General features: G+C 38.3%; 1 protein-coding gene, 2 long non-coding RNA genes and 3 pseudogenes across 5 annotated transcripts; 1 reads left to right on the top strand and 5 right to left on the bottom strand.

The window, feature by feature from the left end:
- Positions 1-2606: 2606 nt before the first annotated feature.
- Positions 2607-2921, bottom strand: LOC143596550 (protein GLUTAMINE DUMPER 1-like). The gene has a single exon (XM_077075299.1). It carries the CDS (start codon positions 2919-2921, stop codon positions 2607-2609), a length of 315 nt encoding a protein of 104 aa, XP_076931414.1.
- A 10544-nt stretch (positions 2922-13465) lies between these two features.
- Positions 13466-15194, top strand: LOC143595288 (uncharacterized). The gene is made up of 2 exons (XR_013146497.1): positions 13466-14766; positions 14849-15194. It is a non-coding gene; the product is annotated as an uncharacterized LOC143595288 (long non-coding RNA).
- A 31351-nt stretch (positions 15195-46545) lies between these two features.
- LOC143595928 (putative F-box/LRR-repeat protein At4g15060) lies at positions 46546-55655 on the bottom strand (annotated as a pseudogene). Its single transcript, XR_013146615.1, has 6 exons — positions 54663-55655; positions 54425-54583; positions 54073-54336; positions 47028-47657; positions 46842-46949; positions 46546-46755 (listed from the first exon to the last, which is right to left on the bottom strand). The product of XR_013146615.1 is annotated as a putative F-box/LRR-repeat protein At4g15060 (transcript).
- Positions 55656-58565: 2910 nt separating this feature from the next.
- On the bottom strand, positions 58566-65307 carry LOC143595907 (F-box/FBD/LRR-repeat protein At1g13570-like; annotated as a pseudogene). The gene is made up of 4 exons (XR_013146611.1): positions 64283-65307; positions 59258-59365; positions 59012-59170; positions 58566-58919 (listed from the first exon to the last, which is right to left on the bottom strand). The product of XR_013146611.1 is annotated as an F-box/FBD/LRR-repeat protein At1g13570-like (transcript).
- Positions 59377-60361, bottom strand: LOC143595917 (F-box/FBD/LRR-repeat protein At1g13570-like; annotated as a pseudogene).
- Positions 65308-67429: 2122 nt separating the features above from the next.
- LOC143595281 (uncharacterized) lies at positions 67430-68911 on the bottom strand. The gene is made up of 2 exons (XR_013146496.1): positions 68567-68911; positions 67430-67548 (listed from the first exon to the last, which is right to left on the bottom strand). It is a non-coding gene; the product is annotated as an uncharacterized LOC143595281 (long non-coding RNA).
- Between the last annotated feature and the right edge of the window lie 3178 nt (positions 68912-72089).

Genomic DNA, 72089 nt, shown 5'->3' with positions numbered 1-72089 from the left:
GGGTTACCGGTATTGTTATAATTGAGCAACAAGCTGCTCTTGCTCTGGCTGATCCAACAATGGTGAATAGTGTTGCCTTCACGAAAGCCAAAACGGATTCCAAGGTGGAAAGCATGATTCTATTGGACAATTGCACATTTGCACTTCCAAGTCGATGATTGAACTTTCAAAGCCATAGTCATTCTTCTAGCAAATTTAGTAACTTTAACGGTTTAAGTTAAATAAGGTTTCAATAAGTCTATTTTTTTATGACTCATCTTATAATTTTGCTTTTGGATGTTTCATGTTTGTACCCACGTTTAGTAGATTGTTTGTCTATGTGTGTTAATGGTTTCGAGTACATTCGACCTCTAAGACCATCTACAATTGTCAGTATGTGGCATACTACATACACTATTTATGAACTCGGAAAAGAGAGGGAGGGTGGATTGTAGAAAGACGAGAGATGCCCATAGAGTGACTATGTGTGTATTACAAAATGATAAATTTAGTCGAATTGATCTAATTACATGCTCATTATTGCTAAACTTTTAAAAATGAATAAAAACAAAGTGAAAAAAAAAGTCGAAATTCATCAATAGATAATGTTATCCGTCAGAGTAAGTTGACAAACAAAGAAAAAGTTGTTTGAAAGAAAATTGAAAGTCTATCAAAAGAATCTAGTTATTACTTATGAGTTGGGAGTCTTATGAGTTGGGAGTCTGTGTATGGCAGCTATGCACAGCAGAAAACAGATATATATTGCTCTAAAGCGGTGTCGATTAGCTGCTTCCCACAGATATTGATATGTCCAAGACTTGTCCGTTCCTAGGTTTCCCCAAATTTATTCACAACTACCTTATTCTTTTTTAGTTCAAACCTAGCTAGAAAAGAACATTACCCTAGTATTCTTAAGAGCCATATAAGTAACTATAAGCAAATAATATATAACCCACCAACAAAATTTTCAATAAATTAGAGTGTTCTATCTCAGGTAATTGGTGAATTTATATAGGAGTTTTTAAGTATTAGAAGGATTGTAATTTTGTCGTTAAAAAAATATTAAAAGTATATATTATATAAACAAAACATTATTGATTAAAAAACTAGAAAAGTGAATTTGTTATTTCAAACAAAGATTTTCGTTTTTCATTTTCAATCATCTGAGTTCGTTGTCTAAAATAACAAAAAAAACACCATTTATTTTTTAAATGTACTGTAATTGCCTTCAATGACAATTTTAAAGGAGCAAACTTTTATTTATTAAAAAATGAAGTTGAAAAATATTTAAATTAAGGATAAACAAGGGGGAAAACATATTCTCCACAAGAAAAAAGATGTAATAATTATAGTGATATCTAAAGAATCGATAACAATTAACTGAAATAAAATGTATTATACCTGGAAAATTCCTGCACCAAACAAGTACTGCATGCTTTAGAACATTTCTGCAAGAGTCTTTCGTTATATGTAAAAGCAAATTACTTAAACTAGTATTTTCATGATAAAATAATAATTTGGCTTCGGCTTTTTTTTTGGTTCGGATATCACCTTCTCCGTACTATAACTATGCGAAATAATATAATATCAACTTAACATATTTCGATAAACCTATAACAACCACAAGTACACAACTGAGAAAAACGAATATAGTGAGGTTTTTAAGTATATGAATCTTTTAAGATTATATTTTGAAAGAACTTAAGTAGAATTTCTCAAAGCTATTTTCCTTTAAATGCAAGGATGCGCAAGCACAAGGATAGGGTTTTTTATATCATACACGATTTCAGAGTAAAGTGCTACTAATTTTCATCCCAACCGAAAATGATCTTGGTCGAAAATCACTAACTTCATGAAGTGATCCAATTAATCCAAGCAAAGATAGTTAAGTAGTATACTATAATAGCATAATTTATTAAATGTTGATATAGAAGCAAAAATATATTGATGGTTGGGATCATCATAACCACACTCAAAATCATTTCATGATAACCTAATTTAAAAAATGTATTGATTTTCTTAAAATTCTGATGGAGAAATGAGACGAAAACATACTCTAGATGTTGTCAAATACTCAAATCTTGCTTATCATGTGATATATAGTTAGGAGGTTGGCAAGAGTTATTGACCAATTAATATACGATCGAATTCAATCTCTCTATATTCAAGAGCTTCGTGATCACACTCAAGGCATGCTTTCTCTTTTCTTTCTTTTTTCTTTTTTTGCTTTAAGGCCATGCGGTATACTCGTAGCAAATTAAGGCCCAGCGGGGTGTCAGATAGGGTGCCAACAGGCTAAGCGGCCGTATAACACATGGCCAAAAGCCACCAAATATCAACAAAGTTTTTATCTGCCTGCGGGCAGCCGGAAACTTTACTCCTCCGAACATAATAATGACATTCTTTGCTTGGAGTAAGTTATTACTTACTAATAACTAGTTACTAGACGTAAATAATTATAAAAATCGTGTAATTAATCATTTTTATTAACCCAAACTGGTAGATATCTATCTCATCTTACATATATATTCCCGAACACAAAAACCATAACAAAATTGTTGTCCAAAGACACAAAATTTTTGTTCCTCGGAATTTACAAATTCCAAGGAAACATATCTAAAATTTTATCACTTAGAAACATCTTTGCCTTCCGCGACAACATCGGACGGTGTCGCTAAGTATGTCGGAACTTCATCTCCGGCCATAATCACCACAATTTTGGGGCCATCATCTACCCCATTACAACCATTGTACGCCGCCTTCGACGCCTTATGTGTGTCGTCACCACTTTCGATATCGCCACCCGTCAACCGCCGTTTTCGTTGAGAACACGCTAGAATGATCAACGCTATTGCTATCAGTGCAAGTACCACTGATATTCCTCCAAATAAATATATCAATGGTGAATCAAACCTCCACAATGAAGCTTCAGATGATCCCATTATGATTTTGTGTATGTGTTTTTGGTTGGTGTGTGATTATTGTGTCTTGTGTGTGATGTGAAAATTGTAAATGGGATAGTGCAAACATATATAGCGGGACATGTACAACATGCAATGCACGGTGTATAGCTTCTGAAACAAAAGTTACTTAATGGAGCAATGAATTGAGCCATGAATAAAGGGTGGATTCTTGTTGAAATTTTTTCTTCTAGATAATCTTTTTTTATTCTAAGTAATTTCATGGTGCTTGAGAATACATAAATAAAAAAGTTAAAGTGGTTTTTAAATTCAGAAAAAAAAAATGTTTTTAAAGCAGAAGAAAATCAGGCAAATATCCACATTGAGTTAGTTTTGTTTTCGCACATTTACTTGGGTCATTTTTAACCAGTTCAATCCAATAATAAGAGGGGATGAAGTGGAGACCTTGAAGAGCCAGAACAGAATGGGAAAAATACAGGGTCGACCAAGATACCACCTCCGGTTTGTCCCTGGAGTTTTTACCAATGCATTCGTGGAACGCTAACTGATTTTACCCGATGATATTGATACCCTTGTACGACCTTTTTGTTGACTTTTTCTAAGAAATTGAATCATGGGTATGGGAAATTGTAGAAAGACTTTGAATTTGGGAAAAAGGGTTTTTTTTTTTTGGTGGGGGGGGGGGGGGTGTTCCTTCTTACCTTTTCCCATATCATAGAGCTTGACATATATAATCTAGCAAACTTGCAACAACACCCAAAAGTTACATGAGACCACTTATGAGTTGAGAGACCCATTGGTAATTATGCTACAATTAAAGTACATGGTCATATTTGCAACTCTGAAAAATTGGACGTCAGTGGCGAACCACCACCGTTTTTGGTAAAGATCCGCCAAGCATGTTCAACGGTGGAGGAACGCTACTGAATTTTTTCTAACGGTCCTCCAACCGTCTAGTCTTAGCAGTGAAGCAACCAACACATGTGTGACACATAGCAAGTGACTAAACGTTAGTTTTGGATACATGTCCAATGACTCATTATCGTGGCAGATTGTCAGCAACGCCGACACGGTCCACCATGGCTAGATATTTTCTGAAATAGATTAGCAAGTGTCAATGACACGAATCAATTGAGCGGTGGCGGACCACTACCAATCTAAGTGGTCCGGCCGCCAACGAACTCCGTACCATATATAAATAGCTGGCAAGGGGCTTCTTGATTAAGACATCACAACCCAGAAGTTGTCTCGATTAACGTGTCCGACACTTGACTCTCGAGTCGTACAGCCATGTTCCCAAGCCCTTGAAGATCTTGTCATATTTTGTATTACCGACGTGTCATTCAGGTGAAGATTAAGCGCAATTAGCACTAACATGTTACCCTAGTCAACAAGGTATTAGTTACTCTACCTAGTGAAATTGATTAGACTAGTTAAACCCTAGTATGGGAATAGTCGAACAAATTTTGTTTCAACATCAACTTAAACGTATGTTAACAGCAAAACAGCCTCAAATGAACTCTTAAAACATAATTCTTGAACCTTGTACTATTTCTGATGAAATCCAACAATCGAATGTTTTGAAAATAATGTAAAAATGTTGACCTCACTTATGATAAATACTCCAAGCTATCAAGCCATATCACAAATTTTCTGGTAAATAATTTATAAGTTCCATAATAAATTAAACACAAAATAATAGCATTTTATTCCGTAATTTAAGAATAAAATATATCTAAGAAAAGCTTGTTCTTATGTAACAAATGAGCACACATTTATGTGAGGCACAAGCCTTTAAAAGTAAAAAAAGTACGATTAGATGGAGAGATAGAAGGTGGGAATATGTGCTTCAATATATCTTGTCACTTCTAATTTTTTAGGAAATTTAAATACAAGGAATATTGCGTGATTGAAATCGATTTTTGGATGAAAGTGGAAAGATGGTTGCGTTGGAAGAAATATAGACAATAACTTAGTTTTTATTATGTATATTAATTTGACATCAATTAGACATAGTAACATCTTTATATGTATTTAAATGTATTATGAATTCACTTTTACTTATTTCCTTTTGTTTTACATAATAGATGATTACCTGATTAAAATCCGACGGTTTTACGATGGGCTTTAATAATCATATATGGGATGATGATGATGATGATGATGATGATGATGATGATAATGATACATGGATTCCCACGTGAATATTCTAATAGATGATTTCATTTCATTTCATTAATTAACAAAACATTTTTTTTATTTGTGCGAACTAAACACTACCTTAGTCATAAACATTTATCAACATAATTACAAATAAATTTTATAAATATTGTGAAACTAACGAAAAACCATTTCTGAAGGAAAATGACAATACGACATATTCAATGATTTTAAGGTTGAAATCTTGTGATGCCGTGATGGAGACTCTTGTTTACTTTGAAAATAACCCACAACACCTTTTGCTTCAAGACTAGAGCATCACAACTCACAACTTAAATGTAAAAGTTTGTGACACATTAATCATATGTGTGGTTCAACCTGTTTTGTGGCCTAAAACGAATTCTTTTTTTTCCCTTAAACAATTAATTTTTTTCACATATTTCACCTCATGTCTCGAAATTAAAACTCACAACCATTTGGTTGTAAGGTATATATTTTTGTCACTAGACTAAGCTATTACAGGAGCATATTTTCGTAAAATAATTAAGTTAAAGATAATATAATACTATAATAGAACTTGCACATTGCACTTTCATTTTTTTTAACTTTTAATCGTGGCTTGGTTGAACGTATAACCCAAAGTATGCGTTATGGCTTAGTTTAAACCATGAATCACCTAATCTTAACTATGCTCAACGTAGTATTAATGTTGGGTAAGATTGTAGCAAAACATACTAATAAGAAAATGATGTAGAAAACCATTACAATTTACAAAGTTAACATATGCAAACTTGATTGGAAAATGAGGATAAAGAAGGAAAACATAAAAACTAAATTTAGTTAGCATGATGTTATGAAAACGAGAAATGAAACGGAGGAGATTGTACCAAGTTGATATCACTATCAAAATGGAACAAGCAATACTTAAGGACATGATGACCATTTAGATCATTGTCTAATTAAGCTACAACACGATACAAATTAAGCCCTTGTTGCCATCATAAAATGGTTCATGGATTTAAAGTTCTCCAATGTCACACTTGCCCTCAAGGGTCTAGACGTATGACGGCCAATTTGTAACACTTCATTAATTAAAGTTTGTTACGTATAGGAATAAAATATCACTTTATATAAAAAGGGATTTTAAAACCCTTTGTTGGTTCATAAAACATTGTTTCGAAAACAAGTTACTCTAGGATAGATTACAAAATTTACCCGAGACATCAGATATCTATGCCTAGGGATTCTTCAAATTCATTCTACATCTATCCTTGTATCATCTACTCTTGACAACTGAACACACCTTTTAAAAAATAAGTCGGCGCAAAGCTACTAAAGGACGTTATAAGATTGAAAAACAGTTTCATAAACTTTATCATAATTAACACATAATACATTGCCAACATCTCGTTAGCAATTCACAATCATAACATTTCAATCATTGTAGTACATGCAACCCATCATCTGATTTTACATATGTTCACAACTAGGAACTGATAGTATTGCATTATAGATCCAAATATACCCATGGGTTGCTTAAGGAAGGAAAACTGTAATCTTTGTAATCTCCAGTATGATCCTAAGAGAATGAGCCTTCGGGTGGGTGAGTTTTCCCCAGAACCAGAGATAACTAAGAGGCGTTTAAGGGCTCCGTGCAGCTGCGTTGGGCACCTAGCGGTAGCCTTCTATGTTTGTTTGCCGTTCAAAAAAAAATCAAAATAAGCCCCCCCCCCCCTTCTTCTACAAAATGCATGAAGTTTTCAATAACTTTTGTACAACTAAGCGTCACATCCATGGGCGAAGCTTATATAGGGACCCACGACCCCCCCCCCCCCCCCGCTCTCTTTTTCTCAGTGGAGTAAATTTACGCATTTCTGTTTACTCGTTTTCTTTCGAAAAATTTGAGCTCACTGTCTTCGTTTATGTAAACTTCTATATATATTAAGTGTAAATAAAATGAAGTTTGTGGGTAGAAATAATTCGACGCAAGTTATGTGATGATAGTGGTAGGGCCGACCCGGGGGTGTTCGAGCTGCACCCCCTTCAGGGCACGTAAGTTTCGGGGACCCAAAATTATATATATATATATATATATATATATATATATATATGTTTTATATATAAAAGATCTTCACTCAAACAACATCGTCAATTGGTCAGATCGGTTGTTAATTTTGGTTTTAAAAGTCACCGAAAAAATATGTTCACCAAATAACTTTGCCGAAAAGCCTTGGTAGAGAAAATGACAACAAAATCACGTTTCAAATAATGGCAAAAATAATTCATGCTCTTTATTTTATAATTAAATATATTATTAACATACCCTTTTTGTTTTGTTTTAGTTATAATTCACGCTTAACTTTTATTTCAACATACCATTTAAAATTCCTTAAACAATTTTAAAATTTTGAGTATATATTAAAATAACTTTATTAATTAAATAAATTTTGTATTAATAACGCGTAAAAGTATTATGTTTTAGAGTTTTGAAAATTTGGGTATTACATTCATATTATATTTTTGTTATGTTTATTGTTAAAACATTAATCGTTGTTTATAAAAATTAGCTTATATATTTCGCTATTCATTAAGGCACACGGGCGTTTTTATTTCGACTCGATCGAGATATTTAAATTCTCGAATACGACCCTGTATAGTGGGATCGTTTATTGAAAGTTTTTAGATGAAGGGGATAATGGCCGGAGAAATTAAGTCGTTGCGTGTCATATAACATAAGTATCATTTAGTGGCATGTATAATGAAACATTGCGAAATTTTAATATACTTTTAGAAAGTATGGATAAAATTAATATTTTTTAAAGTTTAGCTGACCCCTCTAAAGAAAAGAAAAGTTGAGTCACAAAGGTCAAAATTATATTCCCACCAGGGGCGACCCACATAGGTTCGATCGGGGTTCCGGGACACCGATGTTTTTTAAAAATTACTTAGAGATAGTATATTAAATTTTGTAAGGACCCTATAAAAATTAATATTTGGAACCATACTATTAGGATTGAATTGATACAGTGGAAAGTCTCTTGTTTTACTTGTGAGAGGTTGTAGGTTCAAGCCCCACCATACTCCTTTTTTTGTTGTTTTTTTAATATCCTAGTCTTAGTTATTCAGTTAGGGTATTTGTGCTTTTTGTTAGTTTCTCTCATATAGTCATTATCACCATACAACATATATAATGTTAACATGGATTTTGCATATTCTTTTATTATTTACCTTGTGTATGTATATTATAATTAATCATTTATTTATGTTAGAGTTATTTTTTCATGTTTTGGTCAATTATGTAAGACCATATATATAGATTACGTTCATGTTTTTCGGGTATGAATTAAAAGTGTATGTTTCATCTAGTTTCTAATTTAGATTCTTTCTACTTACTCGTTTCCAATGACACCATAGTTCCGTGTTTTATTATGTGTCATCGCCTCGACCCGACCCGAATAACGACCGACCCGAAAAATTTTGTAAACCGAAAATTTTGGGACCCCATTGACAAAAAATCCTGGGTCCGCCACTGATTCCCACAGTTGTATAGAAATAGAAATCAACATTCTATAGGTTGTACACAGAGAATTCTTAAAGGCGGGCTAGTGACATCATGAAAGTTAAAAGGAGAGTGACATGTAGGTGGTGTTTGGGATTGTTTCTTGAAATTGCTTATGGCTTTTTGGAGAGACAAAATGTCCAAAATGTCCCTCCAAAAGCACCTAAAAGCTCCAAATTGGAGCTTTTAGGTGCTTTTGGAGGGACATTTTGGACATTTTGTCTCTCCAAAAAGCCATAAGCAATTTCAAGAAGCAATCCCAAAAATGCTCTATAAAGTAATGCATTCAAAACAAAATATTCATGTACTGTTTATACCATTTTTGTATGAAATAGTTTATAGAATAAAATAAATAAACCATTTTTTAAAAACTAGAATTACATAACACAAGAGAATAAAGATGTAAATTACAAGAGTTGACAAAACGAAGTCAACAAAATATAACCATATCAAATAAAATGCAAGAAAGGAGTATAAGCATAATGGTGATGGTTGTGGATTTGTGTTTAACACGAGTTTCACAAAAATGGATTGCCGGTTTCCCAAAAAAATCCATTTGTTTCTAAGGGTACGACAGTGAAACGGTTTGTAATGCCGAGGAGGACACAAGCAACCGAATTGTATTTTGGAAAAAGAAGGAAGGGTGAAGAAAATTGCTTGGGTATTCTATCTCAAATTGCTATTTTTTGTGTGTTATGGCATATTTTTAAGCAAAGCTCGCCTTGCTTTTATAGTGAAAGAAACTTGAAACTGATCAAAACAACTAAAACAAAAAACAAATTGCATTAAATGTTTTCAATCCTTATTATCGCAACCGGGTTAGCTAGACACACCACATGAAAAACTAATTGAGTGTTCCCCCTATAAGCTATTCAAGGTTTTGTCCATCCTCCTATGTGGGATAAGTTTCTATATCTTCCACTTAATTTGTTAAAGTTTTGACAACTTTATCATGTTTAAACATCCAGCTTCAAACATTGACATGTTACAGTAACCATAATTAGATATAAATAATTATGTCCAAACTTGGCAAAAGATACATTTTATAAATGATAAATAAAAAAAAAGAAATAAAAACTCATTTTTTTCACGGTTCTTCCAACAATTATCAAATCGCCAAATACAAATACAGATGATGCATGATGTCCTTAACTAGTAGTCAATGGTAACTATTACTTTTTATCACTACTGGAAAAGAGTAATGTTTCCTACTAAAATTTCCAACACATTTCTTACGAACGCTATTTCCAACACATTTCCAACGAAGTTCCTACGAAAAAAGAAATCCCTAAATTTGCAACACAATTGTGACAAATAGTGACAAAAAGAAACTGTGTTGGAAATGTGTAGCAAATATTCCAACACATTTCCAACAAAAAAATAGTTGCACGCATTTATTTAACATTTTCGTTGGAAATACATAACAAAAAGAAACAAAATAAATAATTAATAGATTTAGTTGGAAATGCGTAGGAAATATTCTAACGAACTTCTTATTGATGTTTGTTTTTAACATAATAAATTTTTTTCCTAATTAGGTTAATTAAATAATTACAATAATATAATAAATTAGGGCCATTTTAATTGTTTCTTTATTATAATAAAGTTATTGACAATAGAACATTTTTGGAACGACATACAGGCTATGTGTGGTGGAGGGCTACAAAATAAAACGTTTTGCGTTATTTGGCGTCCACTCAGCAAAATGTGGTTTTTGTTTTAGTGGTGTAGTAGTTGGTAGCAGTATAATATATATATATATGTATATATATATATATATATATATATCACACAAGAAAATGGTTAAAATAAAAATAAAGAGTTTCCTAAGAATGGTAAGAACCAATAGATTTTTGACATGTGGCATTACAACCTATGGTTAAAGAATAATTCTAGAAAACTATGTCGGTTATAGTGGTGAAAGAGTAATTATAGGAAACTATGTCGATTTTTTATTATTTAAATTTCAACCATTAATTAACATGATCCAATGGTTATGATTTATTCCTAGTCTTCCTAGGAAACTACTTCTTTTTATAATAACCCTACCCTATCACATAAAACATAGAATAATAAAAAAAACAAGAGCACCATGCGACGACTGCATCCCCCCCCCCCCCCCCCAATCGCCTCCTTGTCGTTGGGGGGGGGGCATGTTTTTGCCCCAAATCCCATCCGCCGCCCTTTTTGTCGCCCACCACTACACACACCCTAATATATAATTGAATATAAATTTGTTGAAATAAAAACACATCAAAAATTGCATTAGAGAATTTTCAACAAATAAGAAAAAATGAAAGGCCACGCTAGGAATCGAACTAGCCACCATTTGACGACGAATAGCTAGCTAAACAAATTCTAACCCACCTTTGAATAAATCTGGTTTATTTTTGTCCCAAAATGTGTCTTATATACATATTTTAATTTTAGATGAACTAAACCTAGCCAAGCTATAAGAGAGGAAGAAGTTCGATATATTGGCAACACAATACCAAGCCAAGTAGCAACTTTACTCCGAATCCCAAGGATAGAATGATAATTACCAAAGATGTGATTGCTCGACTAAGGCCGAATATGGCAAAACAGACAAAGAACCGTAGAGATATCAATAATTATATGTGTGGCAATTGCCAATTTCCAAAACCGAAACCCGATTCGTTTTGTATTTTTATCTGAATCTGTATAAGTTATTAAAGTTATTGATTTTATTATTTGTATATATTAGTTTTATTATTCATATGTTTTATTGTTTTTAGGGGAGACGAGGTGGTCCGTTGTAGCTTACCCATCACGAGTGATGGGTGTTGTAACACCGACGCCGCCCCCCCCCCCCCATCATGCATGATGGGGGTTGGACCGTGGTGGCCATCATGTGTTGGGGGGTGGGAAATGTTACCGTTGAATGATCGTTGGGGAAAATAAAAAAAGTAAAATTAAACAAAATAAATAACCTATCATTTCAATCCAACTCAAAACACTCTCAATCTTCTACTACAAAAACCTATTTCTTCACCACTTCAATTCAAAACAAATAAAATATGGAATTTCCGGGAAACTCGTTTTTGCTAGACACCGATAACTCCTCGTCTTCAAGTGATGACATTGTTGAATGGTTCCCGTTGTTATATAACGAACTTGAAGGCTCGAGCCGTCCAAAGAAAAAAATGGTGGATCGTGATCGTATACATGCCTACGAAGTGCTAATGAACGACTATTTTGTGGAGTAGCCGAAATACAATGACGAGACGTTTAGGGATCGGTTTTGTTTGCCGAATATTTATTTTTAAAGATTGTAGCCGACGTCGAAGCAAGCGAAGAATGGTTTCAAGAATCTTACGACGCGAGGGGCAAACGAAGTTTTACGGCGCTTAAAAAATGCAAATCCGCTATTCGCCAATTAGCGACAGGTAACCCACCCGATCAATTCGATGAATACTTACAAATGTCTCAGAGAACTTCACGTGAATGTCTGCAATTATTTTGTAACACGAATTGTATGGCAAAAATTTTCTACGAAAACCAACAAGACACGACATTACACGTCTTTACACCCCGCATGAGGCTAGTTGGCATTTTTCATGGATTCTCGGTAGCATCGATTGTACACATATCGAATAGAGGAATTGTCCACGGGAATTTCGAGTGGCGTATGTTAGGGTGATATTAAACGACCGACCATCACACTTGAAGCAGTCGCGTCAAATGATTTATGAATTTGGCATTCTTATTTGGGTGTTCTTGGCTCAAACAACGACGTCACTGTTCTATACACATCACCATTGTTTCAAAGCGTAACAGATAGTACGCACCCCTTTGTCTGTATTTTATCAACATGAGATATTTGATGTGGTGAAAACAGTCAATAAATATTAACTAAATTAAACAAGTAATAAAAACAAGACCTAAGACTCAACTAAACAAAACACCGGCAAGTGAACTGGTCAATTGTACTAAGCTAAGTAAGTCCGGAATATCGAACCAACAGGACTCAATAAATTACGTTAATTAACTAATTAGACTCGACTTACGACACGACTATTTATTATTAATGTTTTAAGGGAGATTTTTAAACTAATATATAAAACTTGACTCAAAACCTAAATTAATAAAAGATAAACAAAACTCGAACTTAAACAAACTTAAAACATTATGGAAACACAACTTTACACAGGATTCGATATGTATAAATAGACGTATATCAATATTACAGACGTGACTACTTTCTTGTCGATGGTATCTACCAGCATGGCCTGTTTTTGTGAAAGCCTTTTCATTTCCTGTCAAGGTCAATGAAAAGACGTTCAAAAAGTTGTAATAATCGACAAGAAAAGATGTCGAAAAAGCTTTCGGTGTCTTAAAAGGTAGATGGTGCATACTTAGTCGACCGGTTCGTGCAATGAAAAAACCCATGATCTCTAGCATAGTATACGCATGCATCATATTACACAATATGTTAATAAAAGAAGATGGACGTACAATTTCTCCAGATTGGGTGCCGGATCCTCTTACTCAAGTTCCCGTTCCTGAGAATGTGCAATTAGACTTGTGGGATGAAGATATTCACCATCGGTTGAGATATGATCTAATTGAACTTGTAGGTTTATTAGGTTTGGAATTTCTGGATTCGGACGAGGAGTAGATTGTTTAATGTAACTTTTATTTTTTAATTATAATTTTTAAGTTGTAATATGTTCTAATTGTTTTTAATTTTTAAATTGTAAAAAGAAAAACAAACCATCACACCACCACCCCCACTAAAATTTAATCACTAGTGATGAAAAGTGGTGGGGTGAGGTGACACACCCCCACTGGGTGTTGTAAGTGATGGGTTTTTAAACCCCCCCCTCCCCCTAGAATAAAAATTGTAATGATTTGTTATATGTTTGTTAGCAAAAAGTGCAATAAAAATTATTATTAGATTAAAGATTAAAACAATTTAAACTAATTAAATTTAAAGAAAGGATAAATCAAATCGACACAAGAATAGAATGGAAAATATAACAAGAGCCGGGCAAATCACCATTTTTCGGACCCATTAACCAACCTTTTGACCCACGTTATCATTTGACCGGGAATTTGATCCCCAAAATTTTTTAAATCAGTTTTGGACTTTTGGGTTTAGAGCTCAAAAATTTGGAGTTACCGCCCAAATCAAAATCGCTTTTCAACATATAATTCTATCTGCTCATCAAAATCACATTTCATTATTGTCCAACCTATAAAAATTGTCAAAACTGCTCTATCAAAACTACTCCAATTGCAAGTAATTTACAACTCTAAAATTCTGAGTTTAGGTAGATTGCTAGCAAGTGGGTGCTGTTTTGATGTGTTATGACTCAAGCTAGTAATCTAATTGACGCGAAGGTAAATTTTCGTTGCTAATTGCTAAGTTCTTGCTACCGGATTGCTAACTTGTCTCTTTAACCCTTTAGTACTTGGTTGGTTAGTGGTTACGCGTTGTTTACTATATGCGTTGCGTTGTATATTTTGTTATGATTCACAGCTTTAGAGTCATGCATTTTTGTTAATGATTCACTATTCAGTGATAAAGAGTTCCAAATTTTCAGTTTGCAAAATAAACGGACTGGTTTTACTTGGTCACCCATTAATGTAAAACTATTTGCATTCTTTGTCTAGGTTCTTTCTGTAAGCAATTGCCATTCATGAATATTGTCATAAAGTTTTTAGTTATTTCATCATATTTATGTTTTGTTTATTTTGTGGTTACGTTTGATAAGGAATGTGCTTGTCCCTTTAAACTTTGTGAACTTTTGTATTTGGTGCAGTTTGAAGGGTCCTTTTAACACTTATTATATTACTGTTCTTTTATGTAGGAACAAAAACATGGTTGCAAAGTTAGACTGATGGAACTGTTCTTTGATTCCCAGCTTACCAAAAAATGCAAAACAAGATTATCGGCAGGAGAGTTTGACATTAATGAGTAGAAAGGTTCGAGTTTTGTACAGAACGTTCAAAAGAAACTTAATTAAATTGTCTTTATTGTTCACATATAATTATCGCATCAACTTTTAGTTCCTTAACGATTATAGTGTTTTGATGAATTGTAGGCAAAGTACATGAGGAATATGTACAACCAGCTCTGACTGCGCTCAACATTCAGCGGGTGATCCTGATGCGTGGGCAAAGGTATAGGTGATCGCTAATATATTTTTAATAATCACAGATATATTTTTTATTAATCATTATATATTTTTCAACAAATTTTTAGGTACAGTAGTTCGAGCTCAAATGAAAGAACAATTGGATAATGAACGGGAAGCAAGAGAACTTGGAACAACGATTGAAAGAAATGGAAAGTGAGCAAATGGAAGATGAAGAGAAGATCCAATGTTAAGACTAGTGCTATATTGTAAACCTTTTAATTTAAGTTTTGGTATTTGTAGTTGATTTGTAAAATATGTTTTAATTATACTAAACTATTTTTGCATTTTTAGCACAAAAGATCTATAATATTGTTTTTCTTTTGGAATTTATTTTTAAAATGTTTAAAAAATTAAAACTAATATTTGATACATTGAAAATGCATAAGAAATTAAAAAAATAATATAATTAAATGCGTTAGAAATGTGTAGGAAAATAACAACATAAATTATTAAATGCGTTGGAAATGCGTAGGTAAATAACATCAAAAATATAGTTAGATTGCGTCAGAAATGTGTAAGGAAGCATATTAATGTGCGTATGAAATACGTAAGAAATTGAAAACAAATGTATTTATAATTTATGTTGGAAATGCGTTGGAAACTTCCAACGGCGTTTTTTTTGTAGGTAATGCATTGGAAAGTGTGTTAGAAATGAGTAGAAAAAATTTTCCCACGAGGCTTTTTCCCACAAACCCTTTTTTGTTGGAAATGTGTTGGAAATGATGATTTCCTACACATTTCCAACAGAAATTGATGTAGGAAGTCAAACAATTTTCTAGTAGTGTATGAAATTGAAAAACAATATATATATATATACACTAGCTGAATGTCCACGCAATGTAGCGGGGTATGTATGCAAATATGACATCGAACACATAACCGTGTTACCGTTTTAGTAAGTGTGTGGCTTCGCAATAGTACACGTGTAACCCGGCAATAGTATGCTCGTAATGCGGCATTAGAAGCTCAACCGGTGTTAATAAGCATGTCACACAACGACTGTACGCGCGCAATCAAGTGTTGGTGCACACGTAAGGCTACATTGAACGAGCCTTGACCCGCCACCCGTTCCTCCTGACACTGTTATAACCCAAAATCCGTTCTGACTTGACCCATTTCGACCGAACCTGTCCTGACCCAAACCAAATTAACCTTTTTTGTATCGACCCATTCCAACCTTAACCTTTTAGACACATGACGCGAATGACCGAACCCGCCCGACCCATTTGCCAATTCTTAATGGTAATCACGTAACACATTAAGTTTTAAAATAAAAAAAAGTATAGCAATACCATAGTCAAAATAAAGAGAATAAAATACTCGTTTTTATGGTATAATTGTTTTTAAATAATATTAACGTGTGAAAAAGTTATATACGTTTAAACGTCGTGGGAGTAGTTGGTTTAAAAATAAAGGGTATATATGTAACTATTATATAATTCAACAACATGTGATTAAACTTAAAGGACCAAACTTGTAATTATAATTGAATGAATTAAAATAAACCGTACATCATTTTTGCTAAAATACAAAATTGTCTAAATACAAAATTACCCCTAAAATGTCTTAATCATATGCATTATGATTTGTATATAAGGCAACAAGTTTGATACCTCTTAAAAATTAAGATGTCCCTCATTCATGCTTTCTATACTATATAGTATAGATATATATATATATATATATATATAAAGAAATAAATTGAATAAAATAATACTATCAAGTCTTCGGAAATTCATAATAAACTAAAGTGGTAGCGTTTAGCTTGTTGAAGTGGACTAGTAATATAATAATAAATTGATTATGATATATAATGGATTAGGTTAATGGGGTGTGGCGACTCGAGAAAGTTGTCAATATTAATATTTAAAGTAACTGGCACATAAGTTAATTATGGTGTGGTTGTGGAGAAATTAGAGTCGCACAGTCACACTTAGTGGGAGACACGTACGACACGAAAGCATAGTTTCCATTTCACCGTCCATTATTTTATCTGTGTGCTATTGAATGAATTTAATATTTCATTGGATAATTTAGCATTAGCAGTGGGCTAATTCTCACGCACCGTCATGTTCAAGTTGAAAGAAACTAAGTTTTATGTGGTTTGGCCGGCAGAGTTAAATTTACGGGCTCTAATTAACAAGGGTATTTTTGTAGTGATATATGTTTCACTCGTGATGAGAATATTACAAGTACAATGAATCTAAACAAAGATTATATTAGCGTTTACAACTTCTTAAACAAAAAAAAAAAAACCAGACCTAATAAGAGAACAATGGTCAGCCCAACGTCTCCTTTAGCTTCCAATCTTCATCAAGTCCAATAATTGTGTTCAAAATATTTTACGAATAACAGATGCTAAATTCAGATTACAAATTTCAACAATCTCCCACTTGAAGGCTTGATAATCTTCAAACTGCTTATCACTGTGATCACTTATACCTCTTGTAGTCTCCTCATATTTATGGTTGTCGTGGCCTTCTCATCAGTTAATTAACATGAAGGCCCGTTAAGGCTCCCCCGAGCTCTAACACATCAGTCATATATGACTAGAACTGCCACAGACTCGTCTCATGTCCCAACCGGCTCCCACTTAAACGAGTTGTCGAATACCCTGAGAACAAACACTCCTCGAATAAAGTAGGTAATATCTTTGAGAGACTTTGACGACTGGAATACTAGTTCTTTTAACCCACTGTCTGATAACACTAACTGAAACTTTGACTGAACAAATGTCAGTGTTCCTGTGACAACCGGTAATTTCCCAAACCCATAAGCTAAGTAATCAACCTAATAATTAGGTGATTGTAAATATTAAGCGCGTGCATTTGTTATGTGCGCCCTGCGCGAGCGCGCCATGTTAGTCAGCGCGTGCAGTTGTTATGTGCAACCTGCGCGAGCGCACCATGTTAAGAACCAGCGTGAGCATATGTTATATGCGCCATGCGTGAATGATTTGGCCATCCCGCATGATGCTAAGGCGGGTGCATCCTACATCGTTTATGCGCGTGCGGAAGGGAACTAACCTACCCGCATGGCGGGAACGTTGAGAGCTAGTTTGTCTGAAGCTCCAAGATGGAATTGACTTCAACATGACTGATCACTATGTTGAAATACCAAGACCACCTGGAGAATCTACAAATGAAACTCAAATGTCCCTAACTGCGAGAAGGTTACGCACCTACCCGCAGCAAAGACATGTCCTATACGCAGAAAGCTATGCGCACCAAGTTATACGCGCAGAACACTTGGTCTATTCTCCAGTTAAGGAGATTACTCCCGCCCGAAAGGAAACAGTAGCGTGTTTCAGAGATTTTCCACTTTTTTTACTGTACACTGACAAAAGTACCTGAAAAAGCACACTGTAACATGAAAAGTCAACTGTCAGCCACCCTATTCCCACCAAACCCAGACCTGCATGTTCTGTCCAAATCAAATCAAAATCTTTTATCCACCACTCCACTCTTAAGTAAATAATAATAACTTCCATACTTTATCATCATTACATTTAGATATGAAAAGATTTCAATCCCCTAAAGCAAGGGATTGTGTTCCCTTGAGTTTGCCTATAAATTTGTAGCCTAAATTATCACCCAAAACACACTTCAAAGAACTACAAACTTGCACTAATCCTTTCCCAAGCATCCGTTGTTTCCAGCTCCGATCCTGTTACTAGGTAAGCCGAGAATATAACCTTGAGACCTACTATCCAACCCTTATATTCTCCTATTTCTTGATCTTAATATATATACTTGTTATTTAATCGTATTCTAGACCTTCGATTCCGAGGCCAACACCAAGAAAACCCGAATCTCGATTAATCCCTTAACAAGAACCACAGGTGAGTCTCACAGCCCCTATTTTCACTGTTTTCACTGTTTTTAAACTGCTTTCGGGGCGAGGGACACGTACTTAAATAATGTTTTATCATGGTATACTTACAAGCTATGCAAGCGATTATGTGTTTAAGTTATGTTTCATGATGAGCAATGCAAACGGTTATCTAAGGTTTTCAATGTATGTGCGCTAGAACTCGAGTAAGTGATCACTTTACCATTGGAACTCTAAGGGTAGGGACTGCTGGTTTGATCCGCCCACTCGTAGGGGTCGCACCTCTTTGCATGGACGAGTGCCTGGCATGGGGCAGTACTATGGGGTTGAGCCCGCTCGTAGGGGTCGCGCCTCTTTGCATGGACGAGCGCCTTGTTTTCCGGCACAACGTCTGCGCGTAACCCGCGGGACGGTATCCTTAGCTCGTAGGGGCAATGCCTCTTTGCATGGACGAGCACAGTTTCTCAGAATTGTTCGCGCGTAACCCGCGGGACAGTATCCTTAGCTCGTAGGGGCAATGCCTCTTTGCATAGACGAGCATAGTTTTCCAGAAACGTCTGCGCGTAACTCGCGGGACGGTTTTACGTTATTTTAGCTCGTAGTGGCTGCGCCACTTACATAGACGAGCACCGTATCCAGAATTTGTTCACGCGTAACCCGCGGAACGATTTTTATCAGAATATTGTCAGAATTATGTGTTAATACGATTTTACCAAGCAGATGTTAATGATGTTGCCAGAAATGTTTCAGAATGATTTTATCAAGTTACTAAAACTTGTGAACTCACTCAGTTTATACTGATTCAAATGTTTTTACGTGTCTTTCAGGAGATAACTAGGTAGCGCATGGAGTCACACTTAGAGCACCACACGCTGAACATCTAAAACAAGCTTTTTGGAAGATTTTGGTTTTATCCCCTCGATGCGCACGGTAACCCGCCGCGCAAGGGGATATGGCGAGGAAATCTTCAGTTTTATACTTGGATGTTTCTTTTTGTAATCTTTGAATAATGTAATGTGTTTGTACTAAACTTCTCATGCGCAATAAAAATCTTTGAATGTTTTGCAATGGCCCGTGCTTAATTATCAATCCCCACTCGTGCGCGCCCGGCTGTTTCCGCCGCTCAGGGCCGGGTGTGACAGATTGGTATCAGAGCACTGGTTATAGCGAACTAGGAAAAGAAGTTTTTAACCTAGACTATAACCTTTGGGGAATCGCATGAAATATTTTTCAAAGAATATTTTCAAAAGAAAAATCACACACGCACTTAGGAACACGGGTCACAGTGTCTAGAGATAAGAACATTATGTGCTCTGAGTACATGCGCTAAGTTTGTTATATTTTCTTTTTATGAAAAGAATGCCTCCAACCAGAGCCAAGGGAATTACCATGACACCCGAGGAGCTCGCAGAAATAATCGCGCAGGCGATTGCAACGCATGAGGCCAGCAAGGCCGAATCTAGTCAGGGTCGCCAAGAGAACGAGACCCCAGAACCCGAATCAGGAGCCTTGAACAAAGGATGCTCCTATAAAACATTCATGGCCTGTAGGCCTTGGCCGTTCAAAGGCACCGAAGGAGCCATTGGGCTCTACAATTGGATTGACAAGATGGAGACCGTTCTCTCCATCAGCGGATGTAGTGAAAACCAGAAGGTCCTTTACGCGACCTGCATGTTCCAAGAAGCAGCTTCGTCTTGGTGGAAGCTCCAAGTAAAGACTTTGGGGCGAGAAGTTGCTCTTCACAAGACCTGGGAAGAATTGAAAGAAATGATGATGAGAAAGTTCTGCTCTCGCGCAGAAATTCAGAGCTTGCAACAAGAATTCTGGAACCACACCATGGTAGGAACGGATATCGATGCCTACACCAATCGTTTCAACGAGCTTTGCCAGCTGGTGCCAGACATGGCAAACACAGAAGAAAAGAAAATCGAGAGGTACATCTTTGGGTTACCTCCTGTCGTTAGAGTCCCGCTCAACGCCGCCGCACCTCCGACCTTTGACGAGGCGGTTGCGCGAGCCATCACCCTTACAAGGGATACGGTTCGTGCGGGTATGTTGACCGCTCGCTTGAACGAGCAGCGAACCTCTGACTCCAAGAGGAAATGGAACTCCCACCGAGGGTCAGACTTCAAGCAGCCACCGCCCAAGAAGCAGGAAAGCACAAGGGTTTACGCGATTCAAGCCGCGGAACCATCAAGGAAAGGATACAGCGGGCCTCGCCCATGGTGCAGCAAATGCAAGTATCACCACGAGGGTGAATGCGCAAAAATCGAATGCGCCAAATGTGGCAGACCAGGACACAAGGCGATGAATTGTCGCATCAGAGAAGCTGGATCGAGCGACAGCTGCTACGCATGCGGGAAGCCTGGACACTTCAGTCGGGATTGCCCACAGAAAGGAAACCAAGCTCGCGGGAGAGCTTTTGTGATCGGCGCGGGTGAAGCAAAGGAAGAGCCGAATGTGGTAACCGGTACGTTTTTGCTTAACGGTCATTATGCATCTGTCTTATTTGATACTGGCGCTGACCTAAGTTTTATATCCCATGAGTTTAAAAACTCCCTGGGCTTAGCGACCAGTAGGCTAGACAAACCTTATACTATAGAACTAGCCAATGGTAGGCAGTTATGCGCGAATGAAAGGACTGAGCAATGTGTATTAGTCATGGGAGGTCATGAGTTCAATATAAACTTGTTGCCAATAGATTTGGGAAGTTTCGATATTGTGGTAGGTATGGATTGGTTGGTCGAGAATCTCGCGGAGATTGTTTGCCATGAGAAGCAGGTTCGGATTCCACTGTTGAACGGAGAAACTTTGATGATTCAAGGGGAAAGAAAGGGAGTTGCGACGAAACTGATTTCGTGCCTAAAGGCGCGCAAGTGCCTAAGGAAAGGGTACTACGCCTTCCTGGCGCATGTAATAGAGAAGGGAGATGAGCGAAGAATTGAAGACTTACCTGTAGTGCGCGAATTTCCAGAAGTTTTTCCTAAAGATCTGCCCGGATTGCCGCCACCGCGACAAATCGAGTTTCGAATTGATTTGGTCCCAGGAGCTGCGCCAGTAGCCCGAGCGCCTTATCGATTAGCTCCATCTGAGATGCAAGAGCTATCCAATCAGTTACAGGAACTTTTGGATAAGGGTTTCATACGCCCAAGCTTTTCACCTTGGGGAGCTCCAGTACTGTTTGTTAAGAAGAAGGATGGTTCGTTCCGGATGTGTATTGACTACAGGGAGCTGAATAAGCTGACAGTCAAAAATCGGTACCCCTTACCGAGGATTGACGACTTATTTGACCAGTTGCAGGGATCCAGTTATTATTCGAAGATAGATCTACGGTCAGGATACCACCAACTTAGGGTCCATGAGGAAGACGCGCCAAAGACAGCCTTCCGAACCAGATATGGCCATTATGAGTTCTTAGTGATGCCTTTCGGGCTAACTAATGCGCCGGCTATATTCATGGATCTGATGAACCGTGTGTGCAAACCATACTTGGACAAGTTTGTGATTGTGTTTATAGATGATATTCTAATTTACTCTCGAACCAAGACCGAGCATGAGCAACACTTGAGGTTGATTTTGGAATTGTTAAGGAAAGAAAGGTTGTATGCAAAGTTTTCTAAATGTGAGTTTTGGCTTAGAGAGGTTCACTTTCTCGGTCACGTTGTAAACGAGAAAGGAATACACGTCGATCCTTCTAAGGTTAAAGCCATCGAAAACTGGGAAGCGCCAAAAACCCCAACTGAGGTGAGGCAATTCCTTGGACTAGCTGGCTACTATCGACGCTTCATTGAGAACTTCTCCAAGTTAGCTCTACCTCTGACCGCGCTAACTCAGAAAGACAAGGCGTTTATTTGGGGCGAGAATCAGGAAGCGGCATTTCAAATGTTGAAACAGAAGTTATGTAGTGCGCCAATTTTATCTTTACCAGAGGGGACGGATGACATCGTCGTTTACTGCGACGCTTCACACCAGGGACTCGGATGTGTCCTTATGCAGCGAGACAAAGTTATAGCGTATGCCTCGCGCCAACTCAAGACCAATGAAAAGAACTACACAACGCATGATTTAGAACTTGGAGCGGTTGTCTTCGCGCTAAAGATTTGGCGCCATTACCTCTACGGTACGAAATGTGTAATCTTTACGGATCATAAGAGCCTCCAACATATATTCAATCAGAAGGATTTAAACATGAGGCAACGAAGATGGGTTGAATTGTTGAATGATTATGATTGCGAGATCAAGTATCATCCGGGGAAAGCGAATGTGGTAGCAGACGCGCTAAGCAGAAAGGAGCGAATAAAAACACTACGGGTCAAGGCCCTAAAGCTAACAATTCACGCAGAGCTCTCTACGCGCATCCGAGACGCTCAGCAAGAAGCCTTGAAACCAGAGTTTGTTAAAACAGAATCCCTTGGGGGTATGATTAAGAATTTGGAACTTAAAGGGAACACTCGATATTTTGCCAACCGCATATGGGTCCCTCTCAAGGGAGGACTGCGCGAGCAGGTATTAAACGAAGCTCACAAGACGCGGTATTCCGTACATCCTGGCGCAGACAAGATGTACCAAGATGTTAAAATGTTGTATTGGTGGCCCAATCTTAAAGGCGCCATCGCGACACATGTCAGTAAGTGCCTGACGTGTTCAAAGGTAAAGGCTGAATACCAGAAGCCGTCGGGGTTACTTCAACAGCCAGAAATTCCCATGTGGAAGTGGGAACAAATCTCCATGGATTTCATCACCAAACTACCAAGGACACCTGGGGGTTACGACACGATATGGGTTATTGTAGATCGGCTAACTAAGTCAGCGCACTTCCTGCCGATTAAAGAAACTGATAAAATGGAAAAGTTAGCCCGACTATATATTCGAGAAGTAGTTTCAAAACATGGAGTCCCAGTGTCCATCATTTCTGATAGAGATAGTCGGTTCACCTCAAGGTTTTGGAGATCATTACAAGAGGGGTTAGGTACTCGACTGGACATGAGTACGGCTTATCACCCCCAAACGGATGGACAAAGCGAACGAACGATCCAGACATTGGAAGATATGCTGCGCGCGTGCGCGATCGATTTTGGAGGTAGTTGGGATACCCACCTTCCGTTGGTTGAATTTTCTTACAATAACAGTTATCACACAAGCCTCAAGGCAGCGCCGTTTGAAGCGTTATATGGGCGCAAGTGTAGATCCCCACTGTGTTGGGCTGAAGTGGGCGACAAGCAAATGACTGGTCCAGAAGTGATCCAAGAAACAACAGACAAGATTTTTCAGATAAGGGATCGCCTTAAGGCAGCACGCGACAGACAGAAAAGTTATGCTGATATGAGAAGGAAACCGTTGGAGTTTCAAGTAGGGGATAAAGTACTTTTGAAAGTCTCTCCATGGAAGGGAGTCCCCCGTTTCGGTAAGCGAGGAAAGCTAAATCCGCGCTACATTGGACCATTTGAGATCCTGGAGAGGATCGGTCCAGTTGCTTATAAACTCCGTCTACCCGCCGAACTCAGTGGAGTTCATGATACGTTTCTTGTATCCAACCTCAAGAAGTGTTTATCTGACGAAACGTTGATTTTACCGTTGGAAGAAATTCATATTGACAAACAGCTGCACTTCGTAGAAGAACCCATAGCAGTAACCGATTGGAAAGAACAAAAGTTACGCAGAAGCAAAATCAAGTTAGTAAAGGTTCAATGGAACTCGAGGCGTGGGCCTGAATTCACTTGGGAAAGAGAAGACCAGATGCGCACAAAATACCCACACCTCTTTCAGAACATGGCTTCTGCCAGCAACGTCTCCTAAATTTCGGGACGAAATTCGTTTAACGAGGGGAGAATGTGACAACCGGTAATTTCCCAAACCCATAAGCTAAGTAATCAACCTAATAATTAGGTGATTGTAAATATTAAGCGCGTGCATTTGTTATGTGCGCCCTGCGCGAGCGCGCCATGTTAGTCAGCGCGTGCAGTTGTTATGTGCAACCTGCGCGAGCGCACCATGTTAAGAACCAGCGTGAGCATATGTTATATGCGCCATGCGTGAATGATTTGGCCATCCCGCATGATGCTAAGGCGGGTGCATCCTACATCGTTTATGCGCGTGCGGAAGGGAACTAACCTACCCGCATGGCGGGAACGTTGAGAGCTAGTTTGTCTGAAGCTCCAAGATGGAATTGACTTCAACATGACTGATCACTATGTTGAAATACCAAGACCACCTGGAGAATCTACAAATGAAACTCAAATGTCCCTAACTGCGAGAAGGTTACGCACCTACCCGCAGCAAAGACATGTCCTATACGCAGAAAGCTATGCGCACCAAGTTATACGCGCAGAACACTTGGTCTATTCTCCAGTTAAGGAGATTACTCCCGCCCGAAAGGAAACAGTAGCGTGTTTCAGAGATTTTCCACTTTTTTTACTGTACACTGACAAAAGTACCTGAAAAAGCACACTGTAACATGAAAAGTCAACTGTCAGCCACCCTATTCCCACCAAACCCAGACCTGCATGTTCTGTCCAAATCAAATCAAAATCTTTTATCCACCACTCCACTCTTAAGTAAATAATAATAACTTCCATACTTTATCATCATTACATTTAGATATGAAAAGATTTCAATCCCCTAAAGCAAGGGATTGTGTTCCCTTGAGTTTGCCTATAAATTTGTAGCCTAAATTATCACCCAAAACACACTTCAAAGAACTACAAACTTGCACTAATCCTTTCCCAAGCATCCGTTGTTTCCAGCTCCGATCCTGTTACTAGGTAAGCCGAGAATATAACCTTGAGACCTACTATCCAACCCTTATATTCTCCTATTTCTTGATCTTAATATATATACTTGTTATTTAATCGTATTCTAGACCTTCGATTCCGAGGCCAACACCAAGAAAACCCGAATCTCGATTAATCCCTTAACAAGAACCACAGGTGAGTCTCACAGCCCCTATTTTCACTGTTTTCACTGTTTTTAAACTGCTTTCGGGGCGAGGGACACGTACTTAAATAATGTTTTATCATGGTATACTTACAAGCTATGCAAGCGATTATGTGTTTAAGTTATGTTTCATGATGAGCAATGCAAACGGTTATCTAAGGTTTTCAATGTATGTGCGCTAGAACTCGAGTAAGTGATCACTTTACCATTGGAACTCTAAGGGTAGGGACTGCTGGTTTGATCCGCCCACTCGTAGGGGTCGCACCTCTTTGCATGGACGAGTGCCTGGCATGGGGCAGTACTATGGGGTTGAGCCCGCTCGTAGGGGTCGCGCCTCTTTGCATGGACGAGCGCCTTGTTTTCCGGCACAACGTCTGCGCGTAACCCGCGGGACGGTATCCTTAGCTCGTAGGGGCAATGCCTCTTTGCATGGACGAGCACAGTTTCTCAGAATTGTTCGCGCGTAACCCGCGGGACAGTATCCTTAGCTCGTAGGGGCAATGCCTCTTTGCATAGACGAGCATAGTTTTCCAGAAACGTCTGCGCGTAACTCGCGGGACGGTTTTACGTTATTTTAGCTCGTAGTGGCTGCGCCACTTACATAGACGAGCACCGTATCCAGAATTTGTTCACGCGTAACCCGCGGAACGATTTTTATCAGAATATTGTCAGAATTATGTGTTAATACGATTTTACCAAGCAGATGTTAATGATGTTGCCAGAAATGTTTCAGAATGATTTTATCAAGTTACTAAAACTTGTGAACTCACTCAGTTTATACTGATTCAAATGTTTTTACGTGTCTTTCAGGAGATAACTAGGTAGCGCATGGAGTCACACTTAGAGCACCACACGCTGAACATCTAAAACAAGCTTTTTGGAAGATTTTGGTTTTATCCCCTCGATGCGCACGGTAACCCGCCGCGCAAGGGGATATGGCGAGGAAATCTTCAGTTTTATACTTGGATGTTTCTTTTTGTAATCTTTGAACAATGTAATGTGTTTGTACTAAACTTCTCATGCGCAATAAAAATCTTTGAATGTTTTGCAATGGCCCGTGCTTAATTATCAATCCCCACTCGTGCGCGCCCGGCTGTTTCCGCCGCTCAGGACCGGGTGTGACAGTTCCCAATGTTATATAAACACTGACCGATTTCAATGAACTTTCCCTAACACGTTAATCTTGAGTCTGACCAGAGGAGGTTGGGTCCACTCCTGAAAATGAAAAAGTGTGTGAAGAGGTAGGTCCCAGCAGAGCCCAGTTGGTCCCGCAAGACTCACCTTGAACAGGGACGTCTGCGCAAAGGCCATCTGCTTCCGCAGGACCCACCATGCTCAGAGAACCTTACGCGCAGTACGCAAGCTGTACACGCAGGGAAAGCCTCCCAATGGTGAAGTACCCCGCCTGTTCCCGCAGTTGCGGATACAAGCCATCAGGGAAGGCTACCGGCAGACAGCAGGGCTACACGCACAAGACAATAGATACTTCAGTAGTCACATGAAGGAATGAGCAAGACGGGAACAATCCCGCCAAAATGAGCCAGTCCGTATGATTCTGAAAGATCTTCTGTACTATACCTACCAAGGTATGGATAGGACAGACAATCTGACCAGAACAGCCCATGAGCCAATCACAGGGTGACAGCTCACCGACAACAGTACGAGGAGGAGCACCCTCTAGTACTGTTTGTCACTATTAGCCGCTGCCTACTCACCAACCCTTACTGCAGGGCGTGCGCAGCCTACAGTTGGTGAAATAGTGTTACTGTTGGCCGTAAACTATTCACCAACCAGCATGGCCTGCGTATAATCCACAGTAGGTAGGACGTGCATAATCTACAGTTGGAGGAATAGTGCAGCCGACATAGTTACTGTTGGCCGTAACCTATCCACCAACCAGTATGGCCTGTGCATAGTCCACTGTTGGTAGAACAGGAATACTATTCAGCCGGCTGTACCTTCTAGGAAACCTACCTTCGGCTATAAATACTCCAACATCTTGGAATGGTAAGATCATCTGCTATCCGGTTATCTAGCAATCTCTTAATATACACTTATATTCAGAGCAACCTAGTCTGATTCTCACGCCGGAGGGTGGTCACAAGGAGGAACCCCCCCTTCTCAGTGACGAGCTTACGGTGTTTGTTTTGCAGGTCCCCTGAAGAACAACCGTCTCTGTTGGACCTCATTCTCGTGGGAAACATTACTTAACCCCCAGATTATCTATAATCTGCACCGGGTCACTTAGTGTTTCTTCATTGGCGCCATCCGTGGGACAAAAGCTAGAACTAATTTAGTTTTTTCGAATTTTCTGAAGAAATGGTTAACGTTACTCCGGTCCAAAGGCCAGTAACAAGAAACCCCGGTAACAACCCCAGCAACTGGGGGAACACCGGCGGTTATACAATCCTTACGAACACTACCCCGACTACCCAAGCCGGGGCAAGTGGAGTAAATATTCCACTGGGGTTCACCGATACCCAGCTGGATAAACGAACGAGGGTCCCTCGCCAAACACTAGACCAAGTGAAGGCGTGGGCCGAAGAACGTCAGAAAGAGTTCCAAGCTGAGTTGGACGAACGCTTGCGTTCAGTTCAACAGGCTGACGAATTCGGCAGTACTCGCCAACACCTCATTATGAACAGCGAGGGCGAGTACTCAGACGAGAGGGAGGAGTCCGATACCGACGCAAACCCTCGCCATAAGGCGAAAGGGAAGCGTAAGGAAACGGACTCCCAGCCAAAAAGGAATTTTGGGGAAGCCTTTAAACCAACAAATGCGGAGAAAAACCCGCGTGACTTCTCCAAAACCTTTAGACCAACTGCTACGAATGCAGGAAAGTCAAAATTTGCAAGGGACATTGCGGAAGCAATTGCCCCAAGAAGTGCCAAACAAATGTCCAACATTGGCACTTATGATGGTCTATCCGACCCAGATGACCATTTGAACAGGTTCATTGCAGGGGCTACCGTCAGTAACTGGACGGAACCCACGTGGTGTTACATGTTCCAGATGACTCTGGTCGGAGCAGCCAGGGCATGGTTCGACCGTTTACCGGTCCACCACATATATGACTGGGCGGACTTTCAGAATAAGTTCAGCCAGCACTTCAGCCAGCAGAGGAAGTATACTGAAGAGCAGTGGACGATCCTCAACTGCGTGAGAGAGGAGGATGAATCTTTACTAGACTTCATCACCCGCTTCAACTCCAAGAAACTGAGTCTGGGCAACGTAAGTGAAGATCTCGTTCGCGCCGCTTTCATCCAGGGCGCCGAGTACCCAGAGCTTATCCGCACATTAACGGGTAAGGACGGCATGCCATCCACATGGGATGCCATCATGACGGCAGCCAAGCGCTTTGCCGAGACGGAGAAGCAGCTGGGAAGAGATCTTCCCCAGAGTACTCACCTCTACACGCAGAGGACAAGGGAGAACAACGTTAGGACCGCCCGGCAGAACAAAAAGAGGCGGCTTGGTATTTGGCAGTCAAGGGTAAACTTTGACACCTCATCCAGCTCTCGCCCTCTTGTTGGTGGAAGGGACAACACACACCCTTCAAACCGAAAACACCGGTGGACGCCACTCACCAAGAGCGTCACGGAGATATTTGCCACGGAAAAATTGCCATGGCCAAAAGCCCCATTGATCCGGCAGAAACCTAATGCGGATCAAAGCAAATCCTGTGATTTCCACGGGACAAAGGGTCATGGTACTGAAGAGTGCACATCCCTGAAGGATATTGTTGAGACATTTGTGAAGGATGGAAGACTTGCACATCTCGTGGCATCAATCAGGAAGGGAGGAAGAAATGACAACCGGTACAGAGGTAACGGACGAAAGCCCGTCGACATCAGCATCAACATGGTTCATGGCAAGGTCGGAGGAAGAAAAAGACGAGCGGCAGAACCATGCGCGTGGAAGGAAGCTGAGGTGCGCTTCCCGCGAGTGCCAGGAGGCCCCAGCAAAGAAGGCCCCATCGTCATCAAAAGCCAGCTGGGGCATTACATCACTTCCCGCACTCTTGTTGACAACGGCGCTTCGTCGACGGTGATGTACAGGCAGTTCTTTGACAAGCTGGATGATGAAGACAAAGAACGCCTGGAAACGGTCTACGCTTCAATGGAAGGGTTTGATGGCAGCACAGAAACCCCCCTGGGTATCCTATCTTTCCCCGTTACTCTTACCGATGGGAATCATTCACGCACAGAGGACGTGGATTTTGTCGTGATGAGAAAACCACACCACACGTACGACATCCTATTCGGAAGAGACGGGATGGCAAGATTCAACGCCGTGGTATCTTCAGTCCACGGCATGATGGGATGGCCAACAGCTGAGGGTGTAGCGATGATCACTGGCATTCCCCAGGTATGCATCGCATCTGTCTCATCTAAACCCAAACCAAAAATGGCCAAACCAACCATTACCAAACCGGAAAAATGGGCCTTCAATGGCAAATACCCCGACCAGGCCGTTACCATTGGACCAACAATCGTTGATCCCACCCGCACCTTACTCAAACGCCTACTGCAGAAAAACGCTGACATCTTTGCGTGGACACCAGCTGACATGACTGGTGTACCCCGAAGTAAGGCGGAGCATAAGCTCAAGTGCGATCGGGCTGTTACGCCAGTCGTACAAAAGCGCAGAGTAATGGGGCCTGAACAAACTAACGCGTGTAGAACCCAAGTCAAGGAACTCCTTGACGCAGGCATCATACGCGTTAGTAGATATCAAACATGGGTTGCAAATCCCGTAATGGTACCGAAGAATGACAAACAATGGCGCATGTGCATAGATTTCAAAGATTTGAACAAAGCATGCCCCAAAGATTGTTATTCGTTACCAGAAATTGATCTTAAGGTGGATTCGTTGGCACCATTTCGCCTTAAATGCTTCTTGGATGCGTATAAGGGGTACCATCAAATCCACATGGCCGTAGATGACCAGGACAAAACCGCGTTTCGGACGCCCGATGGTACATTTTGTTATAAAATGATGCCCTTCGGACTTAAGAATGCAGGGTCCACGTACCAACGCCTGATGGACAAAGAGTTTCATGCCCAAATCGGGAGAAACTTGGAAGTCTATATGGATGATTTGGTCATCAAAAGCCCCGAGCCAGAAGCGATGTTGAAAGACATTGAAGAAACTTTCAACACGCTCAGAAAGATAAACATGAAGCTCAACCCGAGCAAGTGTTCATTTGGGATGGAAGAAGGGAAGTTCTTGGGAGTCATTGTTACTAAAGATGGCTTCAGAGCGAACCCTGAAAAGGTCGAAGCCATTGTTAAAATGGAATCACCTACCACCATCAAACAGGCTCAGACACTGAATGGACGACTAGTCGCACTTAATCGCTTTTTGGCAAACCATGCGGATAAGTCGTTTCCTTTCGTGTTAACATTGAGAAACTGCTTAAAGAAAACGCACTTCCGCTGGACACCAGAAGCGGAAGCAGCTTTTCAGGAGATTCGGTCACGCTTGATCGAACTCCCAACACTTACAGCACCACAAGCGGGAGAGGAGTTAATCCTATACCTTTCCGCAACAGATAGAGCAACCGGGGCAGTACTGCTAACAGAACGAAAAGGCATCCAGATGCCAATCTATTATGTTAGCCGTGTACTAACAGACGTAGAAACCCGGTACTCTACCCTCGAAAAATTAGTCTTAGCACTTATACACGCTTCACGCAGGTTAAGACGATATTTCCAGGGCCACCCAATCACCATTCTCACCAACTTCAAACTCTCAAACGTTCTAGGCAAACCCGAATTATCGGGACGTCTAGCCAAATGGGCAATTGAATTGGGAGAATATGCAATTAAGTACAAGCCAAGACCAGCCATAAAAGGCCAGGTCCTGGCCGATTTTATTGCAGAAGTCCCCGCTACGCGGGAGAAAGAGTGCCAGGAGGAGGCTCAACCCTCCCCAGCACAGGACATCAACGATATCTGGCGACTCTATACTGATGGAGCAGCCAACAACGAGGGTTCAGGCGCAGGGTTAAAATTAACCAACCCAGCGGGCCAAGAATATACTTACGCTATTCGGTTGGATTTCCCAAGTACGAATAACGAAGCCGAATACGAAGCATTCTTGGCCGGATTGAGAATTGCGCGTAAAATGGGAGTGAAAAACTTGGAAGCCCACGTGGATTCCATGCTGGTGGCCAACCAAATAAATGGGACGTACACGGCTGTGAACGACACAATGGCCCTGTACCTCGCCCAGGCAAAAACCCTTATGCGTGATTTTAATGATTGTAAAGTCATACACGTTAAGCGCAGCGAAAACAAATCTGCGGATGCGTTAAGCAAGCTTGCATCACTAGCCTTCACCCACTTGGGAAAGGACATCCGCATTGAACTCCTCGAAGCACCATCAGTCCCGCACAAGGAAATTTGTGTCATCCAAACCAGTACAGAAACGTGGATGACACCAATAATAAATTACCTTGCAGCAGGAACACTACCAGAATCAAAAACACAGGCAAGAAAACTACGCTGTAAAGCACTAAATTATCAACTCATCAATGACAACCTTTACAGACGTAACTTTCTTGGCCCACTTTTAAGATGCGTGGACAACCAAGATGCTGACTACCTCTTAAGGGAAGTACACGAGGGCATCTGTGGAGTTCACGCAGGTCCCCGCGCTGTTGTGGCTAAGCTGAACAATGCGGGATACTTTTGGCCGGGGATGCATATGGATGCACTGGCATACACTAGAAAATGCAGGTCTTGCCAGCTTTACGCACCCAACACGCATCGCCCGAAGAACGAACTTGTTCCAGTCACTTCTTCGTGGCCATTTCAGAAGTGGGCCATCGATGTGACAGGCCCATTTCCCACAGCAGCAGGAAATGTTCAGTTCCTAGTGGTAGCCATCGATTACTTCACCAAGTGGATAGAAGCAAAACCTTTAGCCCAAACAACCGCAAAACATATCAAAAAATTTATTTGGGAATTTATTATTTGTCGTTTTGGACTTCCACAGAATCTGGTGAGCGATAACGGCACCAACTTTGCTGACAAGAAGCTACAGCAGTGGCTGAAAGAACTTCAAATCACCCACACCTTTACCTCAGTGGCACACCCGCAAGGTAATGGTGAGGTGGAAAGAGCAAACAAGAGCATCGTCGATGGCATAAAGAAAAGACTCTTGAAACACAGATCCGGCTGGGTGGACGAGCTCCCGCACGTCCTTTGGGCAAACAGAACGCTGAAAAAGGCCAGTACGGGGGAAACCCCGTTCAGTCTCACTTATGGCACTGAAGCCATGGTCCCAGTCGAAATTGGTTTACCCTCACCAAGGGTCTTGATCCAGCCAGAAGACAATGATGCGGAAAGACGGTTAGACCTTATGCTAACCGAGGAACGCAGAGACTTAGCCGCAGTGCATGAAGAAAATTACAAACGACAAATGCAAAAGTACAACAACACGCGGGTAAAACTCTGCAACTTCAATGAAGGAGACTACATACTGCGTAACAACGAGGCTTCAAACCAAGAGCGCCCAGGAAAGCTGGCCCCGGTCTGGGAGGGGCCATACATTATCAAAGAAGTCCTGGGAAAAGGCGCATACCGGCTTGAAAGGCTCGATGGCACTCCTTTCCCAAGTACATGGAATGGAGCTCAATTACGCAAATTTTATATGTAGATCAATTCCAAACTTGTAAAGAAAAGGCCTAGAGCCACTTCTAATGGTAATGATTCTCCTTACACAATGTGTTGATAGCCTTACCTTTAACTTATGAACTTCCCATGTGCCGGTATTCACCGCACCAATGCGTGAAGAAGTAAGTAGTTGCGTGTGGAAGGCGGCAAAACCCGCATAAACACAACGCTAAAAATGTTAAAAAGTTCTAAGGAAAACCTACACGCAGGTCAGTGGTAAGTAAAGTTTAGCCATCCTTGTAAGTGCAAGTGACGGTCTTACCCGCACAATCACAAACAAGGAAGCAAAACTTCAACCTATCATCTACCACGTTCAAAGGTTAACTTATTCTGAACACTTAGAAAATTTCAAGGAAAAGATGAGGAAAACTTCCACGCAGGATAAATGTAAGTTTAGCCATCCTACTAAGTGCAAGTGATGGTCCTACCCGCACAATCATGAAAGATGAAGCAAAAATAAACTTATAATTTACCACGTCAAAAAGTTAACTTATCTAAGTACTAAAGAAATTGCTAAGTGTAAACATGCGTAAAATAAACAAAGAAAAGGACAAACACATTCTTTATTTCATAAACTTGAATATTACAAACATTGCTGGGTATATACCCGCATACAAAAGAAGTACAAGAGCAAATATCTACGCTAGTGGTGGAAAGGGATCTTTTGGATCATGCTTCAGGACCACTCCTACTTGGACCCGCACCATCGGCAGAGTGTGACGGTTCAAGGAAAGCTCTAAGGACAGCAAGCCCATCATCAGCAGCAACAATTTCATTCACCTTCTCCACCACCGGATGCGGGAAGGCAGCATACTGGTTCACTGCTTGGTCATAAATAGTCTCGGTATCCGCATTATACAAAGGGAAGTTGGAAGGCGGGACGCCTTTCTCAGCAAACCCTAGACCAAGCAGGAAGCCGGTCCGTTCCCCATCCTCATGAGAAGCGTTGAGGGCTGCGCTCATAGCATCGTCGTAAGGTGTCTCTGAAAAGACCCGATGCACAACCTACAAAAAATGTACAAGTATAAGAACTTCTATTCTACAAAGGAAAGCGTGACGACATAAAGCTAAAATACCTGAGGCAACGCTTCTCGAAGAAGCCATTCATTGACAACCAGAGCTTGGGTGCAGGCGCGTTCAGCTTCGTTCTTATTAAGATTGGCGAGAAGCACATCCTTTGCAGCGGCCTCTTCAACGCCCTTAAGCTTCCGCTCGGTGTGCGCAAGCACACCCCTCTGGTCCAGGATCTCTTGAAGCTTCTTCGCATCCTCCATAGCCAAGGCATCATGAGCCTGTTGAAGAGCCTCTAACTTAGCTTTAAGTTCTTCATTCTCCAGGCGGAGAGGCTCAGCAACAGCTTCAGCCTTGGTGGCCCTCTCGGTTGCGTTCCTCGCAGTCTCCTTAGCTAGCCGAAGCTGTTCGTTAACAGCTTGGGCAGCCTTGGAGCGGGCCTCGAGTCGCGCTTGAACCTCAACCTCGAGGGCCTTGAAGGCCTTCTCCTTCTCCGCAGATGCTGCGGTTAGTTTTTGGTTCTCCTCCCGGAGAGCACGCGCCTGAGATACTTCTTTAACGCGAGCTGCTTTCAACTTGTCGTTTTCACGACAAAGCAGCTCGACGCGTGGCTGCATCCGGGCCAGGAGAACCCGAAGCTCGTTGGTTAGCCTACCCTCCTGGTAGCTAACCATGGCTTCCCCCAACGCACCATGGGGAGCAGCGTGGCGAGCCCAGTCCACGCACTCCACAGGTGTGCGAAGGGTTGTTCCTCGGCGAATGTTCCATCTTGGAACATACACTTCATTGGAATCCGACACTGCAAAAGAAACAAAGCAGTTAGGAAAAGATGATAAAAATTGCATAAAGGACAAAAGAACCCTACGCACCTGTAGGGTCGATCACAGGCCGATAGCCACTGAACCCATCACCTGAACCTAAGGGAAATCCATCCAAAAGGTCAGGCAGATGGGAAGGTAACAAAGATCGGCGAGAAGCCCCGCGCGTACCTGAAGGTCCAGCCGTCGAGGCCGATGGCGGAGGCGGCATGGTTTCCGCCGCAGTCGATGGCGGAGGCATGGTGTCCGCCGCGGACGCCGCCGAGGAGTCAGCAGCAACAGTAACCGCCGGCTCGGTGAACGATGCTGTAAAAATTGCACTCACCGCCGGCGGTGACGTCATCTCGGCTGGAACAGTTGGCTCAAAGGATTGAGCAACTGGACCAGCGGAAGCAGGCGAAGGTGCCTGGGTCGACGCCTCAGGTAGGCTGACCGAGCCTACCGTCATTGGCGGAGAGGTACTCCCCTGCGCTCCACCCTGGAATGCGTCAACATCCACGCCTGCAGAAAGAAGACAAGTGTTAATAAATTTATGAAGTATGATAAATCTACAAAAAGAAGAATGTTTATACTTACGGGTTTTCTTGAGCCTGAACGTACGGACGGGCGGGGATGAACTCGATGGAGCCGGTCTCTTGATGCCGGTCACCGTCGTCGTCGGTTCTCCGGAGGTAACAGTCGTAGCCTCCGGAGCAGTGGTCTTCTCACCACCGGGGTTCCCCGCCACCTCTTCATTATCTGACTCGGTGTCAGATAGAAGCACCGGATCAGCTGTGGAGGCCACCTTCTCCTTCCCTTTCCCGCCGGCAGCCTTCTTCTTCCGCACTAGCGGAGGACCATCTGCGGATTCCTCAGAAGAAGACAGGATGTAAGGAATTCCAGCAGCGGGTACAGCATTGAGGGGTTGAGGATAGAATATCGCCTTACCTGGCCGCCGGTGGCTCAGGATCTTTTGGCCCGGCGGATAGACCTCCACAAACCGATCCGCCATTTGTTCCAGGATGGGCAACTCGTTCTCGTCTAGAGCACGAGTACCCATCCGCGCGGGACCGTCAGCTTCCCGCGGGTACAGGAGCGACTCCAAGTTGTTCCCCTCTGAAAGAAAATAAACAGTTAGAAGATAAACTCGTATAAGCAAAGAGAAACGGAGCATACCGTAAGGGATAGAGTTCGAACCGTATTCGAGGACGATTGGAACCTTTTGCGCGTCAGCCTCTTTCCACACTCGGCTCATCCCCAACATCACCATCCCGGACTCCGGAAACCGGAAAACCGGAGATTGGACCCGGGATATCCTCGAGAACCATTCCGCCTCCTGGTAGTTGGTGGCGTGAAGGCTCGGAATTTCTTGGCCATTTTTAAACTTCATGGCGATGGGGATGACGCGGGCAGAAATGTAGAAGAACTCCTGCTTCCACGAACGGAGACTGCGCTCGGTTGCACAAATCTTCAAACCCTTGATGCGGGTTGTCAGTGTATACCACCCCTGGATGCACCTCCAAGTGTAGAAGGTCATCAGGCGGTCAACATGGGGCTCGAAGCCCAAAATCCGGCACACCCACTCGAAATGGCGAATCTTGGCGATCGCCATAGGGTGCAACTCGGTCAGATGAACACCGTGCCTCTCAAGGACACGGTAAACAAACTTTGTCAACGGGAACCTAAGATTCCCGTAGACAAAGAATGCTGCATAAACCCCGATCTTGCCTCTGGGGGCATCGTACACGGTCTGATGGGGTTCAGGAAACTCAGGCTCGAAAGGATCGGGCATGAACTTCCTAATAATGTACCGGTACTGATCGCCGGGCAGAGCACACTGGCACTCACCAGCAGTACTCTTGTCATCGGCCGAAGACACAAGATCACGAGAAGACATTGTGCAGAAAAAAGAAAGCGATTTCGGGAAAATGCTAGCCTGAAAAGGGGAGTATTTGCCGGAAATCGCTAAAGAAGAAGAAGAGAAGGGTGAAAGTGTGGATTGCAAACAGCCCTCTCCCCCTTTATATACTAATCGCAATTAATGCGATGAATTTAATGCGGAGGAGAGAGAAATCGAAGGTGCAATGAAACTATGACACGTGGCATAAAGCAGGCTGGCAACAGCTGTTGACAGGACGTGTGCCAGTAATTTCGCGGCCACGCGCCCGAAAAATCGCGCCCACGCGCCTGAAAAAGAGACTGGAATGACCATATAATGTCACGTCACCATAACTTCCTGCACGTCCTGACACAGTCAGAAGAAACCGTCGCACGATGTTTCAGACGTTTGGACTGTTCCTATCTTTCTACCAACTCTTCGAATTTTGAAATTCAAAATTCAAAAAAGATTCAAAAGTAAGCGGGAAAACACCTCGTACCTTGGCAAACAAGTAACCGTAAGACGGATGCAGGTACAGTGTTAAGGCAAAACCCTTCACATACCTAGCACCTGCAGGGAATTGAAACCAAGAAAACCTTGGCAACCAAGTAACCATAAGCCGGATGCGGGTACAGTGTTAAGTCAAAACCCTTCACATACCTAGCACCCGCAGGGAATTGAAGCCAAGAATACCTTGGCAACCAAGTAACTATAAGACAAGTGCGGGTACGGTGTTAAGGCAAAACCCTTCACATACCTAGCACCCGCAGAGAATTGAAACCAAGAAGGATCTTCTAGGCAATGCTTGCGGATAGAGGAATAACATCCCCGCATAACGGGAACGTCGAGAATTATATTGTTTGAAACTCCGTAATGGAATTGGTGGTCTTAGCATAATTGATCACTATGTTGAAAACCACCAGAACCTCATGGAGACTATATACAAGTGAGACTCAACGCTCCTGCCTTGCGAGAAGGTTACATACCTACCCGCATCATACCCAAAGATCAAGCAAAAAAATCGGGAATTTTTGCAAGTGACACTAGGAAACCCGCGGGAAGAATCCCCACGGAGAACCTTAAAACTAAAAAGCCTTTTCAAAACCCCTTGCTCAAAGTCCAAAAGTTCACCTCACTTTATTAAACATTCATGAGAAGAACATTGGACTGGGGGGACTTGAAGAGGTAGGTCCCAGCAGAGCCCAGTTGGTCCCGCAAGACTCACCTTGAACAGGGACGTCTGCGCAAAGGCCATCTGCTTCCGCAGGACCCACCATGCTCAGAGAACCTTACGCGCAGTACGCAAGCTGTACACGCAGGGAAAGCCTCCCAATGGTGAAGTACCCCGCCTGTTCCCGCAGTTGCGGATACAAGCCATCAGGGAAGGCTACCCGCAGACAGCAGGGCTACACGCACAAGACAATAGATACTTCAGTAGTCACATGAAGGAATGAGCAAGACGGGAACAATCCCGCCAAAATGAGCCAGTCCGTATGATTCTGAAAGATCTTCTGTACTATACCTACCAAGGTATGGATAGGACAGACAATCTGACCAGAACAGCCCATGAGCCAATCACAGGGTGACAGCTCACCGACAACAGTACGAGGAGGAGCACCCTCTAGTACTGTTTGTCACTATTAGCCGCTGCCTACTCACCAACCCTTACTGCAGGGCGTGCGCAGCCTACAGTTGGTGAAATAGTGTTACTGTTGGCCGTAACCTATTCACCAACCAGCATGGCCTGCGTATAATCCACAGTAGGTAGGACGTGCATAATCTACAGTTGGAGGAATAGTGCAGCCGACATAGTTACTGTTGGCCGTAACCTATCCACCAACCAGTATGGCCTGTGCATAGTCCACTGTTGGTAGAACAGGAATACTATTCAGCCGGCTGTACCTTCTAGGAAACCTACCTTCGGCTATAAATACTCCAACATCTTGGAATGGTAAGATCATCTGCTATCCGGTTATCTAGCAATCTCTTAATATACACTTATATTCAGAGCAACCTAGTCTGATTCTCACGCCGGAGGGTGGTCACAAGGAGGAACCCCCCCCCCCTTCTCAGTGACGAGCTTACGGTGTTTGTTTTGCAGGTCCCCTGAAGAACAACCGTCTCTGTTGGACCTCATTCTCGTGGGAAACATTACTTAACCCCCAGATTATCTATAATCTGCACCGGGTCACTTAGTGTTTCTTCAGTGTGGAAGTTGGTAAATTTTTTGTATGAACTGAAACTAATTCCTAGAAAATATCCCTAAATTTCTACATGCATGTGGGTATTATCATACACCTTTGTTGATGTTTTTTATAACCACCACCACTAGCAGATATGGCCGTTGACTCTCTTTCTCTATATTTCTGACCACGAACCACCGCGGCATCGCCGCCTCTTCCGATGCGCAATTTTACCTTCATCCTTTGAAGATACTTCTCTTTGTTGTATTTGATTTATTATATGTTGTACATATTGGGCAGTCTTTGGATATTTACATCGGTTTCCACATCTCTGTAGGTATTATTGAAAACCGGTCTTGTAAAACTCACTAAGCGGCTGACCCCTTATATGGAGTACTCGACTTGTACTCGGACATGATAATCATATCATAAAATAATTATTGGATATTATATATATATGTTAATACAAGCATAATTCACGTCAAAATAACCATAATTCATATGAAAAAAAACATGATTCAAAAATTCATATTTTGTTGTTATTTTTAATTTTTTTACTAAAAAATAAAATAAAATTGGTGGCCGAGTTGACCTTGGAGGCCGAGTAATCCCAAGTACTCCGAATTTTGACCGAGTTGGACCTTGGAGAGTAATGGTGGCCGAGTTGAGAAAAGGCGACAAAGTTGATATCCGAGGACCTTGGAAGCCGATTTCAAGGACTTGGAATTCGACTTTTACAACACTGTTGGAAACCTTAGGTGTCGGTGGTTGTCCGCTAGAATTTTCCGGTGGCTCTAGTTAACTAACCTACTATTGTCGGGTTCAATTTGGAAATCCTAGGGGGGCAGTGGTGGTCCGGTGGATCTAAGCTACTGCTTCCGGGTTCTATTTTAAAACCCTAGGTGGCAGAGGTGGTCTGGTTTCTTTTATATAGTGAATTCAACTATAATTTTACAACGTCTTTCAATCTCACTATTGTACATAGTTAAAATGTCCCTCCTTTTGTCAAAGAACTTGTAGTTTAATATGTGTTAAAATGGCATCCCTCTCATATAGTTGATGTTCAAGTATCAAAGAGGACAAACCTATCGTTAAAATAAATTAATAACTGGTACGAACACTATCGCCATCACCATGGTCGGCGCTAGCATCATCATCACATTCAAGTTTCTGTAACAAGTTTATGAATCAGAGAGTATTATTTTATCAACCAAACACATCACATCACATATTTTGATGAAAATAATTTCAATTCTAATTTAAACTCCATTTCCTTAAAATTACAATTTGGTTTAAAGATTCCAATTTTAATTAGTTTCAAAATTTTATCAACAAAATGCCTTAAATAATTAGCCAATATTGAAGTACATAAAAAACTAAAATAAGCTAAGATATACACACTTTTTTATATAATTGTGATTTGTCATCATAAAATGATAAAAGAAAAAAGGATATAATTATTCATTAGTATGTCACCACATTTTTATACGGCCCACTAAAACAAAACGTTTATGAAAATGGGAAAAGAAAGGTCTTACTTTATATAACTCCCTGAAAAATATTTTTTTAAGGACTAAAGAATAGGGGAAAAAGAAGTTAAGGGCAACGAGAAGGCATGGCCAAGGAATCGGGCTACGTACGTTGTAGAATTTTGTGACTGAAAACTCGAAAGTAATACTAACAATTCATTTATTACTATGTAAGCATTAAAATTAAAATTTTGATTTTTTTATTATGAACGTTAATACGTTATTATATTTGGAATGGGGTTTCGAAAGCTAATTAAAAACTCATACGGAAATTTGTGCTCTGATTAATGAATAACAAGTTCGTCGGTATAGAGAAACAACAGTCTATTGGAGCTCAACGGTTGCGTCGGTGTTGATGCTCTTAAGATTTCGTACTTTAAGAGCAACAACGCGAGGTACGACGACTCGTCCATAAATTTAGACGAACCCAAAATTCCAAACTTTGCATTGTTGGTGAAGTTTGAAATTAAAGTTTGTGGTTGAGGTCTTAAGATGCAAACCCGTAGCAGACAACAATATATTGTAACTATACAAAAGAAGATTAATTAACATAATCATTGTAATACCGTAGGCAAAACCCATCTCAGTTGTGGACATAAGAGATTGTTAGTTCATAAGAAATTTTCTAACTTTTAAATCATAATGGGTATTAGGCTTAGTTAGCAGTGGAGCATAAGAAAACTCAATAAGTAAGCGTGCTTCGGTGTGAGTGTACGTGGATAGATGACACCCTAGGGAAGTCTCTATTGGGGCGAGCAAACAAAACCGTGAGCTCCTAGATGGACAATTCACCAAGGGCAAAATAGACAATATTGGTGGTACGATGGACCAAATGTTATAAATGGTATCATTAGAGTCACTACCCGTGCCATTCGGGATGGTGGTGCAAACCTTATAGAGAATGATGACTCCATACGAGGGTGATGGTAACGCTACAACAAAGATTAACATGACCCATTGTAATACTTTAGACAAATCTTAAATCACCATTTCATTTTGGATTTAGTTGGTTGAGGAGATGTTGAAAACTCCACAATTAAGCATTCTTACGTGAGACTAGTACCATGATGGACAACCTTTTGGGAAGTCTCCACAAGCACAACCTATAACAAAATTGTGAGTTCCTAAATGCGCTACCAATCAAGAATGTTTGAGTTCCTATGTCGCGTGAGAGAAAGGATTGTTTCACTAGAATGTTTGAATTTTGATGTTATAGGTAAGGTGACGGTTTGTAAGGGTTTGAAATTGTATAACGTTGTGGATGCCCTAACAATTAATAACAAACCACCCAAAACCAATTAAAACCATTCAATCGTTTGTTGCAAGTGCACGGTTTGGAGGATTTTATGGCGGACGTCATAAGCCGCGCTAGGTCATAAAACAATAGTAAAAGGTGGTCACAAAATTTGGTTAAAATCTAGTCGCAAAACGAAGCTATACCTCCAGTAGTATACCGCATTCATAACATTAGATATCAATCGTTAAAACAAGTCACAAATTTGGTTTGGAAAAAACATTTTGTGACCACCGTTCTCTGTCACAAAGTAGCCTTAGACTACTCCTATTTAAACACTAGGCTGAGTTTGAAACACTATTTAAAAAAATGCCTCAAAATTGGCCGAACCACTCGGGAAATCAAGCTAGTTTGCCCACCCACTTGCACATCACATGTCACTACATTATTGGTTCCCATTTTAATTTATTTTTCCTTTTCTTTTCATACTAATTAATTTTAACACTAAAAATGTTTTTCCTTAATAAGTTTTAAAAAAAATCTAAAAAGACCGTCTTGTTTAGTTTTTTTTTCGTGAAAACACTGGTATATTTTATTAAAAAAACATTACATCGCAAAAAAATATTTTTATAATAAAATAAATATTAATCATTACTGATTTACATTATTTGACACTTGTCAACTCCATATTGGTTTATAAGATTTTTCGAATAAAACTTATTATCTAAACAATCTAACATTATCTGATTATATAATTCATCATCGATACAAAATTCGTATTGGTTCATAAATATTTATTTAAAATTTTTTTATATTAAATATATATTGTTTATTTTAAATAAAGAAATTATTTTTATGTTTCTAAACACTTTAATATAAAAAACAAAAATTATTAATAAAAAAATAATTATAATTTATATTTATTTAATAAAAAGTAATGAAGTTTGGTTTACCAATGAAGGTTAATAGTTTGGTTTGTTGGATTTAGTTAGTAGAAAAGAAAGAAATTAATTTATTATTGAAAATTGAATTTGATTGGTTTATGAATGAGAATGTTCTTATACAATCGAAATGGTGGCCGTACATACTACAAGACAAAATTGAGTTAACTTGCCGGATTCTTACATTAAAATTGAGTTTGTAACAAATAATTACTCGTATATTATAACAAAATTGTAACAAACAATATGAACTAGAGTATAATAATCCTCTTCTATTTTCATAATTAATACTACCAAAATTACATTCTCCTGGATCAACAGGAAAACTTTGGAAGGAAGAAAAAAAATATTAAACATAATCGGCACCGGGTGGAGCCGGTTTAGCAAGGAAGGTTGGGTTGATGTCTCCAGGCATAACAATTACGATCTTCGGTTCCATTTCCGGTGTTAGTTCCACACGAAACTCAGCCACAGACGCTTTTTCTTGATCAGCCGCGCCATTTTCCGACGAGTTTGAAGCAGAAGAAGAATATGGCTTCTTGTATGAGCATATTAATATGATTAATGCACATGCTATTAAGGTCACCATCAAAGCAAGGCCTCCGAATAAATAAGGTATCGGCGAATTCCACGGTATTCCGGTGGCGGCCGCGGTGGCGTTGTGTGTTGCGGGTGTCATTTTAGTGTTTGTTGTATTTGTTTGTTTTTATTTGTATTTGTTTGTTTTGTATGCAATAAATATGTTGAATTGTGGTTGTATTTATACCAAGGGAAACCACCTTTGCTACTACAGTGCATGGATTGGGATGATCTGTTAAATGACTAAACTACCCCTAGTGCCCGTAGTGCTTGAAACAAGGTTTTTTTTTCATTCTTTTCTTTTGCTTTACGGTTTCTTTACTTGCTCATAGAGCACTACTTTCGGGGGTTTATTCATAAATTTAGCTAATTTTGTGACATCAATTTGTGCTTGCGTTTAAATGTGGAATAAATTGATTCTGAAATTAATATAAAAATATAAAATAAGCTAAATCTAGACGTACTTCTTTTTTTTAATAATAGTATACACTAACTTTTAAAAACTTTATTCCGTCTCTTATGATTGCACGCAACCCCCAAAAAGTTAAAAACAAAAACAGCTTACATTTATAAAAAAAAATATATGTTTGATATCATGTTATCATTAATAAATCAAAAGGTATACATGTACTCTACATTTGTATTTTCAAAAATACATAAAAGTTAAACAAACTACGTGATGTTGAAAATTGAAATTGATGACAACCTAGGGTGTGAATAAATTCTCTTAAAAGTAGAAGTAAATCGAGTAGATAGATGGATGTGTGTGTAGCCGTTAAATACAAGTATGCGAATATGTATGATGTCATCACTCAAGGTTTGATGTCTACTTATATACTCTTGGTTATTTTAACAATGAATCCAAACCATCCCTATTTATTTATCGATGATATAAACAAGGTTGTTGAGACCGGACCGGATCGGCAGGTCCAACCGGTCCAACTGGGATTCGGACCACCGACCGGTCCGGTTCACATAGTTCGCTCGGCTGTTTGGGAACCGGACGGTCCGAACTGGTTCGGCCGGTCGGACCGGAAAACCGGAGTGGTTGAACCGGTTTTCTATATAAAAAATATATTATTTTTTTTGAAAAATCATCTTTTAAGCTTGACCCGCCATTTTTTACCAAATTTGTTCAACCGAATCGACCAGTTGAACCGGTAGGTTGTTCGGTTTGGTGTCCAGTCCGGTTATATATAAAAACATTGGATATAAATCTATAATGATATAACGTAACTTTGATAATATATTTATTGCAAGCTCCTCTATGGATGTGTTGTGTGCAATATTACTTCTCCAAGTTGAGTTTGTCATGACTTAAGTCATTTAATTTAAAATATTGTAGGGATTGGTGTTATCCACAACAAATCATATTTTCAATTTTAAATACAATATACGCTCGTGACATTTTAGATCGTGCAAAGATGTTGAACTGCATGCTTAATACCACCAATCATGTTGGTTTCATGGGACCTCCGATGAAGGCCTCTTTTTGTACAGCAACCTAGCTTGTCGGTACTACAATATTAAACCTTCGGTATACCGGATCCCTCTTATGGACCACAACAAGTATATGTTTACATACGCACAATAATACTAGAGTAGTGCTACACTTCAATGCTAGCTTTCGGTCTTTTACTTTCCACTATATTAATCATGTCACCTTAGGGGCTGTTTGTTTACATCTGAATAGAACCATTCAGATGTAAACATCTGATTCATTCAGATTTCAGACTGTTTGATTCCAAACAGAAAAACATCTTAATGGTTAAAATTATGTCTTAATCATTCAGACTTGTTGTTGATGCTGAATGGGACAGATGCTCATTCAGACCTGACTCATTCAGATCTGAATGAACCAAACAGCCCCTTAGTCCATAGGGTGCATGTGTATGTATCATCCACCTCTCACCTAATAGCATATTTGGGAAGATGTCGGAATACATTGGCCGGCTTCTGGCTATCTAGGTGTTTAAAATGTTATGCAACAATCCTTAGTCGCGAAGTTTAACTTCTAAAGTCATCTAATGTTGTTGTTGAGACATCTTGATTTCATAATTTACTCTAACCGCATTCTCGTTTATGTCATGCCTCTTTTTTTTAATTTTGGTCTTGACCTGATACTACTTTAGACTCAAAAGATTTTCAGATGTATATTCATTTTAACCGAGAAACTTTATGATGCAACAACTTCATGGTGTTCTATCAAGTGCACAATATGCTTCCATCTTCACGAGTTCTAACCATATGTTTTACTGTAATTTGTAATTATGTTTAAACTGAATTGTGTTAGCTTAATAGCAAACAGGTCCAAACTTCGCCTATCATTACCTCTATCTGGTTATCGTCTAAACTTATGACGTTTCTTATTGTCCACAATTGTGCCCATTCCCATTCACCTTTTCATTTCATTTTCGTGGTGAGACCCATAAAATAGCATACTGATTAAAAAGAAAACCAATCACCATCTAAAACCATGTTAAGCAAAAGATGAAAACATGGGGTATTGGGTAATTATAGTGGAAGATTTTTCTAGACAAAGAAAGCAAAATGGAAATAATTAAGAAAGCGACAGAGTCTGAATTTCTGAGTCAAGGGGGCCACCTTAACGTATAGCTTCTTCCTTGTCCATATGCCCCAAAATTAGAGATCGATGAGAAACAAATCTAACCCGACATGTAAATCAGAAATCAAAACCATTGAAAAGGATATCCAGTCATGTGATTAGTGTAATGGCGGGCATAGGGGTCGAGTTTTATCCGGGAAATCCCTCAATAGGTGGACCGCTAAGGGCTTCGTCCGTCCGGACTCGTGGCCGACTTGGGCTAATTTTAGCCAATGGGGGCCACGTACGGAGTACCCGGCGTTACTTAGTTGGTCGTTCCCAAAATAAAAAAAAATGTAAAATAAATATCCATGGACCTTAGGCTCATCTTTCCTTTTTGGTCCATAATTAATTCATCTAATTAGCCTACTTATCCTTCCATCTTTATTATTTTATTTCTCTACTAACTTAAGTAAACTTTTCTACGATAAATAAATAAATAATACATTCATTCAAACACACGCCACAATTTTCCTGCGCTCTTCGCGAAGCTTCCATACTTCATTTATTTAGCTTAAAAACATATTAAAATATCGATCAACACGATGTGTTGTGTGAGTGTATTTTGCCATAAGAATCAAAACAAGAAGAATGCAACATAAATTTATTTATTTACCTCTAGCTTTAGTTTCTCCAGGTTTGGGGAGCTTCTAATCAAAGTAAAACAAAAGGTACCGCATTTTTGTGACTAAAAACTACGTATTCCATACACAAGTATTTCAAGTGGACCATTGTTGTTGGAAGCTCTTTTGAAAGTGGAAGAAAACACTTGAACCATAGACAAAATAAAGATTAGTAATATCTAAATAGCATACCAAAGTAGAATCAAGTATATACCATGTGGATAGAATTACCGCAAAGATGAAAAACAAAACACACAGATATTCAATGACGGGTAAACGCTCGACGAGATCAGCAATGGTGGAATCTCCACTCTCATCGATAGTTCCACAGTCACTCATCTGCAGGAATTACAATATTTAGTAGCCAAGTTATGAAAGACCATGAGGATTGACATTTAAATATTATTATGAACTTACAATGGTCAATCTCTTAAGTAACGGACAACTCGATAAAAGCAGCAGAAGCTCTTTTTTACAGGTTTGTATGTCTTGCAAATTTAAGGTCGTAAGGCTACCAAACACATATGATGAGGGTGGGCGGTCAAGAGCACAATGACTTAAATACAGATTCGTTAACTGATGTTGCGAGAAGAGAGATAACGGCAGCTTATAGGGGCTCCCAATCAGGTCAAGTTTTAATATCTTGACAGTATTTTTCTTCGACAAATAACGTATTATATGGTTAATCTCAACACAAGAACCATCTACATGCATAGAAAGGGTGAACTCATGGATTGCCCCATGGTACATTAACATAACTTGGTATATAGCATAGAAAAGTTTACACCTCAAGGTCGTTATTTTCCTATGACTTGGTTTGTCAAATGTTTGCTCCAAAACAGAGAGCTCAGCCCCATCACCCGATACTTGAAACGCATCCTCATTAAACACAAGTTTAGGGATTGTGGTCCAATGGTACCTCCATTCTCTAGAGAGGATACTTGTCCTTGCTGCCTCTTAAATCGGTAGTATACATAAGATGGTTTCTATTATGCTCGGAGGAAGCTGGCTGATTCTATCCATCTTAAGATATTCTTGTTGGCTAGGCTACAAAATACGACGTTATGAACTTCGAAACCGAACATAGCAGTTGTCAATCAATTATAAATAGGAATGCAATAATGAAATACTTGATGCTTCCTGTTAACTTAATCTCCAAAAAAAAAGGTACTTTACACTTTTAGTAAGCATGATACTGTAAATTTTAATTAAATTTTTAGTGCTTATGGTAAATTATCATAGGCATTCACAATCAGGGGTGAGAAACAAGTCAGGCTCGCAGGTTAGCAAGTCAACCCGACCCAAAACTGAAAATTGGGTCAAACACATGAACCCGAACACATTCCAAATTTTCACGGCTTGACACAAACCCGACTTGTTTAACCCGAAATTTATAAATTCACACCTGGAAAGTATATAACAACAACTATTTTGATCTTTTTTCAATACACACTCTCCAAAAATGAAACAAATAACAGGATTGGTATATCTTGAAATAATGTAAATCCACATAACGGTTAATAGATGATATGAAAGTACATGTTTTCATGGTATCAATCAACAAAACATTACCGAAACCGACAACTAACGTTGTATAGTTATATTGTTTATGACAAGTAATCGATGTGAAAACAAAGTACATGTTATTGTTGTTTGATGAGCAAACCGCCGCAGAAAGAAGCAGTTGTCACACCCCAACCTACGGCGGAAATGCCGGGAAGAACTGATAGCTCACAGCTTTTCAAAGGTTACTGTCAAGCAACATTATAAGTTTTAATATCTATTTAATATTTTCAAACAAATATTCATGTATATCAAAGTTATGAATAAACCATTACATTAAACATTCAAAATTAAGTTCTTATATCTTTTCTCTAACATGTATCCTAAGTTGCTTCAAACAATCTTGATAATCACGTCACACGATAACCTGCATATGCGTTGAAAATAATATAGTTTGTCAACACAAGGTTGAGTGAGTATAACACCAGATTTGAGATACTATATAATAATAAGTAAAAGCGCAAACTGTTCCTGTGAGATATACAGATAAGCCATAGCACATAACAGTCAAACAACCATAAAGAAAGCAAACCATAAAGAAAGGGCTCAACAAATTCATATAAAAGTTTTTAACGCGATTTGACAAGAAACATTACTTTAAGATGTCGGTTTTAGTATAATAATGTTGATCTAATAATTAATACTAATTATATTTAATTTATAAAACATAAAAATACAAGAAAAAAAAATAACAAAAAGATGTGCGCTGGCCGGGGCACGAACTTGCGCCCTGGCCGGCTCACAAACGCTAACACCACGCAATCAAACCAGTTGGACTAGACAGTCTGTTGGTTAAAAAATAAGAAAAGTAAATTAAGTACAACAATCCACATTAACCCATGATTCCTATGAACCCTAATCCCCAAATTCGTTAATATGCTTAATGTTTAAATCAATAATGTTAGGGCTATTGTTTAATAGGTTATAAAGATCATAAAACATAACCTAATTACCAGATTATATCACGATCGACGGTGAACGGCCAACGTAGACTGACGGCCCAAAACGCTCTCGGTTTGATGAGTTTCAGTTTGTTATACGCCAATTAAACGTAGGGTTAGGTGCGCCGCATCATTATGAAGGTTCATACTCGTTTAATTTGATTGTGATGAACTGTAAAGGGTATATTGATGTCGTGATAACGAGCGGGTCCATAGATATATTAATACGAATCAATTATGTCTTGTATTCCAAATTAACACGTCGGTAGAGGTTGTAAATAAGGATTAACGTGATTGCCTAGATAAATTCCCATAATAGAGCGTGAATTAAGGTCCAAGAAACAAAATGGGTAAACGGTCTAGGTCAAATACATGATTACGGTTATGGGTTTGGGTTGGATTAATATAATATATATTATTAAATCAGACTTTGCAAATAGATCCCTAAAGTTATGGTGTGGAAACAAAGTTGGGTAAAAGTTTTAGTTTTGGTCATTTTTGCCAAAACAAGAAAGTTGTATATATATATTTTAAATAAGTAATCATAATATTATAATAATTAGTTTATCGATAAACGCGATAATATTTCCCGAACATTGAAAAGCAGTAATTTAAAATTCAAGTTGTTACAGCAGTAACCAAATAACAGTAATAAACCGGACTGGGTTTAGGGTTCAAATCATGCCATTAAGGCTGTAAAACTGTAAAGTGATTGTGAGTAGAGGATAGAGAAAATATAAAGATAAGGATGTGGAATATAAGAAAAGCAAAAATATAATTTTAAAAAACCCATCGTGAATGCTCTGATGTGGGCTGCTTTTTCATTTAGTTGAAGTCGTTTATCAATTAACACTGACCACTAGCTAACATTTCACTAAATAGAATGGTTTTGGATTTAAAAAAAAAAAGAAAAAGAATAACAAAGAGTGGGAAATTTCCAAAATATCAAGTTTGATAAAAAAAAATAAAATAAATATTTGATTTTTTAGCCAACAACATGTATGTTAGTCTATTTGGTTCAATAACAATAAATTAAATTGGTATGGGTGGCTAAACAAACATCCCATTAGCCGCCTATTTTTTAGTATTCTCTGTAAATAGTTATTTATTGATATCTTATTATGTATATATTTTTTATGGTAATTAGTATTTTTTTAATAATAGGGAAAAGATGAAGAGAAAAACCACAAGTTTGGCGAAAATAAAAGAACCACTAAAAATACCAATTTTAACCAATTAAATGCTAATAATTATTTTTTTATTTCATTTTATTTATAAGATTGTTAATGTAATATTATACATTTTTACCAAAACATCATTTTAAGCATTGGGTGACGTATATGTAACTTAAGTAACACCATGGGCTACGTTTACGTGACCCAGAAAGATGATTATTTAGTCAAATCTATAATATTATATTGAAACCCATAAAAATGATTTAGAAATAGAAAAATAAAAAATCTATAAATTATTTCATTGACTTCAATAATATCATTAATAGAGGGGGGCGGGGCACTGCGTGAGGAGGCTCCCATCACGTGATGGCTAAGTGAACACCGTCGCCGGTCAATGGTCACGCGTGATGGGGGATGGTTGCGTGATAGCCATCACGCAAGTGATGAGTGTTTATCGAGGAGATGTATCCATTGGGAATGGGAGGGAGCCGTTGGAGGGTTTAAAAATAAAAAAAAAACTTATTTTACCTATATAAATAACTAAAACATATCTTCAAAACATACACAAATCCAACTCAAACTCAACTCAAATCCAACTCAAAATCTTCTACTACACACACCATTTTAACATATCAAATGGAGGGTTCTAAGAAACGTGGGTCGGGTTCAAAGAAAACCCAAACCCGACCAAAGGTTCGACAAAATCTAGGCGAACCGATGAGATTTCGGTTACAAGACGAACCCGACACAACCCAACCATTCCAACAACTACCTTCCCAACAACAACCTTATTATCCACAACATTTTCAACCGTCCTAAAACCAACAACAACCTTCCCAACAACAACGTTATTATCAACCGTCCCAAAACCAATCGTATCAAAACCAACTTTTTATTCCTCCTTTTTCTACCCAAAATTATCCAAATAATGCTTTTCAAATGTTTGGATCTCAACCGTCTCAAATGTCCGTCGAACAACTATACGATAACGAGGTTATACATCAATTTGCAAGTGCTTTTCGTCATGAAGTGCAAACTTTGGATGAAGATAAACCCACGGATGAAGAGACGCATCAAAAAAGTGTTAGGCGTTGGTTGCCCGATGAGGAGGTCGCCTTAACCAAGGCTTATTTACATTGCTCCGAATCAAAAAAACACTCAAACCATCAAAGAAAAGAAGCGTTATGGAGACGTATTAAAGACCATTTCTCGCAACTTCCCGGCGCAACCGAACAAAACTAGGATCAAATGATTGGCAAGTGGGGAGATTTGAATAAAAAATGTCAAAATTTAATGCTTGTTACATCCAAAAGGTAACTATTTTAGTTTATTTATTTTATAATCTATTACTTTATTTTTACAATTTGATATATATATATTTTCTAAATGTTTTGTAGTCTCAAACTCCACAAAGCGGAGCGAGCGAGACGACTATCATAAAGGACACTTTGGCCGAATATGTCAGAGTTTTCAAATGTAAGGATTTTCCTCACTTGGAAGCGTGGGAGATTGCGAGACATCACGCGAAAGTGGGAACCGATTCCCTTGGTCGATTTGAACGGACCAACGGCTCCAAGGAAGAAAGGATCTTCTTCAAAAAGATCAAAAACTTCCGAGTCCGGGGACTACACAACGTCTACCGGCGGCTTGTCATGCAACATGCCGAGCGTGAACTTGAACGAGCAACCCGAAGACAATCCCGACGAAGACATACTCACACCCACACGGCCGAATCGCAACAAAAGTGGGGAATCGTTAAGACTTGGAAAGGAAGCGGTGGCCGAAAACTTCGCCGAATACAAGTCGGCTAAGATGATGGAAATGGCCGAGACGAATGAGCGAAAGAAACAGGCTCATATTTTAAAAATAAAACGTGAGGAGACGTATGTCAACCTTTTGAATGAAAACCAAAAAAACGCTGATCTAACTTTCCTCCTACAACCGCAAGATCATCTTAAGGAACCCTTTAAATCAATCATACTTCAACGCAAACGCGAGATATGCGAAAGGTGGGGTTGGGAAGGGCCGTAGGTTTTTTTTTGTCGGTTTTTTTAATTTAGTTGTCTTTATTTATTGTAATCTTATTTTATTTTTTATTTAATGTAATATTGTTTTATTTTTATTTTTTAGTATTTAAAAAAAATGCATCACACCACACCATCACCTCTAGTAAAAATCCATCACATGTGATGGATTTGGGATTGGTGATCTGACACACCACCATTGGAGGTGGTGTGTGAGGAGCTTTGCACCACCCCCTCCCCCCTTAGGACAAACGTCTATATTTTGTTTTATTATTTTTTGTTAGAAATTTTATTATAAAAATGTCAAAATCATAATAAAGAAAAGCAAATGCTCGGCCCAGTGTTCCAAAGCCAATCCTAATCAGCCCGATTAGAGTTGGACCCGTTTATAAGACTTGTTTCTCATTTAAAAGTAGTACTCCGTATTATTCTATCCTCTCTAGAAACTCGTTAATAGTTTAATTAAAGGGATTTTTTAACATGCGCTTTAAGAACATAAATAAAATTGCATTTATTACACATCGAAAATTAAAAAAGGTAACAAAATTTTTCTCGGGAATTAAAAATATGCATTTTTCAAGAAGAATCTTGTTACCTTTTTCAATTTCTGAAGTGCATTAAATGCACTTTTATGTGTGCTCTTAGCGCACTTATTAGAAAACTCCTTAACTAAAATATGTATATTCCTAAAATAAAATATAAAAATGTGACATTTGCATAAAATATACACTTTTCTTTCTCCTTTTACACATATTGAAAGCTACTTTAGTCTACTCTTGAATATATTTTAAGATTTTAGTGTTTATTTTGTGGTATATTCAACTTATTACATGTTACAATTCATTAAAAAAAAAACCGTGAGCTACATAATGGGATTAGCCATAAAAGCATCAACATATAGCTAAAATCAAGTTTCAAAATATCTTCCTTAAAATTCCATCTCCAATCAAAGAGTTAATTATGGTTTCGTTCTTGTGGATTTAGAGAAATCTTCGGATTCAATTGAGAAACACCTTCTTTTCTCGGATTTAGTATACATGGTTTCATTTATTATTATTTTTTTTTTGTCATTTTAATTCCTTTGAAAGATGAGGCAACTCACGCTCTTCACTTGGAGAGAGATGGCGTTCACCTTGTTCACTTAGCTCACACCCAATCACAAGTCATCTTCACCTTCTCTCTCCCTGTAAGTTTTCTCACACAAATGGGTCACGCCTCTCACGCTCACACCCCTCACGTGAGAGGGGTGGTTTTCTCACCGAGTGAGGTGCCACACAGGATTACTTGACCACTTATGTATACCACTTGCTCTAAGAGCATCCGGAAAATGAACAACTAAAAACATGTCTATTTAGCCGACACATTGTAAAGAACATACATCTTTCAAAAACATCAAATTACTCTCTAGTGATGAACACTAAAAAACTGTCACATCACCAACTTCACATTTATTTTCAATAATTAAACTATATAATCATTTTAATATTGTTTAATATAATTTACAAAATATATTTATGAATTTTGTAAAAAAAATAAACATAACTATTTTAGAAAATATACAAAGCAAATAATCACATATCTCATTCCCAATGAACTAAACCTGATAACATTTTAACAAATTTTAGTAGCAAAAGATCAAGCTTCTCAAAATACCATAACATAACAGATCCAAACAAATTTCTTCATGTCACTAAACAACCAACAAAACCTCCAAGTGTTACGACTAATTGAATTTTGACTAACTGAAAGTGACTTTTACCTCAGGTGAGGCACATGGGGAGCTTAAAAGGATTCTTGAAATCTGCAACTCTTCATCATTAGCAAATTGATTCGATAGGCGTATCAGCACTTTCTTTAGTACGGGTGACTTCGCCAAGACAAGCTTCACAAAATCCAACTCATTCGCCTCGTTGCTAAAAGGTACAACAACAAATTCAAGCAGATGCTCCAACATAATATCTGAATAATCTTTGAGTGTAAAGGAGCCCATCTCATGTTGGTTAAGATAACTTCGGTCAAACAACTACATGATTAAGTGTCTTGTGTTAGTGTATTTTCATATTAGAATCAAAATAAGTAAATTAAGTGCCAGATAAATTATTGTTATTTACCGGTAGTGTAAGGTTCTCCAAGCTTGGGGAGCTTCTAATCAAAGTAACAAGAAAAGGTAACCCATATTTGTGACTAAAACATAGACCAAATAGAATTAAGCTTTTCAGGTGGACCAATGTTGTTGGAAGCTTCATGGGAGACCTGTTTGGATGAAAACCCTTGAACCATAGACAGAACAACGATTAGCAATAAGTTATAAGAAGACTAAAGTATATACCATAATGTGAAAAAAATTACCAAAACAATGGGAAACCAAATACTCAGATGCTCAATGATAGGTAAACACTTGAAGAAATCAGCAATGGTTAAATCTTCACTAACACTGATACCTGTCCCGGTACCATGCTGCAAAAATTACAATATTCAACAAAGTTACAAAAGACATGCATTTGACATTCTATTTTAGTATGAACTTATCAGAGTCAATGCCTTAAGTGATGGACAACCGGATAAAAGACGCAAAAGCGCTTTGGTAGAGGTCCAAATTGCATGCAGAGATAAGGTTGTAAGGCTACCAAATCCACTAAATGATAGCTGATGGTTAAGAGCACAACCACTAAGATACAAATCTGTTAATTGATGTAACGAGAAAAGGGATGAGGGTAACATGAACCTCCCCTCTAAGTTGAGTGATAACTTCTTGACCGTATTCATCTTTGACAAACGATGTATTATATGGTCAATCTCTGCTTCCATACAAAGGGTGAACTCATGTATAGGACCTTGGTGCATTAACAGAACTTGATATATCGAATAGAAAAGTTTACATCTTTTGGGCATTTCTTTCGTGTTACTTGGGTCCTCCAAATCAGAAAGCTCAGCCGCTACTTCAAAGTTACTCTCAATAAAGGCAAGTTTCGGGATTTTGATCCAACGGTACCTCCATTCCCTAGAGAGGATACTTGTCCTTGCTGCCTCTTGAATCGGTAGGCGACATAAGACGGTTTATATTATGCCTGGAGGAAGCTTGCTGATTCTATCCATCTTAAAATACCCTTTTAAGATGATAGTATACACACACAAGTCCTAAAATCTACAAATGTATAGAAAATCATAAACAAAAAACACTTCCAGTAGCATTATAATGTAAATCTTGATTAAAGCACTTGTATCCACCAAATGCAACAAGTAACCAAATTGATGAATCTTTTTTTTTTTATAACCTAGTAAATCTTCAAGATTCATACAAAGAGAGTATCAATAATCAAATCATGTTAAATGAAACTGAAACAATTATGATCCCACTGTTCCCAGTTGATGAGCCATGCCCGGTCTGTCGTAAGGTTTGTTTAGATAATTTTGGTGAACACGCGATCCATTGCAAAGAACTCCCTGGGTTCAAATATAGACATGATTTGGTCAGAGATGTCCTTTGTGATGTGTTAAAACGGGCGGGAATCTCGGCAAGAAAAGAGGCTCCTGTGAATTTCTTGTCGGATCCACGTGAAGGAAGGTCTACTCTCCGACCAGCGGACATTCTTGTGTTTGGATGGGCGGGGGGAAACATGCTTGTGTGGACCTTACTGGGGTGTCCCCTCTTGTCGGGCTTGGGGACACTGGGTTTGTTGCTAGGCATGCCGTGCTAAAGGCAGAAGCAGGAAAAATTGCTAAGCACGAGAAGGCGTGTGTGGAGAATCAACACGCCTTCATTCCTTTTGCTTTTGACACATTTGGGTCTCTTGCCCCCGATGCCGTTGCGTTTCTAAAAAGAGTTCAGCGGGTCGTGCACAGTAACTCATCGACGCCGAAGAACGATAACTTTGTTTTCAGTAGAATCGGTTTTGCCATTCAAAAGGGGGTGGCGGCGCAGCTTGTTGCCCGCTTACCTGCCTCTTTATTGTGATTGGAACTATTTTTAATATAATTTAACTCTTTGAAAAAAAAAAACAATTAGGTAACAAGAATTACAAGATATAATAATATCATGAAATGAGACAAAAGTGAAATGGGTTATGTTGATTGAAAAGTATACCTGCAGAAGCAGCAACCAACGAACCAGTAGAAAAAATGTGAAATGGGGTTAGGGTTACAACTTACAAGCATAGGGAGTTTTATTTATTTTATCAATTTTATTGCTTTTAAACAGTTTAAAAATAGGGATGGCAATGGGTCAGGTCTGGGACGGGTCTAAGGATACGAATCCGATTATAAAATCATGTCCCAGACCCGTCGGGTATTTATCGGGTAATTACCCGTCGGGTTTCGGGGATACCCATCGGGTTTCGGGTTTCATATTTATTTATTAAAAATACCCGTCGGGTATACCCGACGCAAAACTCGTCGGGTTTCGATTGGGTTTTTAACAAAATATCACTAATAGATTACAAAGAATGATAACCATAAACGTTACCAAAAATTATTATCTTAGTCAAAACTTGACATGTGAGTTGTTGGAATATTGAACTTCACACCGTAAAACCATCAATGGTAACGAATGTTGAGGAGTTGGGCGGCCAAGGAGATTTTGTATTTGGTAATTACCATTTAGAACTTCCAGTGAAAGATAGTAGATGAAAGGTCAAACATTCATTAATGGATTGATATTATTATCGTATATTTAAAATATAATATACCATTTTTTTAATGTATTGTTAATATATATATATATCTATATGTGTGTGTGTGTATGTGTGTCGGGTTAATCGGGTATATAATCGGATAAATGGGACAACGTTGTCGGGTAATCGGGTCGGGTGATCGGGTATATTAGAAATCCCAAACCCGTCCCAGACCCGCGAAAAATTTTTAAACTAATCCCAAACTCGTCCCATACCCTAATGGGACGGGTATTACCCGTCCCAATTATGTCGGGTTTCGGGTATTCCCATCGGGTTCGGTTTCACCGCCATTTTTAATAGAACATACTGGTATAAATTTCAACAAACACATAGGTGTTTATTAAAAAAAAGGAAAATATTTTTTTGTCCTTGTAACTGGTTTTAAATAAAGATAAAAAAATTATATTTCCTGTCTTCATTTTATTATATAAAAAATTAATATTTGTGATGACATGGAGAGAGTAATAAAGCCCCTCAACTACGGATCTTTTATGGATGGGCATTAATACCCCTTTTGCTAACATGGCGGGACATTAATATATAAATCAAAGATTCGTTTAGGCTCGCAGGCCTACTTTAACTTGATATATTAAGCTTGGACTTGAGCTCGTCTCGATTCGAGTAGCTTACGAGCGGCTCAATCAACTTGTGTAAATTCCTAATTTACACATAACAAATGCTACTGAATTAAGGAACCATTGAGTTTGAGTAACTGTTCATGAAACTAATCAATTAGTGTAAAGATCATATTAACGAAAAACAAAAAACATACCTAACAAATTCCGCTCAAATAGTTACTTGTTGTTTCAATTTGTTGGTGAAGTTAACAAGAGTTTGACCCTAGTTGCATTTTCTATGAACTAATCTCTTGTACTTGTAATGTTTAACACCTCATAATAAGAATATCCAAGTTGTCACTCGTGAACGTAGGTCACACACTATGTCCAAACCGTTTTATTGCTTTCATGTGTGTGTTTGGTTTCGTGTGAGCAATACCTAACATGACTGAACACTGTTTTTGATACAAGTTATTAGGTTACTCTCTTTGATTTTCCTAGTGCTTATGGTAAATTATCATATGACTTCACAGCCTTGCCCCTTGCACTAAGACCCGAACCGAGTAACAAGTAAATTAAACGCAAGATGCAAAAGATCATCCATCTCAAAAACTCAAATTACACCGAAACAAATTTGTTCAATTCACTAAACAGTCAACAAAAAAGTACAAAACCACCAAATGCATGAGTAATTGAAATTTTTACGGCCCGACAATGATTTTTACTACAGGTGATGCGCATGGGGAGGGTAAAAGGACTTCTGAAACATATGTGTTCGGCTCCTCGTCAGAGTAAAAATATCACAGGAGTACCGGATACTAATTTAGCATGATAGTGTAACTGGTGATTACATTTCTAGCAAGTGGTGGGCTTATTTTTCCAGTGCATATGGTAAGCCATATGCCATTTCATTTCCCATCACAACTTTGCACCTTGCACTAAGGCCCGAAAAACATAACATGTTAATAAAGTCAACGTACAAAAGATCATCTGTCTCAAAACTAACCACATATCGGATTGAGACACATTTGTTCATTTCACTAACAGTTAACAAAACCGAACAAAGCCACAATGCATGACTGATTGGACTAAAACTTCCCGACAGTGATTTTTACCACAGGTGATGCGCAGGGGGAACATAAAAGGGTTTTTGAAATCTCTGATACTTCATCCTCATCAAGACAACGATGTGGGAATATCCTCACCTTCTTTAGTACAGGTGACCTGGCCAATACAAGGTTCACGAACTCCAACTCATACTCTATATCAGCAAAATTTGTAATCTCCAATTCTTTTATATGCTCCAACATAATATCTGAATAATCTTCAAGTGTAAAGGAGCCAATATCCTCCTCGTCAGGCCAGTCTACGCCATCTATCTACACGATGAAATCTCTCATGTGAATGCAGTATTTTGAGATAAAAATCAAAACAAGTAAAGTAGAATACGATATAGATTTTTGTTATTTACCACTATCTCAATTTTCTCAAGGTTTGGGGAGCTTCGGATCAAAAGGACAAGAAAAGGTAACCCATATTTGTGACTAAAGCAAAAAAACTTAATTCGCAAGCATTTCAAGTGGACCAATTTTGTTGGAAGCTCTTTCGGAAGTCTCTCTGGAATAAAACACTTGAATAATAGACAAAACAAAGATTAGTAATAGCTAATAAGCATACCAAAGTATAATCAAGTATGTACCATGTGGATAATATTTACCTCAACGATGTGAAGCCTAACAGACAAATATTCAATCACAGGTAAACACTCGAATAGATCAGCAATGGTGGAATCTCCAGTCTCAATAATAGTCGCACCGTCACTATGCTGCAAAAGTTTCAATATTTAGATAAGTTATGAAAGACCACGAGAACAACGTATTAATTTATTATGAACTTACGAGCGTCAATCTTTTAAGTGATGGGCAGCTGGATAACAGACGTAGAAGCGTGTTGTCATAAGTCGATATACGTCGCAAAAATAAGGTTGTAAGGCAACCCAATTTAAAGTCAGTGAATGGGCGTACATGGTAAATAGAACAATCATCGAGATACATTTCTGTTAACTGATGCAACGAAAAGAAAGAAAGGGGTAACCTATACCCCTCATAGTTCCGATCACTTAGGTCAAGTCTCAGTATCTTGACAGTATTTTACCTCGACAAGTGAAGTATTAAATGGTCAATCTCAACACATGAATCATCTACTTCCATACGAAGAGTGAACTCGTGTATTGGACCTTGGTGCATCAACAGAAGTTGGTATATAGCATAGAAAAATCTACACCTCTTGGACATTTCTTTCCTTTTACTTGGGTTGTCAGACGGCTCAGCTCCATCAGTTGATACTTGAAACGTTGTCTCATCAAACGTAAGTTTAGGGATTTTGATCCAATGGTACCTCCACTCCCTAGAGAGGTCCTTGCTGCCTCTTGAATCAGCAGTAGACATAAGATGGTTTCTATTAAGCCTAGAGGAAGCTTGCTGAATCTGTCCATATTAAAGGCTCCTGTTGGCTGCAAAATTGACTGCTTTGAAAATCTATTTAAGATAAATTCTGGTTTAACACACACACACACAAAGAACATAATTAAATAACTGAAACTAGTAATCATGTAAATCCACATCATTAATTCAAGGTTTTAAGTTTTTAATCAACAAAAACCCAAGAAGATGGAATCAAACAGCAAGAACGATAATTAAATACAACACTAGAAATACTATATATGTGGGACTTGTACGGATCAGTAATCAGAGTACAATGTATAAAATATGTAATCAAATAATTAGTAACCAACGGTGGGTGTACTAAAACGAGAACTAAACCATAAAATTAGCAATTTTTCTTCACCAAAGTTAGGGATTACCATTTGTTTCAACACCAAAGTAGCTTTCTTGGAGACCTGCGTGGGTTGAGAAGAAACAGTTACTTTTTTAGGGCATGCATGCTTCGGGTGTGTTTGGGAAAATGAGGTAAAAAGGTCTTATCATTTTTCAATAAGGAGTTTTTTAAAAAATGTTTGGCTTAACTTATTGATGTAAAAAGGGCATTTATGTATTGAAGCAACAACTAAACTCATCTATGAATTGAAGCAACAAAATAAAAAATAGCTAATGCTTATACAGAGGTATAATGAATGATATGAATTGGATAAAATAAATTTCCAGAATGTATGAAATCAATGGACATAGACCTCAAAAGCCAACAAATAAAGTCCTAAATACATTACAACAATCAAAGATACACTTGATAGAAAACCCCAATCGGATCTCTAAAATTAGAAACAACTGGAACTAAAATCAACAAGCATACCTAACATCCAAGCGAGCTGTAGATATGAGAGGTTTTGGGGTTTTGAATCGTAGAGGCACCCATAGATACATGTGTGATAGAGCAGTAGGGGCGTTGCAGATGGAGCTGGGTTGATGAGGGTGTAATGGGAGGAAGTATGATCATAATGATAAGGAGATAAAGTTGGGAAATGGAAAATGACTTTTGTATTTCCAAACACTATTTTAACACAAAAACAACTTATTCTATCACAATAAGTTATAAGGAGAGAAGAAAATAAGGAATTCCAAACACACCCTTCAGGTTTTTATAGGATTCTAATGTGATGTGGAGAGAAAAAAAAACTAGTTTTTTTAGTAACTAATTTTTTAAACCTGTCGTGCGCGTTATCGTTCGTGGCTTGATAAAAGTATAAACTACAATTAACCCTAGTTGTTTAGGAACTAACACTTTGTTCCCGAGTTTCATTTAACAAGGGAAAAGAAAGGAAAGGAAATTAGAAGGTAAAAAAAGGAAAGGAAAAGAAAATTGTGATTTTATTTTGTGTTCCAGAGTTTAAATGAAAGGAAAGTAAGCATTTTATGTGTTCCTGAGATGGATGGAAAAGAAAAGAAAGTTGCATTTTTAGTATTATACCCTTTATAGAGAAAACTAAATAAAAAATACTCCAACGTGCCAAAAAGGTTATGTTTACTAGGGATGAGTTCGGGATGGTAACGGTACCGATCCCGAAAAGATGAAATATTTGGTACCGGTACCGAAATGTTCGGTTCGGTACCGGTATTTCGTGCAAAATTCGGGAAATATCGGTACCGTCCCGCGAAGAAAACATAAACCGACCGCGGCTGCTAATAACATGAGAATTCTAAAACATAATGCGGCTGCTAATAACGTTGAACCAGGAAGAAACCGACCGCGAAGAAAACATAAAAAGTATCGTTTATTAACGGATATATGTAAGGACCCTGCAAGTAAACTTCAGGCCCATTATGACAAAAAAAAACCGAAAACGTTAACAGGACATTCGTTGCAGAAATCGAAGACGAGTCAGATGATGAGGTCACTTTGGCTGCGTATTTTAAAAAGCAGAAGGGTGTTGAAATTACTGATTTAACACTAAAAAAGAATAGGAGTCTGACTGCAGTTGAAGAGCCAAGTGTTGACCAAGACAAAAAGTCAAACCATGGATCTGTAGACTCGATTGGAAAGGATTTAAACGCTGGTACCTCGAGAAAGAAATGCAGAACCGATGACGTGAAGTCACAAATCATTCTGGAAAGGCTAATATATTAACAAATCGTTCTTAAAAATATGATAATTCATAAGCCTTGATTTTTGTTGTGGTAACTTTTGTAACAGTTTATGTTAGAATGTAAAGAATACCCGAATTTTATACCGTGGAATGAAGAACATTATGTTAGACCATACTGGTTTCCAAACGAACTTTACGTTTAAACATAGACCAACTCAAAATGCACATAAAAATAAGTAAACGTGGCGGCCCCATGTGTCGTGATAAAGTATAGGGTACAACCGCCCCGACTCGTTTCCGCACTAAAGGAAAACTTTTGGCCCCATTCTATGAGGATCGTTCCAAAGTCCAAAGTGGCTAAGGAAAATGATGAGTCGGATACGGATGAAATGGGAAATTTATGTCTGCATCTTACTTATTTTTTTTTAATAACAATAAATAAATAAATGGAAATGGCTTAATGGGTTGTCATATTGTAAAGTTGATTTAGATCCAAAAATGAGGTGTAAGAGTTTAGTCGGGAAAAATTGGGTGGAAAGGGTTAAGAGAGTGACATGTGGCAATTATTGTTTTCTTTTATTAGTTTAGGATGTTTCGCAGGATTAAAAACGACCGATGAGGAATTGCTTGCAATTGTTGTTCCATTTCTCACTAATATATCTCAAAGGTAAATGGATGTGGTGTTGAAACCCTTGAAAAAAACACCAAATTTTGAAACTTAATTAGAAAATCATACTCCTTAGCAAGCAACTAACAAGGGCCAAGATACAAAGGAAATAGCAGAAGAGAGCCAAAACAAACATGCATATTTATGTTGTGGTTTTGGTGGTTACTTGTTGGCCAAAAGAATAAGTGAGATGTAAGCATAGTCACATAATTAATCGATATTCCCAATCAATTTGGGCAGAAAAATAGGTAGCTGCTCCTCGTTTCCCCATTTTTAGGTATTAATTAAAAGGATACTAATTTCCAAAATGTAAAAAACGGAACTTTTATGTTTCCATTTTCTGAGTTGTTCTTGATTAGAGTTTGGTCATCTTTATTTTATGTTATGGTAATTTGATTGTTTTTTAATTTGGTAAATTATGTTTGAATTGGGAACATCGAACCGAACTCTATGGTATAGCGTACCGGCTCGTACCGAAATGAGCCTACCCCCCTACGCACCGAATACGACCCCACTAGCGAATCGCGTTCCCGCTCCTCGTTCCCGTACCGGAGCGAACCGCGATCCATGTGACTATGGATGTAAGTATGGGTTTATTATGTTTCCAGTGCTTATAACATGTTGATAAATTCAAGATTCAAACATCAACTATCTCAAAAACTCATATTACATGAAAACAAATCAACAAAAAAGTACAAAACCAACAAATGCATGACTACTTGTATCTAAACTTCTCGACACTGATTTTTACCGCAGGTGAGGCGCATGGGGCGCATAAAAGGATTTCTGAAATCTCTGCTGCTTCATCCTCATCAAAGCCACGAAATGTAAATATCCTAGCCTTCTTTAGTACAGGTGACCTGGCCAATACAAAGAGCACAAAATCCAACTCAAAATCTGCATCACTAAAATTTCTAATCTCTAATTCGTTCAAATGTTCCAACATAGTATCTGAATAATCTTCGAGTGTAAAGGAGGTGTCCAACTCATCTTCGCCAGACCAATCTAAATCTTCCAACTACACGATGAAGTGTGACGTGTGAGTGTAATTTAAGATAAAAATTAAAACAAGTAGAATACAATATAGATTCTTGTGATCTACCACTAGCTCAAGTTTCTCCAGGTTTGGGGAGCTTCTGATCAAAAGAAGAAGAAAAGGTAACCCATATTTGTAAGTAAAGTACAAACTCTCCATTCGCAAGCATTTCAAGTGGACCAATGGTGTTGGAAGCTCTTTCGGAAGTCTCTCGAGAATAAAACACTTGAATAATAGACAAAACAAAGTTTAGTAATAACTAATAAGCAAACCAGAGTATAATCAAGTATGTGCCATTTGGATAAAAATACCTCAAAGGTGTCAAACAATACAGACAGATATTCAACCGATGGTATACACTTGAATAGATCCACGATGGTGGGACCCCCAATAGTATAAAAGATGTTGCGACTATTCTGCCAATATATATATATATATATATATATATATGAGTGATGAAAGACCATGAGAATGACATTTTATTTTATTATGAACTTACGAGAGTCAATCTTTTAAGTGACGGGCAGCTGGATAAAAGACGTAGAAGCGTTTTGTCATATGTCCATATACGGTCCAAATATAAGGTTGTAAGGCAACCAAATCCACAGAATGAAGGTTCACGCATAAACTCACAATCCTCGATATACAACTCTGTTAATTGATGTAACGAGAAAAGAGAAACGGGTAACATATACTCACAGTCGAAATCCTGAAAGTGAAGTGCTAATATCTTGAGAGTATTTTTCTTCGACAAATGAAGTATTATATGGTCAATCTCAACACAAGAGGCATCTACATTCACAGAAAGGGTGAACTCCTGCATTGGTCCCTCATGCATCAACAAAACTTGACATATAGCATAAAAAAGTTTATCCCTCTTGGTCATTTCTTTCCTTTGGCTGGGTTTGTCAAACGTTCTCCAAAACAGACAGCTCAGCTCCATCAATTGATACTTGAAACGTTCTCTCATCAAACGTAAGTTTAGGGATTTTGATCCAATGGTACCTCCACTCCCTAGAGAGGATGCTTGTCCTTGCAGCCTCTTGAATCGGCAGTAGACATAAAATGGTTTCAATTATGCCTATAGGAAGCCTGCTGATTCTATCCATCTTAGATTGCTCTTACTGGCTGCAGAATTAACTGCTTTGAAAATCTATTTAACATAAATTCTGGTTAACACACAAAGGGCATAATACATAATAGTCGAACATTATCAGAATAATAACAAGGGATCAACAACACAAATTCTGGTCCATAACAAAAAGTCAAAGTGGACTGTTTCTACCTATGAAATTGACCAACGGTTCTTTACAATCCTGTGCATACAAATAGCCAATTAAACGGTAAAACCCTTTTGTCTGGTACCAGAAAACTGTCATTAACCGACAATTAACAGCCTTTGACTTTTGTCAAGTTTGACCTTTTGTTTTCTGACCAACATATAATTTAAATACACAATCAAAATAATCTGTGTCTAGATTACATTGTAATAAACATATGAGTTGTCAAATACAGTCAATACACAAATAAAAAAATGATTTTAAGATCAAAACAGAAGAATGGAAAGAGAATATATACCTGTACGTTGCACAATTGATAATGATATGGCTTATGTTATAAGATAATAAACCGGCAACCGGCGAACCAGCCGCCGTCGACGAGCAGACAGAAGCACACAACGGAATAGGGTTAGGTTTCAAATCACTTAACCGCATAGTATACACGAGTGAGTGAGTCGTCACTCTACTTTATGTTTGACTAGTTTTTAAACATCCAGATTAAAAACACCAAACCCCGATTTTTTACCAAGTTTAAAAATACCGTAAAACGCTAACTTTATAAAATTCCATAAAAACGCTTAGGTTTTTTTAATATTGTTATATAACTATACTCTACTCATATTAAAGATAAAGAAACACCCGTTATAATGGTGTAATTTTTTTAAAAAAATAATAACACATGAAAAAGTTATGCCGGCTTAAGAAATGAGGGTGGATAACGTAAAAAATAATAATAATTTCCTTAAATATCGAGAGAGAAAAAAGGTGTAAAATCAAATATAATCAAAATAAAAATAAATGTGGTGATGACGCGTGGAATGGAGGCTCTCCAGAAAGCCACATATGCGCAAAAAGCTCTCATAGTTTGCCACATAATCTTTTATGTTACTCTTTTATTATATTAGATTCGTTTTCTACTTTATTGGGGTATTTTTTTTAATTTATTTGATAAGGGAATCGGGTCATTAACATTGTCAATGTTCTCAGTGATATTGTGAGTAGTATTTAGTTAATGGGTTTACTCGAATAGTCGAGTTTAAAAGTATTCGTTGACCATTTAAAACAAAACCAAGGGATCTTTTTTGTAAAGGTTATTTATTAGTTACTATTTTTTTATATATATATATTTGTTACTAGGTTAGTTACCCGTTTAGCACACGGGTTTAACAAATTTGATTTTATAAGTAAGAAAACATTCAAATGTCATAAAAAAAATTGGGTATTAAATATAAAAGATTGAAACATACATTGTAGTTAAAAAAAATTACTAACACTTTAACCATAAAGCATGTAAAATATAATATACATTCGTTTTCTCCATAGTTTAAGGACTCTAACTTTGATCGTATAGTTTGTTTTGGTAGCATCAAGTTCTCTCAGCTTAATCAATTTTTTTGGCTTCATGCTTCTGTGTATCACATACATTGATAAAAGAATTACCTAACTTGTTGTGTTTTGTATTCAATAAGATATAACAAAGTATAATTAGCATTGTAGGTAAACAAAATAAACTTAGATTTTAGGATGCAGAATGTCGAAAATGAGTCTACAAAATAAGAATAGAAGTCTCATATATATATTTGACATCACATTATGGTATTTATAACATTATATAATAGTATGATACACACTCATTAAATGAGTTTAATGGTCTTTTGGTAACAGAATAATTTGATTGAGCATAAATCAATTAATTTAAGATATTACATATTTAAAATAAATTGCATAACTAAACTAAATTGTCAAAAAAATTATACAGTTAACAAAAATAAGTTGAAATTTAAAATCCTAAAAGTTTGTCAAATAATGGAATTTGATTTCTGAAAGTAATTTGATTTTGAGAAATCATTTTATTTAAAAGTTTACAAATATACATGCTTGTTTCACGAAATGAAAACTAATTTAAAACAACTTCCTTTTTTAAATTCAAATAAAATATAAATGAATCCATTTGGATTAAAATAAATGAACACTATACAATTTATAATAATACATTCCAAAATTTAGTAACGGGTTTAACAAATAAATATGGTTGACCATCCATAATTAGTTTGAAGAATATTCAAAATTTTATTTCTGAAAATAAATATTATTGATATACAACTTTCTATAGTAAACTATGATTTTATAAAAATTATTATGTCACAAGTAAGGACAAAAATCACTCTTAAATTAATAAACAATTTAAGTTGTTTTATACTACATTATTACTAATTATCTATATGAACAATTAAAATATGCATTATATGATCATGAACCAGGAATTGATGACACTAGATATAAAGCGGGGGTTGATTAGTATCAGCATTATATGATCCATAACACTTGCTTAGACAACCAAGAAGTGATGATACCAAATCATTTACCTTAAAATGTAGAGCGAGCATGATTGGATAGCAACTGTGCTTAGACAAAACCCGCACCAAGCGTCCAAGCACCACAACGTGTTTAACTTCAAAATTAATATATGTAATTTTCTTGATAGCTGCATTAATATTATGAAGCAATCACTAATGATATGGGTAGCAGTGACTAAATTATATGATTATATATGTTCTGATGAATGTATTAGAATATGTAAATTGTTAAGACATAACTATTACATCAAAGTGACGTGAACAAAAGTAAATTTAATTTTGGTGTTACAATAAATTGGTGAAAAGAAAACCAACTTCAGGTTTTTCAAAAGAATTGTCTACTAACAATAAGTAAGTCCTTTTAATTATAGTGATTAATTGTTGTACAATTGAAAAATTAGAAATTGATTTTTTTTTTAAGTGTAGTCATCCCTTTATCATACAACTAAGGCAGACCCTCTAAATGTACTTCTATATCCATTTAATTTAAAAGTTTACAATTATACATTCTTGTTTTTCGTAACAGAAACTAATTTAAAACAAATTCCTTAGTTAAAGTCAAATAAAATCAAAATGAATCCATTTGGATTTAAAATTAACTGAAATAATAAAAGCAATGTGGTGAAGAAAACTGACCTTTGAAAATATAGTAGAAAGATCATCTAATTCTAATAGAGATCCAACCCTTGACTCCCTGGTGTATAAAATGAAAACAGAACCAGATTAAACAAAAGCAATTTGAAATGCATTAAGAAATCTGCATAACCAAACTAAACAAACAGTAAACATATAAACATGGCTAAAAGGCAACTTTAGAAAGCAACATGACATAGCCAGCCTAAAATAACAAAAGATATGACAACACCAAATGAACTATTCACAACTATAAACCATGAAACTTCAGTTCTGGATGCATAAAATAAGTAAACAGAATACCATAAGTCAACTTGTAAGAAAAAAAACAAACAAACATACCTCGACTCTGTCAAACAAACGGTATTAAGAAAAGATGATTCAATAATTAGCAAAACTTACTTTAATGTATTTTTCTAAAACAACTAAGGCATACCCTTTAAATGTACTTCTATATCCACTATGAGGCACAAAACACTCGGCATAAATTGAGATAGGATTGATAAAGCGAACCTGAGATCAAATCTATCAAGCTCTGATCTTTGACATACGGATGGAATTGGGTACTGCGGATGACAATACGAAATAGAAAGGGTCAAAACATTTAAGTAACTTACTTTATAACTGTAAAAATGGTCAAAAGACATAATTAACTCACATCATCATGTTATTTTAAGCTATAACTTGGAGTGCATCTTTGACAATCATAGAGATTCTGCAATGAAGAAAATGTGAACAAAATGATTTGAATTAAACTAAATTAATGCAAAAAAGAAATAAAGCAAAAGAAATAGCAGCACATACTTTTGTCCATAACACCAGATAGGAACCCCGTCTAAACATTAGTGAGAATCTAAATGAGTTATATGATTTGCTAGAATAGGGTTTCTTGTATGAGCATCTCAAGATGATTAATGCACATGCTATTAGGGTCACCATCAAAGCAAGGCCTCCGAATAAATAAGGTATCGGCGAATTCCACCACGTCAGCAAAAAAACTAACGGAGTTAGGGTTCGTTAAGTTCAGGAGAGTTAGAAGAAAACAAGTTACAAGTTGGGAGTGGTGAGAGACAAATCATAAGTTGGGAGTGTTATTGTCCAATGAGTGAAAGTTGAGAGTATTAAAAACCAATATCCCATTTAATAAAAACAACATTATTAATGTTCAAATGTCATTCATTATTAAATATGTTATTATGATATATTTAATTTGGATGCTATTGTTTTATTATATTTTCAAGTGGTGAAGCAGAATGAGTTTCTTTTGGTAGAATGTTTGAAGAAGTTGATGGGGGTTTAATATGAAAGAACATGTTTATGTCCTTTGTTGATGTTTTTTGGTTGTTCGATGTACATTAACTTATTGTAACTTTTAACTTTTAATATCTAGACAATCTAAATGGTTAACGTTTTGGTCCGAATGTTTGAAGAAGTTTTGTGTTGCTTGAATTTGTTGTTTAAATTTATGTTTGTTGACAACTTATAACATCCTAAATTTTATAATAATTAATAAAAGAAAGTTTATGTTTTGAAACGTTTGTTAATATTTAATTAAGATTAAATAAAAGAAAGAAGTATAGACTTGGATAATTAAGATGGAATAAAGGATGGGATGGGCCTTAGGTCCATGGGCTTAAGAGAGTATATATACTCCCTTAAACCTCCCTAAAACCCTAAATCCTCATTTCCATGTTTCCATAATCTCTACACACTCAAAACACACACAAACACCACATACCTTACGGCCGAGAGAGAGAGAGAGAGAGAGAGAGAGAGAGAGAGGTTCAAGAGTAAACCAAACGTTGATTCTTGATAGATTGTTGATATACAAGATAGAAGCAAGATAAAGGTTCATAACCAAGCAAAACCGTGACCAAACGAACACGTAAAGGTATGTTCTTTATATTAAAATTTATGTTTTTAGGAACGGTTAACCTTGAAACTTAAACCTAGGGTAGATCGGGTATAAATGAACCATAAAGTAGCAAACTTCATGTTAAAATGGACGTAACGAACTAATGGATAAAGATGGCTCGTTTAAAATAAACCCTAGATCTAGTTTTGAACGTTTTACCATAAAGGTTCATGTTTTATGTTATAAACGGGTCAAGTATGAGCTAAAACGGTTAAGGAGACGCCTATGAGTCCATACCGAGCTATAACTGTGACATCTGCCCCGATCCGACCCGACCCAGGTACCCGTTTCTCTGACCCGATCTCTCTTTTATTATTTAATATTTATACTTATATTTTACTTTTAATAATAATATATATTTTCCTTCCCGCCTCTCTCTCTTTCTTTCCGCCGTCCCGTCCCTCTTCCTTCTCTCTTTCCGCCTTCTTTTCCCTCTGGTCGCCGTCCCACCCTTACGCTTTGTTTCCCTCTTTGCTTGTCCTTTGGTTCTTCCCGCCTAAGGATGTCTGCAGCTCCACGCGCCAGACTCCTTACATGGAAGCCTGCGTGAAGACATCTTGTTCCTGCGATGTGTGAAGAGAACTCTTCTCGCAGCACGCTAAGAATGCATGTTCTTCCCGCAATGCGCTAAGAATGTATGTTCTTCCCGCGATGCGCTTAGAATTCTAGTTCACGCAGCACGCTAAGGATGCGATTCTTCCCGCAGTGCGCTAAGGGTTGTTGTGCCAGCCTTCGCGCTCGCGCACTCAGCCTTCCCGCGCTTAACCCTTGTATCTTCTGTTTAAATCTAGCCGTTTGCTTTTGTGTTGTCTTATCTTTTGAGCCGTTGACCTAACCCATCTAATGTCTGAATAGTTACTTTCGGCGCAGCATGCGCACCAACCCCATTGGTTGACAGATAAAGTGACTGACATAATCTTTTGAGATCTGCTTTTGCCATGCTTGACCAGTACCTTTATCTGAACCGCCCATGCCTGTTACTGTTTCCCTGACAGCTTTATCTTGCCCCCCTGCAGCTGCCATATCTTTTGATATCTTTTGCTTTTGGAATCTTTTGCTTTTTGAGATCTTTTCCCCTTTTCCTAGGGATTGTGTTCCCTAGGGTTTCTCTATAAATAATAACATTATTTTTCCTAACACTACACACACAAAACACTTAATCTCTCCTGTTCTCTTGCTCCTTGCTCTCTCTGCCGTCTTCCTCTCTGCCTCCGTCTTCCTCCCTGTTCTGCCCTGCTTTTCCGGTAATATATATATATTATATATAATAATTTACTTATTAATTATGCTAACTTATAATCAAGACTTAAAACAGATCGTTAAAACAATAATCTTAATTATAGGTTAACTTTGCTTGTTTAAGAGTTGATTCTTGCATATCTTTCACCGCATCGTTTATCAAGTGAGTAATCTCGTACCTAATCCCTTTTTGCTTTTAATGTTTTGGGATGTTCATGTGTTCATACAAACTTAGAGTCTTAAACTTGTTTATGAACTTTAGTCGCGCAGTATCCCATGTGTTGAGGACGTAGACTTGGCTGTTTATTTGTATGTGTGGATCATTAACCGTATGGACGGTCTATTCCGCAGTTTTCATGGTACCATTAGATGAACACGGGAGAACATTCGTTTATGATTTCTCTTTTGTTTACACATGCACAGTTAGTCTTGTTTGTGAGCTCAATTGTGAGCACTGGCAGTCTTGTCTCTTAGAGTTGGTCCCGATCAGATTACACCCTTGTTGAAAACCAGACATACACATGTTGCGCGCAGATTTTATTGTTATCTATGTATTGTATTAAACTTGATTTTCACCAACACGCAAGTGTTTGACGTTTATTTTAACACATGTTCAGGTTTGCAGTAGCTGTTTTGGAGCTTGTGGACACGTAGGACGATTTTACTTTTGGACCTAGAATTAAAATGTATCAGGACAAGTTAATTATGTTTGAATGTTATAATTTATAATATATTGATTTATGTTTGATTTATGTTCTTTATTTTCCCCGCTGCGCGTGCGCGATAAAATGTGTATTAATAAATATTGACACCAATAGTGTCACGAGTAATGAAACAATATGTGACGCCCCGATGTATAATCCGCCTTTGGTCGGGGTGTTA

This window comes from Bidens hawaiensis, unplaced genomic scaffold, assembly GCF_021521415.1.
Source record: "Bidens hawaiensis isolate Kalapana, Puna unplaced genomic scaffold, B.hawaiensis_p1.1 tig00001721_1, whole genome shotgun sequence".
Classification (NCBI taxonomy): Eukaryota; Viridiplantae; Streptophyta; class Magnoliopsida; order Asterales; family Asteraceae; genus Bidens; species Bidens hawaiensis.
The sequence above is the reverse complement of the archived record's forward strand: the minus strand, read 5'-3'. Positions and strand labels throughout refer to the sequence as shown.

Coding starts and splice junctions, on each gene's coding strand:
- LOC143596550 (XM_077075299.1), bottom strand. CDS start 2,921: ATGGGATCATCTGAAGCTTCATTGTGGAGGTTTGATTCACCATTGATA.